General features: G+C 39.8%; 1 long non-coding RNA gene and 1 other non-coding gene across 4 annotated transcripts; both read right to left on the bottom strand.

The window, feature by feature from the left end:
- Positions 1-2,671: 2,671 nt before the first annotated feature.
- LOC132663998 (U6 spliceosomal RNA) lies at positions 2,672-2,778 on the bottom strand. The gene has a single exon (XR_009603371.1). It is a non-coding gene; the product is annotated as a U6 spliceosomal RNA (small nuclear RNA).
- A 22,215-nt stretch (positions 2,779-24,993) lies between these two features.
- LOC144613992 (uncharacterized) lies at positions 24,994-70,642 on the bottom strand. Of its 3 annotated transcripts, XR_013551512.2 has the most exons (4): positions 70,529-70,642; positions 69,506-69,644; positions 35,727-35,822; positions 24,994-28,632 (listed from the first exon to the last, which is right to left on the bottom strand). It is a non-coding gene; the product is annotated as an uncharacterized LOC144613992 (long non-coding RNA). The 3 variants fall into 3 exon arrangements; XR_013551511.2 differs by lacking the exon at positions 35,727-35,822; XR_013551510.1 differs by lacking the exons at positions 24,994-28,632; positions 35,727-35,822 and adding an exon at positions 68,168-68,724.
- Between the last annotated feature and the right edge of the window lie 1,447 nt (positions 70,643-72,089).

Raw genomic sequence — 72,089 nt, 5'->3', positions numbered from 1 at the left:
GGAAGACAAAAACCTCATTCTTTGGACAAGTTGTTCATGATGCATAGGGCCCACAGAGACAGGAGGGCAAAGAAAGGATAGAGAAATGGCACAGAAACAATTTGGGGAGTGATACACAGGTAAGGCCTGAAGGGGGGAGAGGAGAGGTGAGGCTCAGCACAGGCCTGACAGTCAGGGTGGACGCCATCTAATAAAAAGTGCCAACAAAAGTTAGAAAGTCTTAGGTCTCACAGCCTACAGATGCCATTAGTTCGCCCCACACAATTCAGCCTCAGATACTAGATACCCTGTGTTGCTCAGGATAGATCCGCGAGAAAGGAGAGCGTGGCTAATCCAGTGGCCTTGCACCTGTGCAGACACCATCACCTCATGAAAGCACTGGTCGAGATGTGTGTGTCCAAGCATTTACAATTGTCTGAAAGGAGATGTCCAGCATGGCGACTGGCTCATTTCCAGATAACCCCATTTACCACATTTTGATTTGTAATCATAAGGTCAGGAGTTGGTCTCCCCAGTAGTCATGCCTAGATGACGAATCCCAGCTTATGCCTTTCTCTACTTGGCTGAATAAAGTGGGGAAGATGTTTAGTGTGAGGTCCCTCCTAGCCTGACTCACCAGGCCAAACCATCCACGTGAAAAGCAGAGAATAATTAAATACGCCCCTTCCCAACTACTGAGATGGTCGAGGTTTACTTCATGCCAATTATTCACTGAATGGGTCAGATCCTGATTGCTCTGAGAATCTTTAATACTAAATTAAATCGGATCAATTCCATCCTTTATTTTTAAGAGAATGAACTCCTCCCTAAAGCTTTACCTTTCTGTCCTTGGTTGTCCTGAACAATCCCATCCCCGTGGTTTTACCTATCTATCAGAGGAGGCTGATTGGGGCAGCTAGAAAAACAACTGAGAACTGAGGCCCCATCCTGAGAAAGAACCAAATGCATGTAGATAGGAACTCTCCATGGTGATTCTTGCCAATGTCATGGCCAGCCTGGCAGGGCAGAGGGAGGATGGGGCCGGAGCACCAGTGGGTGGCAGAGGCCCTGGTTGGGTTCGTGCATAAACTGGAAATGCCAGGAGCCAGCTCCTACTTGTCTCCACTCCTCCATGAATCTGACAAACATCGACAGTGGTATGCCTTTTTCCATCCAGGCCCTGCAAAAAGGGTGAAAACCCAAGAGATGGCCATAGATCCCAAGGGATTGCCAGCTGATGGCACCACCAAAATGAAGGAGGGGAGGCCCATTATAGTGAAACACTAGAGTAAAAGTTGGAGCTATCTCAAAGGAGGAAGATGCTCTCCTAACAATGGCGGAAAGATGCTAAATATTTATTCAGTTTTTGTCTGTCTTCTTGATTATGTTCAGTCTCCCTGAGAAAGAAGGTCCAGAAAGGCAGAGCTTTTTATTTTTTAATAAACTTTATTTTTAGAGCAATTTTAGGTTCACAGCAAGATTGAGAGAAAGGTACAGATTTACCCCACAGATGCCTGTCTCCACACATGATTAACCTCCACCAGTATCAACATTCTCCACTGAAGTGGTATGTTTGTGTCAATTTATGAACCTATATCGACACATCATAATCAGCTAAAGTCCATCGTTTATGTGTGGGCTCAATCTTGGTGTTATGCCATCTATAGGTTTGGACAAATGTACAATGGCACACATCTATCATTACAGTATTATACAGAGAAGTTTCAGGGCTCCACCTGAACGTCCTTCCATTCACCATAACCCTGGCCAACCACTGACCTTTTTACAGTCATCATAGATGTTGCCTTTTCATATACTCATATTAATGACTATATAGCTGCAATCACAGAATGTCATATAATTGGAATCATACAATACGTAGCCTTTTCAGATTGGCTTCTTTCACTTAGGAATATGCACTTAAAATTCTCCCATGCCTCTTCATGGCTTGATAGCTCATTCCTTTTTAGCACTGAATAATATTCCATTTTCTGGGTGCATCCTAGTTTATTTATCTCTTTACCTACTTAAGGACATCTTGGTTGCTTCCAAATGTTGGCAACTATGAGTAAACCTCCTGTAAGTGTCTGTTTACAGGTTTTTGTGTGGAGGAGCTATTTTCTTTTTAATTTTTTTTAACGTTTATTTATTTTTGAGACAGAGCATGAACGGGGGAGGGTCAGAGAGAGGGAGACACAGAATCTGAAACAGGCTCTGGGCTCTGAGCTGTCAGTACAGAGCCCGACGCGGGGCTCGAACTCACGGACCGCGAGATCATGACCTGAGCCGAAGTCGGCCGCTTAACCGACTGAGCCACCCAGGCGCCCCAGTGGAGGAGCTATTTTCAACTCTAGGTAAAGAGCAAGGAGCACAATTTATCAGATGGTAGGAGTATGTTTAGTTTTCTAATAAAATCGCAAACTGTCTTCCAAAGTGGTTGTACCATTTTTCATTCCCACCAGCAGTGAGTGGGGATTACCGTTACTCCACATCCTTCCCAGCATTTGGTGTTGTCAGCGTTTGGGATTCTGACCATTCTAATAGGTGTGTAGGGGTTTCTCACTGTTGCTTTAAATTTCCCTGATAATATATGATGCAAAGCAGCTTTCCATGTACTTATTTGCCATCTGTATTATCTTTTTGCTGAGGTGTCTGTGAAGATTTTTTGCCATTTTGTTTTTTGTTTGTTTATTTATTTATGGAACGCTTCATGAATGCGTGTGTCATCCTCGCACAGGGGCCATGCTAATCTTCTCTGTGTCGTTCCAATTTTAGTATATGTGCTGCCGAAGTGAGCACAATTTTTTGCCATTTTCAATTTTATTTTATTTTGAGAGAGAGAGAGAGAGAGAGAGAGAGAGAGAGAGAGAGAGAATCCCAAGCAGACTCTGTGCTGTCAGCATGAAGTCTAATATAGGGCTCTATCTCACAAACTGTGAGATCATGACCTGAACTGAAATTGAGTCAGACACTTAACCAACTGAGATACCCAGGTGCCCCAAGATTTTTTGCCATTTTAAATTGAGTTTTCTTATTGAGTTTTAAGAGTTCTTTATATATTTTATACAACAGTCCTTTAACAGATAAGTCTCTTGCAAATATTTTCTCCCAGTCTGTGATTTGTCTCCTCATTCCCTTTGCATTGTTTTAGCAGAACAAAAAGTTTTAATGAAGTCCAGAAAATTAATTCTTTTGTGAACTGTGCCTTTGTTGTTTTATTTAAAAGGTCATTGCCAAACCCAATGTCATAGAAGTTTCTCCTATTTTTTTAGAAGATTTATAGATTTGCATTTTATATTTAGATTTGTGACCTATTTTGAGTTAATTTGTGTGAAAGGTGTAAGGTCTAGATTAATTTCTTGCATGTAGATGTTTAGTTCTAGCATTGGTGGAGAAACTGTCTTCTCCATTGTGCTGCCTTTGCTCCTATGTCAAGTATCACTTGACTGTATTTTTGTGGGTTCTCTATACTGTTCCACTGATCTATTTGTCTATTCTTTCTCCAATACAACACTGATTATTATACCTTTATATTTAATTCTTGAAGTTGGGTACTATCAGTTGTCTGACTTTGTTCTTCTGTCTCAATATTGTATTGGTTATCCAGGGTCTTTTGCTTCTCTAAGTAAACTTTTGAATCAGTTAGTTGATATCCACAAAAAAGATTCTGGAATTTTTATTAGAATTGCATTCACTCTATAGATCAAGTTGGGGAACAGTGAAATCTTGACCATATTGGGTGCTCCTTTCCACGAACATGAAGTGTTTCATTTATTTAGTTGTTTTTTTTTTAGTATCTTTAACCAGAGTTTTGTAGTTTTCCTCATACAGTCTTGTACATATCTTGTTAGATTTATACCTAAGCATTTTATTTTTTGTGTGCTAATGTAAACGGTATAGTGTTTAATTTCAAATTCTACTAGCTCATTAATGGCTTAGAAGAAAGGGACTGACTTTGTATATTAACCTTGTATCCTGCAACCTTGCTATAATTAGTCCAGTTTTATTATTCTTTAAAAAATGTTTAATCTTTATTTATTTTTGAGAGAGAGAGAGAGAGACAGAGTGTGAATGGGAGAGGGGCAAGAAGAGAGGGAGACACAGAATCTGAAGCAGGCTCCAGGCTCTGAGCTGTCAGCACAGAGCCTGATGTGGGGCTCAAACTCACAAACTGTGAAATCATGACCTGAGCCAAAGTCGGACACCCAACCAACTGAACCACCCAGGTGCTCCATAGTCGAGTTTAATTTTAGATTTTCTATATACACAATCATATCATTTTTGAAAAAAAGACCATCTTATTTCTTCTTTCCTTATATGGATACACTTTATTTCTTTTCTTAATCTATTAGCTAGTACTTCCAGTATGGTGTTGAAAAGCAGTAGTGAAAGAGAACATACTTGCACTATTCCTAATCTTAGTGGGAAAAGTCTGAGTTTCTCACCACTAAGAATGTTAGCTGTTGGTTTTTGTAGATACTCTTGTATCAAGTTTAGGAGCTTCCCCTCAGGTTTACTTAGAGTTTCTGTATTTTGTCAAATGCTTTTCTACAAATATTGATATAGTCATATGATTCTTCTTATTTGGCCTGTTAATGTGAGGGGGTACATTAACTGATCTACAAATGCTGAGTCAGACTTGCACACCTAGAAAAATCCCATTTGGTGGTCGTATACTATTTTTTTTATATGTGGTTGCTCAATTTGGCTTGCTAATATTTTAAGGTTTTTCCTCTATGTTCGTGAAAGATTTTATCTGTAGTTTTCTTTTCTTGTAATGTCTTTGTTTTTGGTATTAGAAGTATGCTGGCGGGGTGCTTGGGCGGCTCAGTCGGTTAAACATCTGACTCTTGGCTTCAGCTCAGGTCGTGATCTCATGGTTTGTGAGTTCAAGTCCCACATTGGGCTCTGCACTGACAGTGCAAAGTCTGCTTGGGATTCTCAATATCTCTCTCTCTCTCTCTCTCTGCCCCTCCCCTGCTTGCTCTCTCTCTCTCTCAAAATAAACAAAAATAAATGAAAAAAAAAAGTATGCTAGCCCTATGAAATGAGTTAGAAAGTATTCCCTCTGCTTTAATCTTCTGAAAGGGATCGTAGAGAATTAGAATTACTTCTTAAGCTGTGTGTGAAGTCATTGGGGCCTGGTACTTTTTGTTTTAGAAGATTATTAATTGATTCAATTTCTGTAGTAACTATAGGTCTATTTACATGGTCTATTTCTTCTTGTGCAAGTTTTGACAGACTATGTCTTTTAAAGAATTGGTCTATTTAATCCAGGCTATCATGTTTGTGGGCACACTATGCCTTGATTATCCTTGCAATGCACATGGGATTTGAAGTGATGTGCACTCTTTAATTTCTAGTTAATTACTAACGTATTAGTAACTTGTGTGTTCTCTTTTTCTTCTTACTTAGCTTGGCTAAAGGTTTATCAATTTTACTCATCTTTCCAAAAACAAGCTTTTTAGTGTCATTTATTTTCTTTTTTCATTTCCTGTTTTCTATTTTATTATTTATGCTCTAATTTTTATTATTTATTTTCTTCTGTTTACTTTGAATTTAATGTTCTCTTTCTAGTTTAAGGTAAAAGTTTAAATGACTGATATTAGATCTGTCTCAATATATGCATTCACTGCTATAAATTTTCCTCTAAACACTGCTTTCACTGCATCCCACAAGTTTTGATTAGTTGTGCTTTCATTTTCATTTAGTTGAAAATAATTCTAAAATCTTTCTCAAGATTTCTTTTTTGTCTCATGTCTCATTAGAGGTATACTTTAAATCTATAAGTGCTTTGGGAATTTCCAACCATTTTTCTTGTCATTGATTTCTAGTTTAATCCATGTGGCTTGAGAACAGATACTGCACAATTAATATTCTTTTATTTCCTATGGTGTGTTTTGTGGTTGAGTATAGGCTATTAAATAGTTCCATGTGAATTTGAGACAAATGTGTAATGTGATGCTGTTGGATGAATTAGTCTATTGATAGTGCTGTTGATTTTAACGAAAATTTCAGTGATTTTCTGTGCATTTCTGAGGCAAGTGCTCAAGTTCCCAACTCTAATAGTGGGCAGACTGATGTCTTTCTTCTGGCAGTTCTACACGTTTTCCCCTCCCATATTCTGACGTTCTGTATTTAGGTTCAGACACATTAAAAACTGTTACATCCTCTTGAACAATTGACCCTTTATATTATAATACAATGGCCCTCTTTATCCCTGACAAATTTCCTTGTTCAGATGTTTGTCCTGCAAACATGGAAAACCCAAAGACCCCACCAAAAAACTGCTAGAGCTGATCAATGAATTCAGCAAAGTCACAGGATACAAAATCAATGTACAGAAATTAGTTGCATTTCTATACACCAATAATGAAGCAACAGAAAGTCATATCAAGGAATCGATCCCATTTACAACTGCACCAAAAAACATAAAATACCTAGGAAGAAACCTAACCAAAGAGGTAAAAGATCTGTATGCTGAAAGCTAAAGAAAGCTTATGAAAGAAATTGAGGAAGACACAAAGAAATAGAAAACCATTCTATGCTCATGGATTGGAAGAACAAATATTGTTAAAATGTCGATACTACCCAAAGCCATCTACATATTCAATGCAATCCCTATCAAAACAATACCAACATTCTTCACAGAGCTAGAACAAACACTCCTAAAATTTGTATGGAACCACAAAAGACAATGAATAGCCAAAATAGTGTTGAAAAAGGAAACCAAAGCTGGAGGCATCACAATCCTGGACTTTATCCTGTATTACAAAGCTGTAATCATTGAGACAGAATGGTACTGGCACAAAAACAGACACCTAGATCAATGGAATAGAATACAGAACCCAAAAATGGGCCCTCAAATATATGGCCAACTAATCTTCAACAAAGAAGGAAAGAATATCCAATGGAATAAAGACAGTCTCTTTAGCAAATGGTGCTGGGAGAACTGGACAGCAGCATGCAGAAGAATGAACCCGGACCATTTTCTTACACCATATACAAAGTAAATTCAAAATGGATGAAAGAATTAAGTGTGAGACAGGAAACCATCAAACTCCTACAGGAGAAAACAGGCAGCAACCTCTTTGACCCAGGCCCCAGCAACTTCTTACTTGACACGTCTGCAAGGGCAGGGGAAATAAATGCAAAAATGAACTATTGGGATTTCATCAAGATAAAAATCTTCTGCACAGTGAAGGAAACAATCAGCAAAACTAAAAGGCAACCGACCGAATGGGAGAATATATCTGCAAATGACATATCAGATAAAGGATTAGTATCCAAAATCTATAAAGAATTTACCAAACTCAACACCCAAACGACCAATAATCTAGTAAAGAAATGGGCAGAAGACATGAATAGACACTTTCCAAAGAAGACATCCAGATGGCCAACAGACACATGAAAAGATGCTCAACATCACTCATCATCAGGGAAATACAAATCAAAACCACAATGAGATACTACCTCACACCTGTCAGAATGGCTAAAAGTAACAACTCAGGAAACAACAGATATTGGGGAAGATGTGGAGAAAGGGAAACCATTTTTTGCTGTTGGTGGGAACGCAAACTGGTGCAGCCACTCTGGAAAACACTCTGGAGGTTCCTCAAAAAATTAAAAATTTATCCAAAAGATACAGGAGTGCTGATCTAAAGGGGCACATGCACCCCAATGTTTATAGAATACAGGGTAATTCTCAGCCATTTTTATTTCAAAAATTGCTTCAGTTAATTTTCTTCTCCTTCTGATACTTCTGTTAAGTGTATGCTACCCCTTTCATAATTATCCCACATTCTTAGATATTCTGTCAGTCTTTTTCTTCTCTCTGCTTTTTAGTTTTGGAGGTTTTATGAATATATCCTGAAGTTCAGAGACTCTTTCCTCAATCATGTCCTGTTCCTAGAAAGCCCATTAAAAACACTCTTCATTTCCGTCACAGTGTTTTTGGTATGTAGCATTGCTGTTTGGTTCTTTCTTAGAATTTCTGTTGTATTGCCCATTTGTTCTTCCATGCTGCCTACTTTATCCATTAGTACCCTTAGCATATTTATCATTGTTTTATATTCCTGGTCTGATAACTCTAACAACCCGACCATGTATGATTCTTGCTCTGTATTTTCAAATTTTTTAAAAAAGTGTGCCTTGTACATTTTTCTGGGTAGCTGGAAGTGATGAATTGCATAAAATCAACTGCTGTCAATGGGCCTTTAGTAATTTGGTGGCAAGGCATGGGGGGAAGGAATTGTTCTATAGTCCTACGTTTAGGTCTCAAAGTCATTTTGTGAGCCTGTGCCTCTGGACGGGGACTGCTGCGCATGTGCTTCTCTTCCCCTCTCCTTAGTGGGACAGGATGGCTAGAATGGGCTGTAGCTGGTTCTTTCTTTCTACCCACATGGAAGGCTAGAGGGGACTAGAAGTGGGTGTTTCCTTTTCTTCCCACGGAAGGCTTGAGTTCGTTGAATTTGGGTATTTCCCTTTCCCCATATCAGTTAGGCTCTGAAAAAGATCTGGTGGGTTTTAAATTTGGTTAAGTACTTTCTCCTTAGGACAGACCTTTTTAAGAATGGAATGCTGCGGTGCATTTCAGTATGGTTCCTTTTGCCCTTCCCCTGCCAGAAGCATGAGGGGACTTTTCTCCAATATTCACTATGATCACCTTGTAGAAGTGGGCAGTGCTACCCCCACCCCAACTGTGTCCCTCTGGGGCTTTTGGCTCTCAGACTTGTGCACATCGACCTTCTAGCAGTTAGTGAATTACAGTAGTTTCCCTATGCCAGCACCAGTTCCTGACAGGTTGATGCTCTGGTAAGTTGTGAACAGCACAGGTTTTTTTTATTCACTGATGTATACACAGTGCCTGGAATAGTCCTAGTGCATAGTAGGTACTCAAGAAACATTTTAGAATCAATGCATGCATGAATGAACGCACAAATTTGCTGTCAGTTACACAGAGGGTGATCAGGCAGGTTTACAAACCAGCATAACTGACCAAGAAAGGGTGGAAAGTACCCCGGCCACTGCCCTGTTGTTGTTGGCTCATAAACCGGTGTCTGTCCAGGCCTGGGTGTCTCTACCTCTCACATCACCGTTCCTCAGATGATGCTTGTCTCCTGTGGGCACATATCTGCCCCATCCTGATGTTATCCTAGCTGCTTGGGGCCTCAGCTCCACCATTACACCATTCTTTTGCCCCCACGTAACTTTCACTTAACTCCTTCTAGCTCAGATTAATAAGTGAGTTTATTATACAGATGTATGGGTACCTCAGGCTGAAGAAGATGATCTGAATCTCTAATGACCAGATCAGGTATGTTTAAAATGGGACAGTTGTTGCTCCATTAAATACCTATTGAGGAAATAATTACAAATGTAATACACGTTACAAGATTCTCTAAGGGCACAGTTTAGGGAAACCTACAAAGAAAATGGATATATAAGTGAGCCAAATCTCAAGCCAATTACAATTAAGAAGCCCACACAGAGAAAACAAGATCGCTGCCCAGGGACTCAGTAAGTTTTCTGCCCACAGACACCATCAGCCCCAGGTCTGCAGGAAGTCGACTGGTGGAGAGGCCATGGGCTGGGACACAGGACAGCTCCACAGCATCCAGGGGGAGCAGAGATCAGGGAGAAGCGAGGCAAGTCTGAGATGGATAAAGAAACTGCCAGTGACTCTTGCTCCCCGGCCCTGGGAACGGTGGTAGAAACAAATGTTTCCGGTGACATTAAAGGAAGGAAGGGCGGGAACTGGATGTGAGTGGAAGGACAGCGTGGCCAGACCTCCCAGCCCACTGTATTTAATGATAGCCCTCTTCTCCTCTGCCACATTTGGCACTCTGCTTCTCGTCCTGTGAGTTGTTGTAGTTGGGACCCCTCATCTGACGCCTTGCTGATCTGCCACTCTCACCTCATCACGCACATTAAAAACAAGACGACAGACCCAAAATGGAGTTGCTTACGCTAAGCCCCACACCACCAAAATGAGACAACTTAATTACAGTTTTGGGTGTCCCTGAAATGGAATCTTCAAGCAGCCATTATCACCTGGTCCGCTCTAGTCAGGTCATCTGCCCGACAGACCCCCGTCTTCTCCAGAAGGAAAGAAACCTGGCAATAACCAACCTACTTTTTTGCCCTCGTAGAACTTCCTTAATCCTGCTCCCTTCTGGCTATAAAAGCCTTTCCTTCTGCATAGTTCCTTAGAATGTCTATCTGCTAGATGGATGCCTCCTAATCCGAACAGGTTTGCCCTCAAATAAACCGTTAAAATTTTTAATATGCCTCAGTTTGTCTTTTAAAAGTTCTGGGGACATAAGGCAGAACTGGAGACCCCCGACGGCCCCAAGGGGCAGTAAGCAAGCAGGTACAGTTCCCATCGAGCTCCTTGTGCTCACCGCTTCCTTGCTATTTCTGGAAGTTGTAGGTGATTCTGTCGTGGATCCCAGATCTGCAGTTTTTGCACCATGAGCTTTCAGGTTTTATTTCAGCCTTTAATTTCCTGGGCTGTGTGTGGTTTTTTTGTTTTTTTTTTTTTTTTAAGTTTATTTATTTATTTCGAGAGAGAGGGAGCGTCTGAGCAGGGGAAGGACAGAGAGTGAGAGCGAGCCCCGACGTGGGACTCGATCCCATGAACTGTGAGATCATGACCTGAGCAGAAATCAAGAGTTGGACGCTTGACCGACTGAACCACCCAGGTGCCCCACAGACTGAGCCACCAGGCACCCCTGTTGTCAACTCCTTTTTTTTTTTTTTTAAGTTTATTTTGTTTTACTTTGAGCGCGAGAGAAAAAGAGCAAGAGGGGAGGGGCAGAGAGAGAGAATCCCAAGCAGGCACCCTGCTGCCAGGTGAGCCCTGACGTGGGGCTTGAACTCACCAACCACGAGATCATGACCTGAGCCAAAATGAAGGGTCAGACATTTAACCAGTTGAGTCACTCAGGGTTCTACTGTCTACTATTAATAGGAAATTGTAAACAAAGGTTTTTCTTTACCTTTTAAGTAATCTTAAAGATTCACAGCAAAGATTTGTGTCTTAGCAGAATAACTTACTTGCTTCATAAGACTTACTGTCTTTATGAGGTATTTGATTATTTAAAAAAACCCAGTCTTTGCAATATTTTTTTTAAAATTTTTTTTTTCAACGTTTTTTTTTTTAATTTATTTTTGGGACAGAGAGAGACAGAGCATGAACGGGGGAGGGGCAGAGAGAGAGGGAGACACAGGATCGGAAACAGGCTCCAGGCTCCGAGCCATCAGCCCAGAGCCTGACGCGGGGCTCGAACTCACGGACCGCGAGATCGTGACCTGGCTGAAGTCGGACGCTTAACCGACTGCGCCACCCAGGCGCCCCCCAGTCTTTGCAATATTAAGAGAGCTAGGTATTATTCACAACTAAGTAACTTTAAAAAAAAATTTTTTTTAAAGAGAGAGAGAGTGTGTGTGCGACAGGGGGAGAGGGGCAGAGGGAAAGAGAGAGAATCTTACACACTGAGTGTGGAGCCTACCATGGGGCTTGATCCCACAATCCTGGGATCATGAATTGAGCCAAAATCAAGAGTCGGGACACTCAACTGAATGAGCCACTCCACACACCCACAAATGTAACCTTCTGTATTTGCCTTTAACATGTTTTATTGTCACTTTGGTTTAATAGATAAAAGTATTATTTCATAATGATCTGTGATCCTCTCTGATCAAATGTTCAAGCCTCTTGACATTTTCTCAAAATCAAAATCTAAATGGAGAAATGGAGTCTTTCTGACCTCAAACCAACTGAGATTTCCCACAAAGCTGCAGTTAACCTGAAAGATTTGTCTCTCATCTTGTGAAAGAGAGATATTAAATTCTTAGGTTTATTTGGTATGTTAAATTATGTGGGAAGCATTGCCAATTAAGTGTTAATGAACCTTATTAGGCTATGCATGGATATATATTCAAATTACCAACATATTCCAGAAGTGAAAGTTTCTAGAAATTTGTCAGTACTCTCACTGTCCAAATATTATCCTAAATCATTGCATGCCAGAAAATAACATTTCCTTATCAAACAAATCCTCATCAGAAATTTAACCATGGGCATTTTTCCACCTTTGATCATGTACAGACAGTGACTGTTTTACTCGGATGCTTTTATGAAAGTGAGATTCACTGAAAAGACCCTACTAAGTGCTCTTGCTGATTGGCATCTTGGCCAAATTAGAAGGTGTCAATACCTGGGTTCATCTCTCACAAATGAAGAAGACTCCACCTGACCTCCAGTCCTGCGTAAATGCTGGAGACCCCAAAGTCAAATCTACTAGGAAGAGAAATAGCCAACATTGGGGTAGACTACTTCCTCCTAAGAGTTTGGATCATGAATGTTCTCTTTTCCATTTTTCACTCCCTCTCAGACCACTGTTTTCCTACTTCTTATACGATGAAGATCTTTAGGATTCTTTTGTCCCCCTGTTCTCTTGCTTTGGCCAGGAAAGATGTCACTGTTCACATATCTCAGGCCACTACAAAAAGGGGTAATCAGACATCCAAATGACACGGATTTGCCATGATGTTGGTGATCACGTAGTTCTGTCCAACACAAACTTCTCTCTGATTTCCAGTATCTCAGTCTCTCTGGCACAAACCTAGCCCTCTCCTGTGTCAGGGCTCCTCGATCCTGGGGGTCCGTTTCCCTGTTCTGGTTAACAACCCCAATCCAGGGAACCTTGTAACTAGGCTCTGTATAGAGAAGTGGACACATGGCAAGGGCTGGCAGAATAGTCACTTGTGCAGACTATGGACCCTTCAATTCTACTGGCCTCCATAGCTGTCACCTTTCCAGTCCCAAGCCACAAACTCAAACCGGAATTACCAGGAGGCATCATAATTCAAAATTTGCCTCCTTTGCCAGATCCCTACTCCCCTGGCTAGGGGTAAGTGAAAATGATCAGGTATCTATCCTTAACTCTTTTTTCTTTAATGTTTATTTACTTTTGAGACAGAGAGAGATAGAGCATGAACGGGGGAGGGTCAGAGAGAGAGACACAGAATCTGAAGCAGGCTCCAGGCTCCGAGCTGTCAGCACAGAGCCCGACACGGGACTCAAGGCCACAGACTGCGAGATCATGACCTGAGCCAAAGTCGGACACTTAACCGACTGAGTCACCCAGGTGCCCCTATCCTTAACTCTTAAAGATGTTGCAGAATCTGCTGCTAAAGCGATCACTGCCCAACAAAAGTCCCTAGGCTCTCTGGCCCAAGAGAGCCTTGTTCTGGTTAATTGGATCGCCCTTGATTACCTCTTAGTTGAGCAAGGAAGTGTTTGTGCCCTGGTCAGCATCACTTGTTGCACATGCACGGACACTTCTGGGGAAGGTGAGACTTGGCTACAGATCATTAACCAAGCCAGCTGGCTTTAGAAAGTGACTCCTGTGACAGGGTCTGTCTAGGACTCATTTGGTTCTGATTAGCTTGGGTCTTGGGGACCATGGCTCCAAAGTGCCCTCTAGACATCAGAATTCTCCTGCTTATGACACTAGGGTCCACTGTATTATCTCAAAAACTTTAAATGGATGTTTGCAGTTACTAAGCATTAAATGATCTCCCTTAGAATGTTAGAAAAGGAACAAAGATAATGACCAACTTAAATGTCTTTTATGTTTATTTACTTTTTGAGAGAGAGAGAGAGAGAGAGAGAGCGCACATGAGCGAGCATGAGTGGGGGAGGGGCAGAGGAGAGAGGGAGACACAGAATCTGAAGTAGGCTCCAGGCTCTGAGCTGTCAGCCCCAGAGCCCGACACAGGGCTCGAACCCACGAACCATGAGATCATGACCTTAGCTCAAGTTGGATGGTTACGGATGGAGCCACCCAGGCGCCCCATATAATGACCAACTTAAAAAATGTGAACCTGGTATCATGACCTGTTGAATGTCGCTAAGAAATTCACTTACGCCTTAAATTTTTTATCACATCTCTTGGCTGGGAGTCTGAAAGGAGCGAACTGCTAAAAATAACAGGCCCCAAATGGGGGCTGCTTATAATAAGCCCCATGTCACCAAACTGAGACTTAATAACACAACATAAAGAGAGAGGCAATCTCTACATTAAAAAAAAGTAAGTTTGAAAGGGAGTTTTTAGTTACTGACAAACTCTAGTAAAACCAGGCACTGATTTCCTGGCCTGATGTGCACATTCTGGATGGGTGAATTTGGACTCCAAAGCTGATGGCATTAAAAAAAAAAAAGGGCTTAGAAAGAGCTTTCTTGTCACTTGAATTTATAATCTGATATTCTCTGTCTTAGATTCTTTTACCTTATGTGCAATCTGTGAAGTAAAGGTGGGCACTGCTTGAGATTTGGGACACCTCTGTGTGAGGCATAAACTGTGAAAACTTCACAGATGCTGGCTGGATTCTCTCGGTCACATACACATGCTCATAGGCATGCCTTGTTCTCTGATGAGACACATGTGACATTAAGCTGCTGACTGGCTCTGTGTTTCTAAGGCAGAGACTGAATGCATTCCTAACCTGTGATTCTGCCAAAAGTTACAAGTTGTGGTGTCTACATCACAAGAGCTCTGGCCCCTCCATACTCCAAACAGATGAGACTTTCAGACGTCTCCTCGGGAGGTCTCACTGCTGTTCTGTTCAACTTTAGAGATCAGTTGCATTTTGCAGCAATGGACTATACAACTGAACTCTACTTCCTTGACATTTTTCTTAGTACACGTTAACACAATAAGGCAGTTTGATTATTAAATAAGCTGTCACCAGAAAGAGATCAATCTGTTAAAATAACACAAGTGGAGATCAGCCTCGAAAATTCCCTGAAGAGCCAAAACCCGTTGAGTCATACAGGCAAAGCTGAATTTTAGCAAGGCTAACTTGAACTGGGTCATTTCTCGATTATGCTTCTGTTAATCATAAGCAAAACTTTAACTGTTTCTCAAAATTGATAGGAGGTAACCAGTACTCCTATTATTTAAGAAAATTCCAATATTCTAGCCAATCACTGTGAAGAATAAACAGTCATGTCCTTCCCACTGTACGAACTGCTTTATAACAATATACCCCGAACCTCATTACACGTTTGGTCCGAGTGCTTCCAGCTCGTGAACTTTTTGGTGTGTGCACAATAACTTTTACAAGCTATCACTTCACTAATTCAGTGGTTTTACTTCTGTTATTTCTGAACTTATAACAGATCTTTTCTCCTCACTAGATAAATGATCGGGACAAAAGGGGTGGGAAGTTGTGTTAACACATTTGGAAAAAAGTTTTGGAAATGAAAATTCCGTCCTAATTCCTAAATGTGATGTGATTTTCTTATAAAATTATATACTTAAAAAAATAATAATGCTTATGTCTGTCATGCAATACAGTGCTTCCAGACCAAAGGTCTGGATGATTTTTAAAATGTCAGATTATTATTGCTAAATGGAAACAATGTGGTGGTGGTGGGGGGAAGGTTTCCTTGTTCCTCTTAGGGTCCCCAGCTAGGTCTGAAAATTGACAAAGAAGATTAACAGGAGAAAACATACTAATTTATCCTAAGTTTTGCATGGCACAGGAGCCTTCATCAGGAAATGAAGACTCAAACAAACAGGGCCAGGGATGTGTAGGTTAGGTTTGAGGAGAAGAGTGGACGGTCGTGGAGAAATGTGTCAGGTCAGGGTATGAGGGAAGTATAAAAAACTGAGAGAAACAGCAAGTTCTGTTTGTTTGGATTCTTCTCAGTGCTTCTGTTTTGAAGATAAAGATGCTCTTTTCTTCCAGGCACAGGGAGGGCGCCTCTCCTGTGAGAGTTTTTTTTCCTTTTTAATAACTATTTCTGAGAGAAAGGCGGGGGAAGATCAGAGTGATGTTCCTGCTTCTGCTGTTTTCTCAAAGTTCTTCAGCTTAAAATATTCGATATGCCAAGGGGCATATTTTGGGGCAGCACATCCTGATAAATTTCGTAACAACAAAAGATAGCAAAAAAACAACACCTCAGCACCTGAGGAAGCATGGGAAATGTGGGAGCACATTAGTAATCATTTTCCAGAAGAAATAATAAGGGAATTAGAATGGTATTATTACACTAGAACATTAGTAGAACACATCTATGTAACACTGAAAAAGGCTGATATGAAAGAACTGAGGAATAAAAAGGCAGAACACATATACAAAACATACACCAAAATGGTAGAGATAAATCCTACCTTATCAAGAGTTACATTAAATGCAAACGGATTAAACTCTTTAATTAAAAGGCAGAGACTGACACAATGGATTTAAAACAAAACATGATCACTTTAGACACAAAAAGGCTGAATGCAAAAGGGATGGAAGAACTATGTCATGCAAATGGTAAACAAAAGAGTGCTAAAGTGTCTACATTCATCCCACAAAACAGACTTTAGGACAAAAACTATCACTACAAGAACATTTTAAATGATGACAGGATCCAATCCATCAAAGATTTAACAATTATAAGCACGTTTACACCCAAACACCCCAACAGCTTTAAAATACAGGAAACAGGGGCGCCTGGGTGGCTCAGTCGGTTAAGCGGCCGACTTCAGCTCAGGTCATGATCTCGCGGTCCGTGAGTTCAAGCCCTGCGTCGGGCTCTGTGCTGACAGCTCAGAGCCTGGAGCCTGTTTCAGATTCTGTGTCTCCCTCTCTCTGACCCTCCGCCATTCATGCTCTGTCTCTCTCTGTCTCAAAAATAAATAAACGTTAAAAAAAAAAATTAAAAAAAAAAATAAAATACAGGAAACAAAACTGACAGAATTGAAGGAAAAACTAGGCTATTTAACAACTGCCCATTTTCAATAATGGCTGCCACAACTAGACAAAAGATGAGTAAGGAAATAGAAGATGTGAACACTATAAACCAAAATTAAACCTAACAGACATCTATGGTGCACTCCTTGAAAACAGTAGAATACACATTTCTCTCAAGTACACGTGGAATAGTCTTCAAGACACATGAAAGGTCAGGCCATAAAACAGGTCTCACACTGTTTAAAAGAATAGAAACAATCCTAGTATGTTTTCTGACCATAACTGTACAAATTTAAAATCACTAACAGAAATATATTTGGAGAATTCACAAATATGTAGACATGAAACAGAAGAAATCACAAGAGAAATTAGAAAATGCTTTGAGATTAATGAGAACCAAAGTATATATCAAAACTGGGAATCAGCCTTGATCACTCTAGCTTTGTTACATAACATGGAGTCTGGAATTGTGATGCCTCCAGCTTTTCTTTTCTTTAATGTTTATTTATTTTTGTGAGAGAGAGAGAGCCAGAGAGCGCACGCATTAGTGGGGAGGGGCAGTGCAAGGGGGGGGGGGGGATAGAGGATACGAAGCGCAGTCTGCACTGACAGCAGTTAGATGCGGGGCTCAAACCCATGAACCGTGAGATGATGACCTGAGCTAAAGTCAGACACTCAACCGACTGAGCCACCCAGGTGTCCATTTTCTTAGATTTCAAATTCCAATTGGCCCTTGAATTTGGTATATAGAAAAGTGATGTTTGGATACTGAATTTATATGCTGCAACTCTGCCAAATTTGTGTATTAATTCTGAGAGTTTTTTTGCAGCTTCTTTAGAGTTTTCTACATAAACAATGCTATATATAAAAAGGATACTTTATTTCACACTGAGCCACATTCTGATCAAACTGTTGAAAGCCAAAGCACAGAGTCAATCTTGAATGAAGCAAATGAAAAGTTACTCATCAAATGCAGGGATCCTCAGCAAGATTATCAAGAGACTTCTTGGCAGAAACATCACATTGCTGAGAGAAATCTATAGTTGTAAGCACATTAAAAAAGAAGAAAGATCTCAGATCAAGAACCTAAACTTTAACTTTAATAAGAAAAAGAAAAACAAACAAAAATTCTAATCCTAGAAGGAAGAAAACAATGATTATAGTCAAGATAAATAAAACAGAGATTTTAGAAAAACAATAGGAAAAAAACAACAAAACCACAAGTTTGCTCTTCATAAAGATCTAGAAAATTGAAAACCTTTCTTTAGTTAGAATAAATAAGAAAAAAAGATAAAAAACTCAAATAACTAAAATCAGAAATCAGAGGAAAACTGCTGACAGTTTTACAAAAATAAAAAGGATTGTAAGAAAGCATGATGAACAATCATATGCCAACAAATTGGATAACCTACATAAAGTTAATAAATTCTCAGAAATAACCTACCAAGACTAAAACACAGAGAAACAGAAAATCTTAACTGATCTAATACCAGTAAGTTCATGAAATCAGTAATCAAAAATCACCCAAAAAAGAAAATCCCAGGACCAGATAAATTAATTAGTGAATTCTATCAATTCTATCATTTGAAGAAGACTTGATACCAATTCTTCTCAATCTTTTCCTTTTAAAAAGGTGAAGAGGGAACGATTTTTAAGTTTTTCTATGAGGCCAGCATTACTGTGATATAAAACACAGGAAAAGATGGTACAAGACAAACTATATACCACACCACTAGGAAAACTGACGTTAGAACTACTCAACAAAATACTAGCCAATAGAATTCGACAGCATATTAAAAGGATCATACACTGTGACCAAGTGAAATTGATTCCCATAATATGAGGGTAATTCCATATATGAAAATAATCAATAAATGTAATAAATTAATACACAACGTTAACATAATAAAATGAAAGAAGCAATCATCTAACAATGCAGAAAAAGCATTTGACAAAATTCAATACCCCTTCAAGGAAAAAAAAAACATCTAGGGAAGAATCTCAAAATAATAAAAACTATCTATGAAAAATCCACAGCTAACATGATACTAGACATGGAGTGACTGAAACTTTTCCCACTAAGGTCAGGAATAAAACAAAGGTGGCTGCTCATGCAACATTTACTCAACACAATATTGGAAGTCCTAGCCAGAGCAATTAGGCAAGAAAAAGAAATAAAAAACAGCCAATTTGGACAGGAAGAAGCAAAATTATCTCTGTTCAGATCATGGTCTTAAATATAGAAAACCCTTAAGATTCTACACACACACACACACACACACACACACACACACAATGTTAGAACTAATAAATTCAGACAAGTTGTAGGATACAAAAATCAATAACAAAAAAAAATCAGTTGTCTTTCTAAACACGAACAATGAAAAATCAGAAAATGAAATTAAAAAGAATAATTTACAATAGAGTTTAAAAGAATAAAGTGCTAAGAAATAAATTTAACTAAAGAGGTCAAAGACTTGTACACTGAAAACTATAAAACATTGCTGAAAGAAATTAAAGAAGATACAAATGCAAACAACCATGTTCATGGAATGCAAGACTGAAAATTGTTAAGATATCAATACTATCCAAAGCAGATCTACAGATTTAATGCAGTCCCTATGAAAATCCCAAAGGCAACTTTTAAAAAAGAGAAACAGAATATCCTATTATAAAGTTTGTACAGACAACAATATGGTCACCTAATCTTCAACAAAGCAGGAAAGAATATCCAATTGAAAAAAGGAAGTCTCTTCAACAAATGGTGTTGGGAAAACTGGACAGCAACATGCAGAAGAATTACACTGAACCACTCTCTTACATCATACACAAAGATAAATTCAAAATGGATCAAAGACCTAAACGTGAGAACACAGGTAGCAACTTCTTTGACCTTGGCCAGAGCAACTTCTTACTAGACACGTCGTCAGAGGCAAAGGAAACACAAGCAAAAATGAACTATTGGGACTTCATCAAGATAATTCTGCACAGCAAAGGAAACAGTCAACAAAACTAAAAGGCAACCTATGGAATGGGAGAAGATATTTGCAAATGACATTATCTGATAAAGGGCTAGTATCCAAAATCTGTAAAGAACTTATCAAACTCAACACCCAAAAAACAAATAGCCTGATTAAGAAATGGGTAGAAGACATGAACATTTTTCCAAAGAAGATATCCAGATGGCTAACAAACACATGAAAAGATGCTCAACGTCATTCATCACCAGGCAAATACAAATCAAAACCACAATGAGATACCACCTCACACCTGTCAGAATGGCTAAAATTAACAACACAAGAAACAATGGGTGTTGGTGAGGATGCGGAGAGGTGAGGATCTTACACTGTTTGTGGGAATGCAAACTGGTGCAGCTGCTCTGGAGAACTGTACAGAGGTTCCTCAAAAAACTAAAAAAAGAACTACCCTATTATCCAGGAATTGCACCATTAGATATTTACCCAAAGGATATAAAAATACAGATTTGAAAGGGCACATGCACCCTGTTTATAGCAGCACTTACCAAAAATAGCCAAACTATGGAGAAAGCCCAAATGTCCATCAACTGATAAACAGATAGGTAAGTTGTGGCATACACACACACACACACACACACACACACTGGAATATTAGCCACAAAAAAGAATGAAATCTTGCCATTTGAAGCACTGTGGATGGAACTAGAATGTATTATGCTAAGTGAAATAAGTCAATCAGAGAAAGACAAATGCCATTTAATTTCACTTATATGTGGAATTTAAGAAACAAAATAGATAAACATACAGGAAGGGGAAAAAAAGAGAGAAGGAAACAAACCACAAGACACTCTCATCAATAAAGAACAAACTGTGGGTTCATGGAAGGAGGACAGTGGGGGATTGACCAGATGGGTGGTGAGTACTAAGGAGGGCACTTGTTGGGGTGAGCACTGGGTGTTGTATGTAAGTGATGAATCACTGAATTCTACTCCTGAAACCAGTATTGCACTGTATGTTAATTAACTAAAATTAAAAGAAAAAAATTAGGGGCACCTGGGTGGCTCAGTGGGTTAAGCGTCCAACTTCAGCTCAGGTCATAATCTCGTGGTTCATGGATTCAAGCCCTGCGTCAAGCTTGGTGCCGACAGCTCAGAGCCTGAAGCCTGCTTCAGATTCTGTGTCTCCCCCTCTCTCTGCCCCTCCCCTGCTCTCTCTCTCAAAAATAAACAAACGTTAAAAACAATTTAAAAAAATTAAACCCATAAATAAAATAATTTTTATTAAAAAATAAAAAAATAAAGTTGAAAAATTTTGTATGGATCTCCTGGGACTCTCAAGATCCACAACGATTTTGAAAAAGAACAAAGCTGAAGTCTCGCACTACCTTATTTCAAAACTTACTACCTGAAGAATTCAAGAGTGAAGAGACATATTAGTAAGATGCCAGAATAGGAGGCTGTCTACTCCTGTCACCCCTCACTAACAATAATTTGGCAGAGTACAAAAGTGCCTCTATAGGAGTTTTGGGCTCCAGTAGGAAACTGTAAAACCAGAGACCTACCAGGAGACACGCCAGTCCATGCGGCCAGAGGTAAACACACTATATAAAGATTAAGGGGTCAACTCATTAAGAGGATATAACAATTTTAAGTATATATGTACCTAACGATAGGGACATCTAATCATACAAAGCAAGTATTACCAAGAGTGAAAGAAGAAACAGATAGCAATATAATAGTAGAAGGGTACTTCTTTTTATTTATTTTTATTTTTTTAATGTATATTTATTTTTGAGAGAGACGGAGACAAAATGTGAGTGGGATGGGGCACAGCGAGAGGGAGACACAGAATCCGAAGCAGGCTCTAGGGTCTGAGCTGTCAGCACAGAGCCTGATGAGGGGCTCGAGCCCATGAGCTGTGAGATCATGACCTGAGCTGAAGCTGGATGCTCAACTGACTGAGCCACCCAGGCGCTGCAGTAGGGTACTTCTATACCACACTTACATCTGTGGATAGATCATCTAGGCAGAAAATCAATGAGGATACACTGGACTTGAATAACACTATAGAGCAAATGGACCTAACAGACATATACAGGAAATATGCCACCCAACAGTCGCAGAATGCACCTTCTCAAGTGCATATGGAACACTCTCCAGGACAGATAACATGTTAGATTATGAAACAAGTCTTAACTTTAAGAAGACTGAATTCATATCAAGTATTTTTTTTCCAACCACAATGGTATGAATCTAGAAATCAATTACAGGAAGAATGCTGGAAAGTCACAAATATATGGAAATTGAACACACTCTTGAACAACCAATGGGTCAAAGAAGAAATAAAAAGGAAAATCAAAAATTATCTTGGGACAAACAGATTGGAAAAACAGTATACTGAAACCTATGTAATGCATCAAAAACAATTCTAAGGAAGAGCTTATGGTGATAAAAGCCTATATCACAAAAAAAGAAAGATATACAATTAACAATCAAAATTTACATGTCAAAGAACTAGAAAAGCTAAATCCAAAATTAGCAGAATAATACAATTTAGAGCAGAAATGTATCAACTAGGGACTAGAAAAACAATGAAAAAAAATCAATAAAACCAGGAGTGATTTTTTAAAATGATAAACAAAACCGACAAATCTTTAGCTAGATTAACCAAGAAAAAACAAGGACTCATACAAATAAAATTATAAATGAAGGAGGAGACATTACAACTGATACCACAGAAATAAAAAGAATCACAGGAGACAAGTGTTAGCAATTAAAAACCAACAAATTGGATGACCTAGAAGAAACGGGTAAATTCCTAGAATCATACAACCTAACAAAAGTGAATTATGAGAAAGAAAATTTCAATATGCCAAAAATGAGTAAAAAGATTGAAGCAATAATCAAAGTCCTCCCAACAAAGAAACATGTAAGACTAGATGGCTTCACTAGTGCATTCTACCAAACATTTAAAGAAAAATAATGCCAGCTGTTCTCAAACTCTGCCAAAAAACTGATGGGAAGACTCCCAAACTCATTTTATGAGGTCAGAATTACCCTCACACCAAAACCAAATAAGGACACCCCCAGAAAAGAATGTTACAAACATGACAAACATAGATGTGAACATCCTCAACAAAATACTAGCAAACTGAATTCAAAGGCATTATTAAAAGGAGCATACACCACCATCAAGGGGGAATTTATCCCTGGGATGCAAGGATGGTTCAACATACGCAAATCAATAAATGCAAGACACTGCCTTAATAAAATGAAAGATCAAACTCACACAAGCACCTCAACAGAGACAGAAAAAGCATTTGGCAATATTCAACATCCTCTCACGATAAATGGCTCAATGAAGTAGGTGTAGAAGGAAAGTACCTCAACTTAATAAAGGCCATATTTGGCAAGCCATAACTAGTATCATACTTGATGCTGAAAAGCTGAATGATTTTCCTTTAAGATCAGGTACAAAGACAAGGTCGCCTACTTCTATTCAAGGTAGTACTGGAAGTCTTACCCAAAGCAGTAATTCAGATAAAAGAAATAAAGTGCATCCAAATCCAAAAGGATAAAGTAAAACTGTTTGCAGATTATGTGATCTTAAATATAAATTCTACAAAAAAATCCACCAAAACCCGTTAAAATGGATAAATGAATTTAATACAGTTGCAGGACACAAAATCAACATTCAAGTATCATTGCATTCCTATAGATATCAACTACCAGAAAGAGACTTAAGAAAATAATACTATTTACAATAGCATCAAAATTAAAAAAAAATACTTAGGAAGAAATTTAACCTTGGTGATGAAACATCTGTACACTGAAAACTGTCAGACTTTGATGAAAGAAACTGAAGATACAAATAAGTGAGAAGATACTCCGTTCATGGATTGCAAGCATTAATATTATTAAAACTCATACTACCTCAGGCAATCTACAGATTTAGTATTTGTTACTAAAAAGCCACAATAATCGAAACAGTGCAATGACAAAAAGACATGCATATATAGATCAATGGAAGAGAGAGACCAGAAATAAATCCTCACATATAAAGTGAAATGGTTTTCCACAAGGGTACCAAAACATTCAGTGTCAAGAGGAAAGTCTTTTCAATGAACACACTAGGATATATGAAGAATGAAGTTGGACTCTTACCTTACACCATATTTAAAAAATTAATAGAGCAAAGACCTACACATTAAGAGCTAAAACTATAAAACTCTTTTGAAGAAAACATAGAGAAGTTTCATGACGTTAGATTTAGTAATGATTTCTTGAATATACCAAAAGCACAGGTAACAAAAGAAAAAAAAAGATACGTGAAAGATTCTATCAACAGAAAAATAGACAGGCAAGCCATAGAATGGGGAAAATATCTGGAAACCATATATCCATCAAGAGAGTAATGTCCTGACTACACAAAGAAATTCCACAATTCAACCACAAAACAAACCACTTGGTTAAAAATGGGCAAAAACCTGAATGCGGAGTTTTCCAAAGAAGATACTCAAATGGCAAGAAGTACAAGAAAATGTGTCCAACATCACGAATTGTTAGGATTACCATGGCTATTATCAAAATAACAGGTAACAAGTATTAGGGAGGATGTGAAAAAAACCAAAACCCTTGTACACTGCTAGAAGGAATGTAAAATGGTGCAGCTGCTACAGAAAATGGTATAATAGTTCCTCAATAAACTAAAAGTTGAATTACCCTATGATGCAGAAGTTCTACCTCTGGGGATATACTCAGAAGAGTCGAAAGCAGGATCCTGAAGAAATATCTGCACACCCATGTTAACAGCACCAATATCCACAATATCCAAAAGGTGGATGCAATTCAAGTGGCCACTGACAGACGTAGACAAGATCTGGTATATACATACGATGGAGTATCATTCAGGCTTAAAAAACGAAGGAGATTCTCACACGTGCTGTAGCACTGATAAAACCCGAAGACATTTTGCTAAGTGAAATCAGTCAGTCACAAGGGGACAAACATTACATGATTCCATTTATAGGATGTGCCTACAGTAGTCAAATTGGTAGAGACAGAAAGCAGAATAGTGTTTGCCAGGGTATGGCAGTGGGGTAGATTGAGGAGTTAGCATTTAATGGCTATGGAGTTTCAGTTTGGGAAGATGAAGAAAGTTCTGGAGATGAATGGTGGTAAATGGTTGCACAGTACTGTGAGTGTATTTAATGCCACTGAAAAGGCGCTTTGAAAAATAATTAAAATGGTAAATTTTATATTATGTATACTTTATCTTAATAAAAAATTAAAAGTTACCAACAAGCATCAATAATAAACCACTTCGTAATTACCCAGTTGTGTTTTCTTGAAATCATCAGTCACAGAGTAGCTTCCGGACGCTTCTTGACAAGTCTTGCTTGGTAACTAGACACTGCCTTTTGGAATATGGGATGCTTCCAGCTGAGACCCTGCAGCCCAGGTAAACTGAGTTGGAGAATTTCATATCAACACCCTGGCATAAGCCTGCAACCCAACCTTTCCATTTTCTTTTTTTTCTCTTCCTTCAAGAAGTTAGAATTTGGAAACACATTTCCTCTATTTCTTTACTTCAAAATACCTGGCCAAAACCATGAATGAATACATTTTAATATCAAGCTATACACAAATGAAACTGAATGAAGTACCACCATCCAAATCAGTATGTATGAATGTTAGGTACATCACATTGACTCAAAAAAAGTCATGTCACAAAAGCAGGACACATGACCATTCTAATTTCAAAGTAAGTAGAACCATACAATTATTGTTCATAGATTCATAATTATTATTTTTTAAAAGGCAAATCAGTGATACACACTTGTGCACACACACACACACACAAACACACACGCAATTTTGAATAGCTGCTGTCTCTGGGAGGGAGGAGATAGATAGGGCAAGAGCATCCCAGTGGATACACTCTCACTCTTTCATGGCCAATACCGTTATCCTTAAGCGAGGTAGTAGGTTCACAGGTCACATTCTATTGTGCTCCAGAACCTGAATATTTGTCATATGGTCTCTACACGTACAACATTTTCATGTTTCAGAAGCAAGAGTCTCAACTACAAGTCTGGTGAACGGGCATGGAAAGGAGGAGACTGTACGAAGGAATTCTACCTTGCTTCTTCTTCAGAACTTGGTTTGTCCGTAACAAGTCGGGGGGACCGGGGCCAGTGTGCCACATCTGGGCCCCTAAAACTAACCATGAGCCTGTTTTCCTCAGGTTGGGAGCTTTTTGAGACGGTGCAGAGGACGCTTTCCAAACAAATGGGGCTTCCCAAACTCCACTCCTACCAGGGGGAAATCATTTGCTTTGCTCTGTAAATGCTTATCTGCAGCTTCCTGCCTGTGATCATCCCCATAATCTAGAAGTTGTACATTTTCATTTTCTGTGCCTCCACCCCACAACTGGTTTGAGCTGCGTCCTTCCTTCCACCTTATGGAAAGTAGCAAAGGCCATCTCAATCTTTTGAACTTCAAGACCGGTAAGATATTTTAGTCACTGGAAGACCCCAAGCGCTGACAGTCTTTCCTATACCTAACAGGTTTCCTCAAGTCATTTTTCTAATGTCAGAGATGAGTTTTGAAATTGATTACATCATCTACTTATAATTTTTTAAACTGCTGTTCTGTTTCTGTAAATATTTTTTCAATTAGTTTCTATACATGGCAAGTTATAAATTGGTTTCATTTATTATTACTAATACACATTTTTCTTTTAGAGAGAAATGTTTATAAATCAAATTACAAGCTGCTTTAAATAAAAATAGATTAATGTGGTTGGGCTCCACATATTTTAAAGATTATAAAGAAACTGCTGGTAAGGCTTAGTCGAGAATCCTGGACTTCACCCAGATCCTTAGTTCTGGCAACAGAACTCCCATTTTTACCCATTTCCAGCCCACAAAAATCTCAAGATGGTTGCTGTGGCCTTGAGCTTGCGTCTGTGAAAACCAGAGAGGCAGGTCTCTGAGGACGGTCTGCCACCACTGTGGTTGTCCAGGGAGAGTTGAGTGACGAGGGTATGAGATCTGGGGTGTCCTGGACGGGAAGGGCCCAAGGAGCGGAGCCATGAGCCCCACCGAGCACTGTAGGGACACCTCCAGCTCCGACTCCCACCCCTCCTTCAGAACTCTCACTTTCTCTTCAAGTTCCGGTCATCTCCATATTCCTGCCTGTTTTTCCCCTAACTTTACCCGTATCATCTCTTAGGAGGCATGAGTTATGTAAGACAGAAGGGAATCGACACTGCTTTGTTTCCACCCTGTGCCCTTTAACCCTTGCAACAAACGTGGGCGACAGTTCACAAAGAAGGGAGTGGAGACTCAGGGCGAGGAGGTTGCCGGTCTAGCAAGTAGCTGAGTCGGGACTGCACCCACGTCTACGGGTTTACACGGACCCACTTAACTCCTGGTTCTCTACTGGGGTTACGGGACCCAGGGAAGGCTGACAGCGCTCTCTGGAAGGGCTCAATTGTTTGGTAAGTCAAAAAGCATTCTTGTATCAGCTGTACACTGCGTCAGAGGTTTCGTGGAGCCAGACACACACACGTGCGAGAAGTAGGCCAACCCAGGCAAATGCTCAGCACATGACAGGTCCTGGAGAGCTGACAGGAGAGCCGTCCGAAGTCTGCAACACAGAACAGCTATAGTTTTGAGTGTCTGATCCGCAATCAAGATTTTCCTTCACCCAGTAGGGTTGTAAGGCTTTCCTGTGTGTGTGATACCTGAGGTAAGTTCTCCCACACTCATTCCAGTGTTCCTCTCACCGTGAGAGTCCCCTGATGTTTTCTGAAGTCCGATTTATGGCTGGAAGCTTCCCCACGTTCATCGCATTAATACATTCCTCCCCTTAGGAGCTTCCTGATGTCCTGTGAGGGCTGACCTAGAGGCAAAGGCGCAGCCACGCTCTACCTTCATATGGTTCCTCCCCCGGGTGAGTTCTCTGCAACAATCGTGAGCCAGATTTCTCGCTGAAAGCGTTCTCACCCTCATCATATTTAGAGAGTTTCTCCCTTTGATGACCCTCCTGATGTCCTCTGAGGATTGATTTGTGGGTGAAGGCTCTGTCACACTCATTACACTTGCATGGTCTTTCCCCCGTGTGAGTTCTCCGGTGTAATGGTAAGCCAGACTTCCCGCTAAACGCTTTCCCACACTCACCACATTCCGGCTTCTCCCCTGTGTGAGTTGCCCGGTGTTTTCTTAGGCCTGACTTCTGACCGCACGCCTTCCCACGTGTCTTACATTTGTACGGCTTCTCCCCTGAGTGGGTTCTCTGATGCATTCCTAGGCCTGACTTCCGGCTGAAGGCCTTCCCACACTCCTTACGTGCACAGGGCTTCTTCCCTGTGTGAGTTGTCTGATGTGTTCTGAGGGGGGAATTCTGGGTGAAGGTTTTCTGACATTCATTACACTCATAAGGCTTCTCCCCTTTGTGAATCGTCTGATGGGCTTTGCGAGTTGACTTCTGCACCAAAGGCTTTCCACATTCACTGCACTCATAAGGTTTCTCCCCTGTGTGAATTCTCTGGTGCATGAGGAGGTACGATTTCTTACAGAAGCATTTCCCACACCCGCGACACTCACAGGGTTTCAACCTTATGCGAGTCCTCTGACGGACCCTGAAGGCTGACTGGGGGCAGAGGACTCCCCTGTGTTTATTATAATCACAGCATTTCTCTGGTGTGTAAGCTGAATTATGGCTGAAGTTTCGTCCACATTCAAAGGGGGTCACCTCCGCCTAATTTCTCTGGTTTGTTCTTCTTGTGTGTGACTCCTGGTCGAAACTTTTCCCTCCTGTGTCAGTTCTCTGAAAATGAGTAAATAAAACTTGCCACAAATGTCTGTCTTGGATCTGTTGGCTCTTCTCTAAGAGGTTATCGTCTTGGCAGTCTTCTAAAAATGAGAAAATTAAAAATATGAATCTTATGAATCTTAAGACACATTTCTTACAGGGAGGGAGCCCATATACATAGAGTCTGTTATATATTTGACTGTTTGGTTCTAGTCCGGTCACACAAGATTAAGTAACTTGAAGTATATATTTCCTATACTGCTTTCATTTGAAAATAAGTTGGCTGGAGTGGGGAAAAAAAGGAAAACAGACTGGCAGTGAATATATATGTACATGTGACATTTAAAAAATGTGATTTTCAAAACTACATGGAAGAAAAGTACAGGAAAGGAACAATGAACACACGAGAATAGTTGAGTTTGGGAACTCGACAAATCGAAGAATAAGATCAATTCAGTAAAGATTATGGACAGTAAGCGTGGACAAGCAGTATTAGTGGGTAAGGCTTTCAAGGTATACATAAGAGACAGGGTTAGGATCAGGGATCCTGTATTCTACTGCCAAATACAGATTATGGGGCAGGAAACTCATTAGTCTCCATGCTTCTATTTGGAGCTTTCTTTTCTTTTTTACCTGAGTTTATACATTAACATCAAAATACACAAATAATAGCATAATTTCCTTCCAGTAATAATAATAGAAAAAGCAGGTCTCTACTCCAAACTCAAACTCTCCTGGCTGTTTTTCACAGGAAGACAAATACACAAGGAAGGAGAAGTATGAAACTACTGAGAAGAAAAGCCATCTCTCAGCCTGGGGTGAATTTCCTGCCCTACGTTGGCTCTGGTGCCTTGGTACATGATGTTAAGGTTGTTCTATAACAATACTCTCCTGATCATCAGATTGTAAGTTTTCTTTCAATGTGCTTACTCTCTTGAAACAAACCCACCCAAGAGTAATCCGTAAGTCAGCATTCCATCAATGTTTCAACATGCATGCTTTCTACTGGTTTCTAGAACCTTAAGGATTATGTTTCACCTTGTTTTTAGACTTTAGACATCCTTTATGTTCATTTATCATAAAAGACTTTACTTTTATCCCTGGTATACTTGACTGCTATTACTCAGTCACTACCCACAATTCCAGCAACAATTTCAGGCCTGTACTGAAATTTAAGATGGTCCTAAAACCACTGCCGCAGTTTCCATCAGACAAGAGTCAGGAGCCGTTCTGGAAAACAAAGTTTTGCACCAATTCAGGAACATTAGCTGTTCAAGCCAGTATGATGGAAGTCCACGGTACTTTCTGCAGGTAGTCTGGCTAGGCTGTTTGATCCCCCTTACATAAATTCATTCCAGCAAAAATCTGGCCCCACATTATTTCTCTAAGTTACCATGCATTCCTTTTTTAGCTCAAACTCTACTTATCCTTCAGGGAAAGGCTCTTCTCAAGTTAAAAAACAAAAAACAAACAACCCTTCTTATATGGCTCCATGAATTTAAACACCATTTACTTTAAATCTGAAAGCAATTAAGTCTACGCCACTCACTTGAACAACAGATACGTGAAGAGCACTTACATATATTGAGACACAATTTTTTAAAGTAAATTATCATCACTGCAATCACAATGCAGCTTAAAATTGATGACACCTGTCCATTTTCTTAGGCGTATCTAAAATAATATTTTATCTTTTAACTGATGGTATTTTAAATGCTATGAAATCCATTTTGTGCAGCTATGCTGTGCTTTATCCAAAACAAAACCTTGAGTCTCTGATTTTCCTTGCACTCCTCTGTGATACAGAGAGGGTCCTTGAAATACCGTGTGCCTGGAGCTCCCTAGACCTCTCTGTGACCCATTGGCTCAGACGTAATGCCAATGTATACCTGATGATTCACAAGTCACAGGAATGTGGCTAGGGCATGTGCATTCAATACAAAGTACCTTTCCCCTAAACAGCTTTAGTGTCAATCAAATGTAATTATGAAATATATTACATTCCAGAATAGGGAAGAGTAAGAGAAAATATTTTTTTTTGGTAGAATACAACACACACACAACACACACAGTATGTATTTATATTTAGTTTTCAGTATATCAAAATATTATGAATATAATTTCTATGTGTAGATTTTTGGGATGTGCTCCTTCATGCCAGGTTTCTTAGCTCCAACCCCATTACACTACAGCTGTATAATGGCCCATTGTTTGAATATATCTTTCAGTGGACTCATAAATATGGAAGTTATTTCTAGATTTGCACTTATACATTCAAACTTTTCCCAGTAATTGTGCCAATTGACACCACTGCCTGCCTTGTGGACGTTTCTCTTGCATCATCTCTTAATTATTCGTGGTGCTAGTGGGATGAGTCCAAAATCATGGTACTGCGCTCTGAATTCACATTCCTGAGATTGCCATTAACGTTACCTATTTTTCACGTTTATTAGTCATTTTTACGCCCTCTTTGTCCTTTCTTTCTAATGGATTGACTTTATATTCGCAATTCTCGGAAGTTCAATAATATGAGCCTATTTGAATGCCAAATTACATACCAGGGGATGAGCCAGTGAGCACGACAATAAAAGATATACTGCTTCTCGGAAAGCATATGTTCCAGAAGAAAAAGGTAGACAGTAAACAAAACGTAACGCATACTTGATATATGGCGTGTTAGGTAATGAAGGCTTTGAAGGGGAAAGGGGGGGTGCAGAGATAGACTGCCTGCGTTCAGCAGTCATGGGCAGCCACACTGAAGAGACACTTAAGACCTGGATCCTTTACTTATTGAAGCAAACCTTCTGTGATGAATATTTGCAGCGAGTATTATCTACCATTGTTTATCTTGTAACTGTCAAGCTCTCTGAAACCACGAAATTCTTCTGGGCAGTGTAACAAAATGACAGGGAGTGGAGTCACCATCCACGCTGAGGAACAGAGAGCCTGACCACATCGGGGAAAACCAATGTATTCTTTCCAGAGCACAACTTTCTTCACGCTTCCACGTCACATGACTCACAAAATTCACAGCAGTACCTTCCTGATTTTTCTTGAGAGTTTTACAGACTGTGCATACAACCCTAAAGACATACAATTTAATTTTACCAGCTGCTTTATAAAAACCGAATCATATAGCTTGCTGTAATCATCTTCGTCTTATTCTTTTGTTCAATATTGTGTGCCAGATTCACCTATGGTTTTGCTATAGTTATATTAGTACGTTATCTGTGATGTATAACACTCCATAAAATAAATGTGACTTATTTCTGTGCTCATCTGTTGATGGGCATTTGGCTTGTTACTCCATTTGCAAAAGCAATTCACCAGTTCACACGTCCATGACCAGTGGATGCGGGTCTCTACTGCCCCCCGCCTCCGACTTCATACTGTCAGTGTTCTTATTTTCTGCCAATTTCTTTTTATCTAAAAAAAAGTTTTTTTAATGTTATTTATTTTTGAGACAGAGAGAGACAGAGCATGAGCAAGGGAGGGGCAGAGAGAGAGGGGAGATACAGAATCTGAAGCAGGCTCCAGGCTCTGAGCTGTCAGCACAGAGCCCGACACGGGGCTCGAACCCACGAACTATGAGATCATGACCTGAGCCAAAGTTGGACTCTTAACTGAATGAACCACCCAGGCACTCCAAAAACAGTGTTGAAGAGTAAAAATAAAATACTATTTTTCTTTCCATTTATGTGTATTATTTTTTGAAAATGCTACTAGGGTTTAGAGCTAACTACTTTATAAACAGAACTTTTGGTATTTCTTTTAACATAGAGTTACTGTGGTAAAATTATGGAGACACAAAGGGCAGAGGGAACCAAGAAATAATGCCAGAAGTATTTGGCAGAAGACCTTACATGCCGCATATGGGCTAGATGCTGATGAGGAGTTAATCAAATATCTGTTTCCACACTCAAGCTCTCCATTGCCCACTTCTGCCTAAAGGCTTGGAAAATCTTTTTTTTTTTTTAATTTTTTTTTTTTAACAGCTTGGAAAATCTTAAGGTAGCTAATGTGACATAATTATAGCCAATTAAAAAAAAACTTTTTTAATGTTTATTTATATTTGAGAGAGAAAAAGAGCATGAGTGGGGGAAGGGCAGAGAGAGAGGGAGACACAAAATCTGAAGCAGGCTCCAGGCTCTGAGCTGTCAGCACAGAGCCCGACACAGGGCTCGAACTCACAGACTGTGAGATCATGACCTGAGCTGAAGTCAGATGCTTAATGACTGAGCCACCCAGGTGCCCCTTTAAAAAAAAATTTTTTTTTAATGTTTTTATTTATTTTTGAGACGGAGAGAGACAGAGCATGAGCAGGGGAGGGGCAGAGAGAGAGGGAGACACAGAATCTGCCAATTTCTTAAATGTATGTTGGCAACATGATACTGTTTCCATATTTTTCTCAAAACTAATCAGATTAAATAATTCCTCCCATTTTACTAAGTAATTGGTTTTCCTTTCTGGGGAAGATTCTGATTAAGTCTTTTGCGCATTTTTTTTATTAAGCTACCTGTCTTTTTCCTCAGACTTGTAGAAGCACTTTATAGATTCTAGATATTAGGTTTATCTTAGTTGCGTGCATCACAAATAGATTCTGCTATTCTGTGGCTTGTCTTCTCATAGTTTTTACATAATCTTTTAACATCCAGAAATTGTGACTTTTAACGTAGTCAAATTTATCACATTATTCCTACATGGTTAAGTGTTTTTTGGTCTTAAGTCTTTCCCCACCCACAGTGATAAAGATTTTCTATACTATTTTCTAAAATATTTTATTTCACCTAATATAATTCCACCCCAAGTTGATTTTTGCTATATGTGTAAAGTACAGGTACAAGAAATCAATTGTTTAAAACGTGTTTATTCCTGGGCTACTTCAATGATTTGTTTAATTATAGTTACAGGAGTACAATCAAGCACATCGACAGGAGCTTCGCTCAGTAGCAGCTAGAGAAAAGTCTCACAACATTGTTTCTCAAAGATGTTTTAAATTATTATTGGGCCTTTGTTATTTCCATATAAATTTTATTTTTACTTATGTATGCACGTACACATTTAATTTCCATAAAAATTTTAGAACCAGCTTGCCAAGTTTCACAAAAACCAAAACCAAATGAGTTCACCTGGTACTACAATGCATCTTTACGTATATTAAGAGTATTAAGAGCTTTTTTTTTTTTTTTTAACGTTTATTTATTTTTGAGACAGAGAGAGACAGAGCATGAACGGGGGAGGGTCAGAGAGAGGGAGACACAGAATCTGAAACAGGCTCCAGGCTCTGAGCCGTCAGCCCAGAGCCCGACGCGGGGCTCAAACTCACGGACCGCGAGATCATGACCTGAGCCGAAGTCGGCTGCTTAACCGACTGAGCCACCCAGGCGCCCCAAGAGCTTTACTATCTCTCCAATTAAAGACTATTCAACATAAGTTGAATAGTTTTCCTAAGTTTCCATCTACCTATCCTATGTATATTTCCAAATGCTCACCTACTCTATTACTAGAGACGTGTGCATAGTTATTTCTTACAAATGACTGTCTCTCTGAGAACCACCATCTGGCTACTTATTATTTACACGCCTGTAGTTTTCCAACTCACTGATTTCTACTTTAATCTTCACTAAATTATTTCTTCCACTTTGCTTAGTCTTTTTTAAACTTTGTTTTTTCAGGTAAGTAGATAAAAGTACAAATTTCCCTGTAAGCCCAGAGGTTCTGATACCATGCTTTTCATTATGACAGTTTTCTGGATATACTACAATTTTAACTTCCAGAGACAGGTTTCAACGTCCTTGCATTGTTTACAGTTTCTAGGTTTGTTGAACTCTGACTTTTCTATTGTTCTGAAATTTAATGATATTTCCTTTTCACCTGAGTTCTTTCATATTTTGTGATTCTTCCACTGACAGTGAAAGGGTTTACTCCTTGTTTTCAGAGTGTGAAACACATTTACAATTGTATCTTAGTTTCTTTTCATAAAATGTGTTATTTCTGTGTTCCCTAGCCTCAGGTGTTTTCCAGTGGATCTGTTATGAAATCAGAGGATACACAGTGGTTACAGTACCTAATGTGCTTCAGTATCACTTTATATCTCCTGCAGTATTTTTTTTTTTAGTGAACCTTGATAATTTATTTAGAACACAGATATTAAAACTTTCATATGTCCATCTTTACTGTCTTCTTTAATATGATAAAAGTACCTTCTTTCTCATTTCATGGTTTTTAACCTGAATTCAATCTTGATTAAAATTCAGATAAATGATCCCAGCATATACTTTTTTTTGGCACAGTGATTAACCATTTTTCAATATCAAACTTTCCAAATTATCCTTCAGGTCTATCTCTGATAATATCTGATAATATATTCTCACAGTCGTTGGCTTTAAGCCATTTTCATTCGTTGCTATGGCAGCTAGTTTTCTATTATTTCATGTTGTACTGCGTGGTTAACAAAGCTTTATAAAAAATGTATTCAGTAATAGGAATGTTTATTTTGTTAAGTGAATTTTTCTTCTAACAGGCAAGAAGGGTGTATTGGCCCCTCACGGTTATCTTTATAATCTCATGTAATTCCTTAATCATCTACCTCTTAAGACAAGATCTAGTAATTCCCTAACACATAATCAATTTCTTCTCTCTTCCCATTCATTAACCTCCAGTTTTATATGCTTTTCTAATATTTCTTAGTTTTTATCCCTTTTTTTTACTGCTCCATATAACTCTATTACTTGATGTGTCAATTAAAAAATTTTTTTAAATGTTTATTTATTTTTGAGAGGAGAGAGCATGAGCAGGGGAGGGCCAGAGAGAGAGGGAGACACAGAATCGGAAGCAGGCTCCAGGCTCTGATCTGTCAGCACAGAGCCTGATGCGGGGCTCGAACTCACGAGCTATGAGATCATGAACTGCGCCAAACGTGGATGCTTAACTGACTGAGCCACCCAGGTGCCCCAATTTTAAATGATCTATACTCAGGCTCCCAGTTTTTAAAGATGGGAAAATGATCACGACTGCATCCACCCCTTGTCTTAGACCTTCTCCTCCCATATGCTACTGAATACGATACACTCTTCCTAAACACCCACATATATAGGGGCTCTGTAAGAAAGTGCTGAAATTATTTCATAGTAGACATCTCTCACTGACCACTCTGATTTACCCCGAAAATTTCTACTTGTACGTAATAACTCACCTGAAGGTCTCCTGGTTAGAAATTCTTTCTCTAATGAGCATAGATCTTCTGCTTGCTCCAGCCTTAAGATCACTCCTGGTTTTGTATAGCAACACCCTGTCAATGGGAAATAATTTAAGACTTGGGCCTGCTGCATGGGCTTCTAGGATTCTGAATGTGAAAGAAGACGCATTTTCAGGGATGGCACAACAAAGGTGCTCATTTGAAGCTTTCCTTGCAGAGTTGACAGCAAAAACATTTGTCCCCCCCTGATGTTCACAAAGTATGAATCTCCTTGAGCTAAATCACGAGCACACATAATACTGAACTTAGCAGGGATCTACGGCATGGGGTTTCCCCTTCTCCCATGATGGAGCAGTACCAAGTAACAGGCACTGCAGGGTAAGGATCCCAGAAAAGGAAGAAATAACGGAGTTTCAGATCAGAATGTGGTACCAAAACAGAACAAAGAGGTCTCAGGAAGTTGAGACAGAACCAGAAATTCAGAGGCCAACGCAACTCCCATTTGTGGTGTAAGATCCTGGAGACAGAGCTGACTGAAAGAGACCATGAGTTTTTGAGCCTTGAGTCTTTGGCCAAAGACGGTACATGCAGGGAAACGACGTGCAGCTACAAAAGAACCACATGAAAACAGTAGATTGAACGACGTCTGAAGTACACGGGGGGATGGGAAGTCTATAAATAGGGGAGGATATCCCATTACACAGGAGACTACCTACTCTGCTCTTGGAAGTGTGCGTTGTCCTAACAGTGGGGTAAAAAGTATCCTGAAGTGTGTCCCAGACCCAATTAAAACAACAACAATAAAACTTAAGAGTGAGTCTTGTGGGTATCAAACTACATGGAAGCAATTTACGGAATCTGAGAAAAATGTCCCCAAATTTAAAATACAAAAAAACCTAGCACCCAAAATATAGGAGTAGAACCCTGAAAAGAACAGGCAAATACACAGTTATAGTTGGATACGACACTTCTTTCTCAATCGTTAACAGTACGAGGAGATGAAAACATAATGATGTAGATATATAAGACCCGTAGCAACAGATCACTTGAATTAATTCTCACTTATAGAACAGTAGGTCCAAAAACAAAAGAAAATACTTCTTTTCATGTACACGTGGAATAGTGATCAGGATATATATTGGTTCTTAACAGAAGTCTCCAGAAATTAAGAAGGACTGACAATGCAGGGTATGTTCTCCAAATAAGAACATTTAAAAAATCTGTAACATGTTGACTGCTGGTTTCTGGTCCAACATGTAAGGAACTTACAACAGGTAAAAGCTAAAAACTGAAAAATTAATGAAACTTCTGAGATCTATCACAGAAATCAGGTCACAGAGCAAACCAGGGTGCCACAAATTGGAGACAGGCAGAAACACAGAATCAGAACCTCCCAGAGCAGACACCTGCACAGGAACCAAGGCCGGTTTCAAAAATCTGAACGGTAACTGACAAACGGTGAGAGGCTCAGTGTGGACAAGTCTGAGGGGTAAAGAGTCCAGGGGAATGATACGGCAGGGACGGGGGGAGGGGGTCCTGCTTTTATGAGTTTTGCCTGCAAAAGCCCTACAAAGTGTTTACAGTGAAAATGAGAAAAATCCTCTCATGTTCCCAACACAGGGAAGGGAAAAGAAACCACTTGAAATATGCCAGAGCATTCTCTTCTTAACAAAGCCTGCCCTTAGAAGAACCTATGTACCTAAACCCTAACCTGCTAAGGGTTTATCAGAGCCTACCCAAACTGGGAGAAGGGGAATTCTTATTTTATTTTATTTTTTAAATTTACATCCAAGTTAGTTAGCATATAGTGCAACAATGATTTCAGGAGTAGATTCCTTAATGCTCCTTACCTGTTTAGTCCATCCCCCCTCCCACAACCCCTTCCAATAACCCTCTGTTTGTTCTCCATATTTTAGAATCTCTTATGTTTTGTCCCCTTCCTTTTTTCATATTATTTTCACTTCCCTTCCCTTATGTTCATCTGTTTTGTCTCTTCCAGTCCTCATATAAGTGAAGTCATATGATATTTGTCTTTCTCTAATTTCGCTTAGCATAATACCCTCTAGTTCTATCCACGTGGTTGCAAATGGCAAGATTTCATTCTTTTTGATTGCCAAGTAATACTCCAGTGTGTGTGTGTGTGTGTGTGTGTGTGAGAGTGTGTGTGTGTGTGTATATACATATACACCACATCTTCTTTAATTTTTTTTTTAACATTTATTCATTTATGAGAGACAGAGCATGAGCAGGGGAGGGGCAGAGAGAGAGGGAGACACAGAATCTGAAGAAGGCTCCAGACTCTGAGCTGTAAGCACAGAGCCCGACGCGGGGCTCGAACTCATAAGCTGTGAGATCATGACCTGAGCCGAAGTCGGATGCTTAACCGACTGAGCCACCCAGGCGCCCCATCCACATCTTCTTTATCCAGTCATTCATTGATGGACATTTGGGCTCTTTCCATACTTTGGCTATTGTTAATAGCACTGCTATAAACATGGGGGTGCATGTGCCCCTCCGAAACAGCATACCTGTATCCCTTGGATAAATACCTAGTAGTGCAGTTGCTGGGTCAGAGGGTAGTTCTATTTTTAATTTTTTGAGGACCCTCCCTACTGTTTTCCAGAGTGGCTGCACCAGCTTGCATTCCCTCCAGCAGTGCAAAAGGATTCCTCTCGGAGAAAGGGAATTCTTAACTCCAGTTCTCTCCAGTCTTCCGCATGGGGAATGGGCTTCCATGTGCCATTGAGCCAGGCTCCAAGCTCCACGAAGTCAGATGCTGCTTGGTTTGGAACCTCGCTCTATGTGTCTCTTCATCTCACGGTTGATTCACATCCTTTGTCATACCCTTTAATAAAGTGGGAAACCTAAGTGCTACCCTGAGTTCTGTGAGCTGCTGCAGCAAATTAATTAAACCTAAGGAGGAGCTCTTTAGAACCTCCAATCTGTAGCTGGTTGGTCAGAAGCACAGGTAACAGCCTAGAGCTTGTGACTGGCACGTGAAGTGAGGGGTAGGGACAGTCTTGTAGGCCCGAACCCCTACCCTGTGGATTCCAATGCTATCTCTAGGAAGATAGCGTCAGAATTGATTTAAATTCTCAGACACCCTGAAGATGCCAGAGAACTGCTTGGTACTGTGTGTGAGGGAACCCCCCATATTGGAATTGGATCTGCGCCCCCTAAAAGAAGTCCCTGTAGCCATCCCGTCCCACCTTGGCTAGCTCTTCATACACCTTAAAAAACTCAAAAGCGCCAATGAAGTTCAGGGTCTAGCGCCACCAAAAGACTGATCTAATTATAGGACTAGTGAACATTTCTCTTGCCCTACACCTCACCACGAGATGAGTAAAGATCCTTCTGCCCAGCACATCGTGTCCACCTTACAACAAAAAATTATAAGAGATGCCAAGAGGCAAGAGATACAGTTTGAGGAGATGGAACAAACACCCGAACCAGAGTTAGATACGGTAAGAATGCCGGAATTATCAGACCAGGATTTTTTTTAAAAACTATGATCAATACGTTATAGGCTTTATCAGAAAATTAGACAACATACAAGATCAAATGGTAACAAAGTGAAGAATTGGAAAGTCTAACAGAGAGGCAGAAAGAAATGCTAGAGGAAAAAAAAAAACCACTAACAAGTGAACGCCTTTGACGAGCACATTAGTAGACTGTACATGGCTGAGGGAAGGATCACTGAGCTTAAGAACCTGACACTGAAATTTTCAGGGCTGAAAAACAAAGAGAAAAAAAAGACTGAAAAACAATTAACAGAATACCCAAGAATGGTGGGACAACCACAAAAGTATAACATACGTGTAATGGAAACACTAGAAAGAGGAGAAAGGGAGAGGGGAACAGAGCAATATTTGAAGCAATAATGACTGCAAATTTCCCTCAAATTGATATCAGACACAAAAACCATGATTTGGGAAGCACAGAGAACACCAAATGCAAAAAATAAACAATAAACAACAAAACTATGCTTAGGAATGTCATATTAAAACTTCAGAATACCAAAAATAAAGAAAAAATCTTGAAAGAAGCCAGAAGAAAAAAACTCTTACCTACAGATGAGCAAAGATAAAAATTATATCCAATTTCTTCTTTTCTCAGAAACCAAGTAGTAAGGAGAGTGAAGTGAAATATTTAGAGTGTTGGGAGAAAAAAACCTCCACCAATGTTTAATTCTGTACCTTGAAAATTATCCTTCAAAAGTGAAGAAGAAATACTTTCTCAGAAAAACAAAACTTGATGGAACCTGTTGTTAGTAGACCGGCCTTGCAAGAAGTGTTAAAAGAAGTTCTTCAGATAAAAGGAAAACGGTACAGGTTAAACTCGGATCTACACAAAGAAAGAAAGAACACTGGAGAATGAATAAGTGGAGGTAGAATAAAAGCTTTTCTTTTTCTTACTCTGAATGGATCCAACAGAAAGTCTGCTCTAAATAATAACATATCCTATTACATATGTCTATATACATATAAGCAGAATTAGTGACAGTCCTGTTAAAAGGAATGGAAAAGAAGAACTGGGAATATTTTATTAAGGTTTCCATACTATCTGAGAAACTGGAGAATATTACTTGAAGCAGACTTAGGTTACTTGTGACACAAAAATAGAAACAAAGGATAAGGGCAAAAAAATAGAAGACAGTATTAATCCAACTATATAAAAAATCAATTTGGATGTCAGTGGTTTAAATATACCAACTAAAAGACAGAGACTGTCAAGGTGAATCAAAAAACAAGACCCAAGCATACGTTGTCTTCAAGAAACCCCTTTATTATTTTTTTGAAGAAACCCACTTTCAATATATAGACACATACAGATTAAGAGTAAAGAGATGGATAGAAATATACTAAACTAACCTAATCAAAAAGGGGGGAGCAGTTTTATTAACTTTCAGAAAGAGGAAATTTATCAAGGATAATAAAGAGGGGGATTACCTAACAACAAAGGAGTAAACAGTCCAAAAAGATGTAATGATTTCCTGTGTAGGCACCTAACAACTGAACGTCAAAGTATGTGAGACAAACACTAATAGAACTGCAGCCAGAAACAGACGGAACTCTATTTATTACAGTCAGGGACCTCAACACCCCTCTGTCACAAATGGATGGATCCACCAGGCAGAAAACCAACAGGGACACAGCTGAATCCAAGAGCACCATCAATCCACTGGATATAAATGACATCTACAGACTACCTCATTCAATGACAGCGAATTACACATTCTTCTCAAGCTCGTAGCGAATAATCTGCAAGACAGACCACACTCTGGGCAATAAACCACACTTGAACAAATATTTAAGAAAACAGAAACCACACAACATATGCTCTCCAACCATAATGGAATTAAACTAGAATTCAACAAAAAGATAGGTGGAAAAAAGAAAATCAAACTACTTGAAGATTAAACAACACACTTTAAAAAAGATTTTTTTTTAATGTTTATTTTTGAGAGAGACAGAGAGAGAGAGGGAGGGAGAGGGAGAGGGAGAGGGAGAGGGAGAGGGAGAGGGAGAGGGAGAGGGAGAGACAGAATCTGAAGCAGGCTCCAGGCTCTGAGCTGTCAGCACAGAGCCTGACATGACCCACGAACTGTGAGATCATGACCTGGGCCAAAGTTGGACACTTAACCAAATGAGCCACCCAGGTGCCCCCAACACACTTCTAAATAACACATGGTCAAGGAAAAAAATCTTAAGACAAATTAGAAAATATTTTCACTTAAATTAAAATATAAATTATTCAAAATTGTGGGATAAGTGAAAGCACTACTTAGAGGGAAATTTATAGCAGTGAATGCATAAATTAAAAGAAAGATCTAAAATAAAAAACCTAAGATTATACTAGAGGAAACTAGAAAAAAATGAACATGTTAAACCAAAGTTAATGGAAGAAAATAAATTTAAAAATTAGCGCAGAAATCAATGAAATTGAAAACAGGAAATCAGTGGAGAAAAATCGATGACACTAAAAGTTGAATCTTTGAAAAGATCTATAAAACCAACACACCTCTAGCCAGGCTAAATGAAAAGAAGAGAGAAGACGTCCCTGAGTTTCATAAAAAATGAAGGAGGTGACATCACAACAGATCTTGTGAATATTAAAATAAAGAATACTATCCATAATTCTATGCCCACAAATTCGATAACCTAGAAGAAATGGACAAATTCCTTGAAAGACACAGTCTGCCAAATCTCACACAAGAAGAAAATAGTATCAATAGGCCTGTACATAGGAAATAATTCAGTCAAGAAATGATCACTTTTCAAAGAGAAGTCATCAAGCCCCGATGAGTTCACTGGTGAATTGCATCAAACATTTAGGAAAGAAATTATGTCAATTCTCTACGATCTCTTCCAGAAGACAGAAGCAGAGGTAATAGTTCCTAACTCACTGTATGAAAACGAGATCCCCTAATACCAAAACCATACAAAGACAGCATAAGAAACAGCAAGTTATTTAATGGATATCTACTAAGTGAATCTGCTCATATGGAAAGGCAAAAGACACAGAATACCAACATAATACTGAAGAAGAAAAAAGTCAGACTGTCACTACCTAACTTGAAGACGTAGTATAAATGTAAGTAATCTTGACAATGTGCTATGGGGAAATGGGACAAACAGATCAATAGAACAGTAGAAAGAGCTCAAAACAGACCCGCAAATACACAGTCAACTGACCTCTGACAAAGGTGCCAAGGCACTATAATGGAGACAGTCTTTTCAAAAACTGGTGCAGGAACAATTGGACATCCAGGCAGATAAGTGAATCTAGACACAGACATACATGCATCCTTCACAAAAAAGTTACTCAAAATGGATTAGACCCTAATGCAAAAATAAAAGGTATAAAACTCCCAGAAAATAACACAGATGAAAACTTAATTGACCTTGGGTGTGGCAATAACCTTTTTGGCTAAATACAACATCAAGGAACAATCTGCAAAAAAAAAAAAAAAAAAAAAAAAAAAAAAAAAAAAAAAAAAAAAAGATAAACTGGACTTTATTAAAATTAAATATGTCCAGTCTGCAAAAGACAAGATTAACAGAATGAAAAAGTAAGCCATAGATTGAGAGAAAATATTTGCAAAAGATACACCTGATAAATGGCTATTATCCAAAATACACAAAAAACTCTTTTTTTTTTTAATGTTTATTTTAGAGAGGGAGAGAGACAGAGCATGGGAAGGGCAGAGAGAGAGAGGGAGACACAGAATCTGAAGCAGGTTCCAGGCTCTAAGGTGTCAGCAGAGACCCCGACGTGGGGCTCGAACTCACGAACCCTGAGATCATGACCTGAAGTTGAACGCTTAACCAACTTAGTCACCCAGGTGCCTCTACAAAGAACTCTTAAAACTCAACAGTAAGAAAACAACCAACCCTATTACAAAATGGGCAAAAGGCCTTAACAGACCTCCCCAAAGAAGATATATAAATAGCACATAAGCATACGAAATGATGTTCAATATCTTATACCATTAGGAAGTTGCAATTAAAAGAACAATGTGATCACTACTATCTACCTATCAGAATGGCCAAAATCTAAACCAATGGCAATACTAAATGCTGGTGGGAATGCAAAGAAAACATGAGGTTCTTCTATGGTAAAAACTACCAAACTAAGCACCAGAGGATAGTAAATATATGCAAACTCTTCTAAAAGATAGAAGAGGCAAGCTTTATCACACCATGAGAAAAGAAATCTCTAAGAATTTTTTCTTACAAACAGGTAAATAATCTCTAAGAAAATATTAGTAAACTAAATCTAGCAAAATGTAAAAAGGATGACATATCATGGCCGAGTGGGGTTCATCCTAGGAATACAAGGTTAACATTCCAAAAGAAATAGAATTCGTAATATTAACTGACAAAGAAAAACCATAAAACAATGTCATCAATATAAAGAAAGAGTTTGAAAAACTTAACACCTATTGATTAAATTAAAAATGAGGGAGGGGAACTTAAAGGACAGGTCTGAAAAACTTTCATTAACATAGTACTTTGCGGGCTCTGGTTCAAAACAGTGAAGAAGGAAGATCCTGCTCACCTACTCCCAAGAACGCACTGAGTCTACAGCTACGTACAGACCAGTTTCCTCTTAAAAGAATCTAAAGGCTGGCTGAGTGATGAGTAGAAATGGGACAAAAAGAAGAAAACCACATTAAAGTGGGTAGGAGAGGCTGGGACACAATCTGGTCAAAAACCCCAGCCCCCAGTGTGGGGACCCCCAAGTGAGAGGGAACCCAAAACCTGGAGCTTCTCCCTTTGGAGCAAAGGGTTCAAATCCTGCAAAAGGAACCCCAACTTTTAAGTCCTGCACCAGAGAGGTGAGCCCTGAATACATGTAACTTTGAAAATCAATGGAGGATTCCTGAGACTCAAAACTGACCTGAGAAATGGCTCTTTATGAAAGGCTCTTGTGCTTGGATTCACCCAGCCCAGGGCCCATCACAGAGGTAGCGATGGCACCCACACTTAAAGTGAAGGAGGCTCACCTACTTTTATTAAAGCGTTGGCCTGATGGGCAGAACCTGACTTACACACATCTCGGAGCCTGCTGGAATTCTCTCTGGGAATGGAGCCAGACAGGAACCACCTCGAGTTCTCCCTACGTGGTGCTCCAATACACCACCAGTATCTCACCCAATGGAAGTGTTACATGCATATGGGGCCCCATTTTTACAGCTGCCACACAAGGGATGCTTCCTGATCACCTGGCTCTACAGGTGTTTCTGGTCCCACGAGGCTGTAATAATAGGGCTCATCCAGAAAGGAGCTCAGACCATTGCTGGCGCACTAAACCACACAGCTGCTATGGGAGGACACCTCACATCACCTGGCTCAGGCGCAGTGGGGCTTAAGCTCATGGGTCCCACAGGACTGTGACCACCAAAAAGTTCTTAAACAGTTACCACCCCTAGGGCACAGCAAGAGGCGACACACCCAGAAGCTCAATTTTTCTGTGAAAGAGGCTGATTAGCTCATCATCATGGCCGTGACAGGAGAGGCAGCTTCTAATTAAACACACAGGGCTGACTACTCCTTTCCAGAAACCTTAGGGAGGGGGCCACACACGATCTTCTCAATCTTTCTCTGTCATTCTCCAGAGTACCCGTGTCTCCCAGTGGGGAATTTTACATGCGTCCAATGGCATTCTTCACAGAAATACAGCAAACAATGGTAAAATTTGTATGAAAACACAGAAGACCTCAAACATCCCAAGCAACCGAGAGGAAGAAAAACAAAGCTGAAGGCATAACACTCCCTTCTTCAAAACTATATTACAAAGTTACAGTAATCAAAATGGTATGGTACTGGCATAAAAACAGACACACAGAGAAATGGAACAGAATAGAGATCCCAGAATATACCTGCACATATATGGTCAATTAATTTAAGACAAAACAACCAAGAATACAGGACAGGAAAAGACCAACTCTTTAATATATGGTATTGGGAAAACTGGACAGCCACATGCAAAAGAATGAAACTAAACCACTATCTTATACCATACACAGAAATTAACACTAAATGGATTAAAGATTTAATGTAAGAACTGAAATCATAAAACTCCTTGAACATAGTAAGCTCCTTGACACAGAGCTTGGTGAAGATTTGTTTTGATACGACACCAAAAGCAAAGGCAACAAAAACAGAAAGAGTGGAATTACATCCAACTAAAAGATTTCTGCACAGCAAAGGAAAATCAGCAGCAGAATGGAAAGGCCATGTACGGAATGTGAGAATACATATATCTGATAAGGGGTTAATATCCAAAATACATAAGGAACTCATACAACTCAATAACAAAAACCAAACAATCCAATTTAAAAATGGGCAGAAGATGTGAACAGGTATTTTTCCAAGAACACATATAGATAACTAACAAGTGCATGAAAAGGTCTTCAATATCATTCATCGTCAGGAAAGTGCAAATGAAAAAAACACAATGAGCTATCACCTCACCCCTGTCAGAATGGCTCTTCCCAAAATGATAGGGAACAAGTGCTGTGAGAATGGGAACCTAAGTGCACTGGTGTTGGTTCAACACCAGGTATATTGCTGCTGCCACTGTGGAAAACTGTATGGAAGGTCTCAAAAAACTGAAAAGACAATTACCATATGATCCAGCTATTTCCACTTCTGGGTATTTATATGAAGAAAAAAAAAAAAGAAAAGAAAAGAAAAGAAAACTACCTCAAAAAGATCCATATGCCCCATCTTTCTTTGAGGGATGATTTACAACAGTCAAGATATGGAAAAAACCTGAGTGTCCGCTGATGGATAAATGGTTAAGGAAATCATGATATACATACGTAACAGAGTATTATTCAGCCAGGAAGACAAATGAAGTCTTGCCACTTGTGACAGCATTGTTGGACCTCAAGGGTGTTATGCTAAGTGAAATTAGGCAATCAGAGAAAGACAAATACCACATGATCTCAGGTATATGTGGAATCTTAAAAACAAACAAATCTCCACAAACAAACAAAAAAACCAAGTTAATAGATACAAAAAACAGACTGGTGGTTGTCAGTGGCAATGGATGGGGGGGGGTGGGAGAAATGGGTACATGGGGAATTAAATATTTGGAAAATTTTTAAAAACCTGAAGTGATTGGAGGAACAGCAAAAAAAGAAAGCATAATAAAAAGAAAACTTTGTAAATGATTGAATGCCCTATAGATTAAGAACAAGAAAAAGTTGTTTTCTCTCATCATTTATATTCAGCATACATTATACCAGAAGTCCTAACAAGTTTCATAAACAAAAAGAAATAAAGAGCATAAAGACTGCAAAGAAAAAAAGGAAAAAAAATCTGTATTAACAGATGGCATTATTTGTGTACACAAAACACATTTAGGAATTTTCAAAACATACTACAAATAATTAGATTAATAATGTCATAAGATACAATGTTCATACAAATAAATTCCTTGCATTTTGATATTTTCCCAAGAATTAGAAATTGAAATTAAAACACCCATCACTTAAAATAAGATTAAAATCATGATAGTCATGAATAAATCTAATCACGTAATTGTTAAGATGAAAAGAAATACTACAGAGGAAAGTTTAAAAAGCCAAATGAAAGGAGACAGCTATAGATTCAGGGCAATCCTGATCATAATCTCAGCAATGTTTTAAGAGAAAATGACAGGTGCTTCTAACATTTATGTGGAAAGGCAAAGAAATAACTATTAATACAATTTTGGAAAAAAGTTATAGTTAGAACATTCACCTTAACTTATGTCAAGAGTTAACACACAGGTATATTGATGAAAAGAGCATGGTGTTATCATAGACAGTAGGTTCAATGAAACAGGATGTATTCCAGAAATAAACATCACTACATATGGTCAATTTAATTTGGACAAACTGTCAAGGCAATTCAATAGGGAAAGAAAAATCTCTACAGCCAATAGTGCTGTTGGAGGGACCACCAGACACATAAAAGGAGAACAATTGTACTTAACACCATAGAGAAAATTGGGAAACATAAAACCTAAACATAGCAGAAAACTCACTGACCTTTTGTTAGCCAAGGATGTCTTAGATAGAGGGGAAAAGAGCAGTGATATAAAAGAAGCCAAAATGGTAGGACTCCCAAGATGAAATTTTTTGTCTTCCAAAAGATATTGTTAAGAAAAAGGCAAGCCACAGATGTGGAGAGAAAGTTTAGAAAACATTTATCTTATAACGGTCATCTCTACTATATATTCTTTCAACTCAATAAGACCCCCCCCCCAAAAAAAAAAGATAAAAAAAAGAAAATGAGCTGAAGGTTTGAACAGAAAGATACGCAAATAACCAAAATGCACATGAAAAGATGACCACAATACCAAGGAATTATAAATTAAAGTCCAGTAAGATATAACCTGGCTCCAACTGAGCTGGTTAAAATCGTTCAGACTTACAAAACCAAGTGTAGGTGAGACTGTGGATTAGCTAGAACTCTGGTATATTGCTAATGGGCATGAAAACAGCATAGTCATTCTGGAACCATTTAGCAGCTACTTATAAAAGTTACAAATACCTTTGTCATAATACCTAGGAAAACCACTCCTAGGTATTCACACAAGAGAAATGAAAACATATGTCTGCACAAAAACCTGACACAATAGCATCAAATTTGAAACAACAGTATCTATTCGAAAGGACACGCTCACTAATATAAAGAATAAACTGAGACGCCTGGGTGGCTCGATTGGTTAAGCGTCCGCTTCTGCTCAGGTCATGATCTTGTGGTTCATGAGTTCCAGTCCCACATCAGGCTCTGTGCTGACAGCTTGGAGCCTGGAGCCTGCTTCGGATTCTGTGTTTCCCTCTCTCTCTGTCCCTCCTCTGCTCGTACTCTGTCTGTCTCTCTCAAAAGTAAATAAAACGTTAAAAAAAAATTAGAAAAGAAAAGAATAACCTAACACACAAAATATGCATGAATCCTAAAATAATTATTTTCAGTGAAAGAAGTGAATGAAAAAATAGTATATATTGTATGATTCCATTTATATGAGAATCCAGAAAAGGCAAAAACAATTACAATAGAGAACAGATCAGTGGTTGAAGGGAGGAAGGAGGGAAATGGCTGCATCAGGACACAAAACATTTTAGGGTGGTGTAAATATTCTATACCAAGATTTGGCTGGTGAAAATCAAATTATACCTAGAAACCTGCTGACATGGAAAATACCTTTTGGAAATAATTAAGTAGAGGTTAAAACAAAATGTTACAAAGGATGCCTGTCATGGCCCTAACTCTGTCTTCCATTTTGGGGATACCACTCAATGAATACAAATATTCTCATGCCCTGATTCACCTGCAATTACTTACAAGTTTTATACATGCACCATCTGTTAATTTGATATTTGTAATGCTTAGTATTTTGCTTTTTTTTTTCTTTTACATAAAGTAACTAAAAGAAAATCTTCCTATATTTTATCCTATATCCAAGGTTCTGTCCTGAGCCTCTCTAGGGTATACAACACTCCCACTCAGAGTCTTCTGCTAGGGTAATGGGGAACCAATGAAGAGACCTATGTAAGCCCTCGATATGTGCACACATATCTACATATTTATTTTAGAAAACGTGATCTAGAGGAAGAGTGGGGTATGTTTTAAGCAGCAAAACAAAAGAGATCAGTTCAAGAGCAACCCACCTATACGAAGGCAAAGCAATGGGAATGAAGCACCAGAAACTAATTCTTGGAGAGAAAGAAACACTACCTTCTTGGTCAGTTATGCAGAGAAGGAGCGTAACCAGAGGGACAGGAGCTGATGCCACATACGGAGACTGGAAAAAGATCACTGGGTATGTTTATGTTGTACTCAAAATGTGTGGACACACAGAAAAATTACCCACTGCACAATTATATGATTATGAAGCACATGAAATCTACAATGAAGATAAAGATTTAAGGGACATTAGCCATTAACGTGATAACTGAAATCATAAAACAGAATGCACTGGCTCAGACAGGACATACAAACTGAGGGGAGAAAAGGTCCAAAACTAAATTTGAGAGAACACCAATATTTACCAGAAAAAGAATAAACAAAGAAGTCAGAGAAAAAGTTTATTACTGGTGTCAAGAGAAAACGGACAAAATAGACTATTTGAAATTAAGTGACCATTTCAGGCATGCGTGATTGCTCTCGTTCAACATAATGGACGAAACATATGCATTTACATCCCGTCTCCTAAACACACTCAGGTGAAATACAAAACCTACTATAGGGGTTCCGGAAGATGGCGGCGTAGGAGGACGCGGGGCTCACAGCGCGTCCTGCCGATCACTTAGATTCCACCTACACCTGCCTAAAGAACCCAGAAAACCGCCAGAGGATTAGCAGAAGGGAGTCTCCGGAGTCAAGCGCAGACGAGAGGCCCACGGAAGAGGGTAGGAAGGGCGGCGAGGCGGTGGGCGCTCCACGGACCGGCGGGAGGGAGCCGGGGCGGAGGGGCGGCTCGCCGGCCAAGCGGAGCCCCCGAGTCTGGCTGGCAAAAGCGGAGGGGCCGACGGACTGTGTTCCGACAGCAAGCGCGACTTAGCGTCTGGGAGGTCATAAGTGAACAGCTCTGCTCGGAAAGCGGGAAGGCTGGAGGACAAAGGGAGGGAGAGCTGCTGAGCCCCCGGACGGCAGAGCTCAGCTTGGCGGGGAACAAAGGTGCCAGCGCCATCTCCCCCGCCCATCCCCCAGCCAAAATCCCAAAGGGAACCGGTTCCTGCCAGGGAACTTGCTCGCTCCGCGCAAACACCCAACTCTGTGCTTCTGCGGAGCCAAACCTCCGGCAGCGGATCTGACTCCCTCCCGCTGCCACAGGGCTCCTCCTGAAGTGGATCACCTAAGGAGAAGCGAGCTAAGCCTGCCCCTCCAGCCCCCGTGCACCTTGCCTACCCACCCCAGCTAATACGCCAGATCCCCAGCAACACAAGCCTGGCAGTGTGCAAGTAGCCCAGACGGGACACGCCACCCCACAGTGAATCCCGCCCCTAGGAGAGGGGAAGAGAAGGCACACACCACTCTGACTGTGGCCCCAGCAGTGGGCTGGGGGCAGACATCGGGTCGGACTGCGGCCCCGCCCACTAACTCCAGTTATACACCACAGCACAGGGGAAGTGCCCTGCAGGTCCTCACCACGCCAGGGACTCTCCAAAATGACCAAACGGAAGAATTCCCCTCAGAAGAATCTCCAGGAAATAACAACAGCTAATGAACTGATCAAAAAGGATTTAAATAATATAACAGAAAGTGAATTTAGAATAATAGTCATAAAATTAATCGCTGGGCTTGAAAACAGTATACAGGACAGCAGAGAATCTCTTGCCACAAAGATCGAGGGACTAAGGAACAGTCACGAGGAGTTGAAAAACGCTTTAAACGAATTGCAAAACAAAATGGAATCCACGATGGCTCGGCTTGAAGAGGCAGAGGAGAGAATAGGTGAACTAGAAGATAAAGTTATGGAGAAAGAGGAAGCTGAAAGAAAGAGAGATAAAAAAATCCAGGAGTATGAGGGGAAAATTAGAGAACTAAGTGATACACTAAAAAAAAATAATATACGCATAATTGGTATCCCAGAGGAGGAAGAGAGAGGGAAGGGTGCTGAAGGGGTACTTGAACAAATTATAGCTGAGAACTTCCCTGAACTGGGGAAGGAAAAAGGCATTGAAATCCAAGAGGCACAGAGAACTCCCTTCAGACGTAACTTGAATCGATCTTCTGCACGACATATCATAGTGAAACTGGCAAAATACAAGGATAAAGAGAAAATTCTGAAAGCAGCAAGGGATAAACGTGCCCTCACATATAAAGGGAGACCTATAAGACTCGTGACTGATCTCTCCTTTGAAACTTGGCAGGCCAGAAAGGCTTGGCACGATATCTACAGTGTGCTAAACAGAAAAAATATGCAGCCGAGAATCCTTTATCCAGCAAGTCTGTCATTTAGAATAGAAGGAGAGATAAAGGTCTTCCCAAACAAACAAAAACTGAAGGAATTTGTCACCACGAAACCAGCCCTACAAGAGATCCTAAGGGGGATCCTGTGAGACAAAGTACCAGAGACATCACTACAAGCATAAAACATACAGACATCACAATGACTCTAAACCCATATCTTTCTATAATAACACTGAATGTAAATGGATTAAATGCGCCAACTAAAAGACATAGGGTATCAGAATGGATAAAAAAACAAGACCCATCTATTTGCTGTCTACAAGAGACACATTTTAGATCCGAGGACACCTTTAGATTGAGAGTGAGGGGATGGAGAACTATTTATCATGCTCCTGGAAGCCAAAAGAAAGCTGGAGTAGCCATACTTATATCAGACAAACTAGACTTTAAATTAAAGGCTGTAACAAGAGATGAAGAAGGGCATTATATAATAATCACAGGGTCTATCCACCAGGAAGAGCTAACTATTATAAATGTCTATGCGCCAAATACCCGAGCCCCCAGATATATAAAACAATTACTCATAAACATAAGCAACCTTATTGATAAGAATGTGGTCATTGCAGGGGACTTTAACACCCCACTTACAGAAATGGATAGATCATCTAGACACACAGTCAATAAAGAAACAAGGGCCCTGAATGATACATTGGATCAGATGGACTTGACAGATATATTTAGAACTCTGCATCCCAAAGCAACAGAATATACTTTCTTCTCGAGTGCACATGGAACATTCTCCAAGATAGATCATATACTGGGTCACAAAACAGCCCTTCATAAGTTTACAAGAATTGAAATTATACCATGCATACTTTCAGACCACAATGCTATGAAGCTTGAAATCAACCACAGGAAAAAGTCTGGAAAACCTCCAAAAGCATGGAGGTTAAAGAACACCCTACTAACGAATGAGTGGGTCAACCAGGCAATTAGAGAAGAAATTAAAACATATATGGAAACAAACGAAAATGAAAATACAACAATCCAAACGCTTTGGGATGCAGCGAAGGCAGTCCTGAGAGGAAAATACATTGCAATCCAGGCCTATCTCAAGAAACAAGAAAAATCCCAAATACAAAATCTAACAGCACACCTAAAGGAAATAGAAGCAGAACAGCAAAGGCAGCCTAAACCCAGCAGAAGAAGAGAAATAATAAAGATCAGAGCAGAAATAAACAATATAGAATCTAAAAAAACTGTAGAGCAGATCAACGAAACCAAGAGTTGGTTTTTTGAAAAAATAAACAAAATTGACAAACCTCTAGCCAGGCTTCTCAAAAAGAAAAGGGAGATGACCCAAATAGATAAAATCATGAATGAAAATGGAATGATTACAACCAATCCCTCAGAGATACAAACAATTATCAGGGAATACTATGAAAAATTATATGCCAGCAAATTGGACAACCTGGAAGAAATGGACAAATTTCTAAACACCCACACTCTTCCAAAACTCAATCAGGAGGAAATAGAAAGCTTGAACAGACCCATAACCAGCGAAGAAATTGAATCGGTTATCAAAAATCTCCCAACAAATAAGAGTCCAGGACCAGATGGCTTCCCAGGGGAGTTCTACCAGACATTTAAAGCAGAGATAATACCTATCCTTCTCAAGCTATTCCAAGAAATAGAAAGGGAAGGAAAACTTCCAGACTCATTCTATGAAGCCAGTATTACTTTGATTCCTAAACCAGACAGAGACCCAGTAAAAAAAGAGAACTACAGGCCAATATCCCTGATGAATATGGATGCAAAAATTCTTAATAAGATACTAGCAAATCGAATTCAACAGCATATAAAAAGAATTATTCACCATGATCAAGTGGGATTCATTCCTGGGATGCAGGGCTGGTTCAACATTCGCAAATCGATCAACGTGATACATCACATTAACAAAAAAAAAGAGAAGAACCATATGATCCTGTCAATCGATGCAGAAAAGGCCTTTGACAAAATCCAGCACCCTTTCTTAATAAAAACCCTTGAGAAAGTCGGGATAGAAGGAACATACTTAAAGATCATAAAGGCCATTTATGAAAAGCCCACAGCTAACATCATCCTCAACGGGGAAAAACTGAGAGCTTTTTCCCTGAGATCAGGAACACGACAGGGATGCCCACTGTCACCGCTGCTGTTTAACATAGTGCTGGAAGTTCTAGCCTCAGCAATCAGACAACAAAAGGAAATCAAAGGCATCAAAATTGGCAAAGATGAAGTCAAGCTTTTGCTTTTTGCAGATGACATGATATTATACATGGAAAATCCGATAGACTCCACCAAAAGTCTGCTAGAACTGATACATGAATTCAGCAAAGTTGCAGGATACAAAATCAATGTGCAGAAATCAGTTGCATTCTTATACACTAACAATGAAGCAACAGAAAGACAAATGAAGAAACTGATCCCATTCACAATTGCACCAAGAAGCATAAAATACCTAGGAATAAATCTAACCAAAGATGTAAAAGATCTGTATGCTGAAAACTATAGAAAGCTTATGCAGGTAATTGAAGAAGATATAAAGAAATGGAAAGACATTCCCTGCTCATGGATTGGAAGAATAAATATTGTCAAAATGTCAATACTACCCAAAGCTATCTACACATTCAATGCAATCCCAATCAAAATTGCACCAGCATTCTTCTCGAAACTAGAACAAGCAATCCTAAAATTCATATGGAACCACAAAAGGCCCCGAATAGCCAAAGTAATTTTGAAGAAGAAGACCAAAGCAGGAGGCATCACAATCCCAGACTTTAGCCTCTACTACAAAGCTGTCATCATCAAGACAGCATGGTATTGGCATAAAAACAGACACATAGACCAATGGAATAGAATAGAAACCCCAGAACTAGACCCACAAACGTATGGCCAACTCATCTTTGACAAAGCAGGAAAGAACATCCAATGGAAAAAAGACAGTCTCTTTAACAAATGGTGCTGGGAGAACTGGACAGCAACATGCAGAAGGTTGAAACTAGACCACTTTCTCACACCATTCACAAAAATAAACTCAAAATGGATAAAGGACCTGAATGTGAGACAGGAAACCATCAAAACCTTAGAGGAGAAAGCAGGAAAAGACCTCTCTGACCTCAGCCGTAGCAATCTCTTACTCGGCACATCCCCAAAGGCAAGGGAATTAAAAGCAAAAGTGAATTACTGGGACCTTATGAAGATAAAAAGCTTCTGCACAGCAAAGGAAACAACCAACAAAACTAAAAGGCAACCAACGGAATGGGAAAAGATATTTGCAAATGACACATCGGACAAAGGGCTAGTATCCAAAATCTATAAAGAGCTCATCAAACTCCACACCCGAAAAACAAATAACCCAGTGAAGAAATGGGCAGAAAACATGAATAGACACTTCTCTAAAGAAGACATCCGGATGGCCAACAGGCACATGAAAAGATGTTCAACGTCGCTCCTTATCAGGGAAATACAAATCAAAACCACACTCAGATACCACCTCACGCCAGTCAGAGTGGCCAAAATGAACAAATCAGGAGACTATAGATGCTGGAGAGGATGTGGAGAAACAGGAACCCTCTTGCACTGTTGGTGGGAATGCAAATTGGTGCAGCCGCTCTGGAAAGCAGTGTGGAGGTTCCTCAGAAAATTAAAAATAGACCTACCCTATGACCCAGCAATAGCACTGCTAGGAATTTATCCAAGGGATACAGGAGTACTGATGCATAGGGGCACCTGTACCCCAATGTTTATAGCGGCACTCTCAACAATAGCCAAATTATGGAAAGAGCCTAAATGTCCATCAACTGATGAATGGATAAAGAAATTGTGGTTTATATACACAATGGAATACTACGTGGCAATGAGAAAAAATGAAATATGGCCTTTTGTAGCAACATGGATGGAACTGGAGAGTGTGATGCTAAGTGAAATAAGCCATACAGAGAAAGACAGATACCATATGGTTTCACTCTTATGTGGATCCTGAGAAACGTAACAGAAACCCATGGGGGAGGGGAAGGAAAAAAAAAAAAAAAAGAGGTTAGAGTGGGAGAGAGCCAAAGCATAAGAGACTGTTAAAAACTGAGAACAAACTGAGGGTTGATGGGGGGTGGGAGGGAGGGCAGGGTGGGTGATGGGTATTGAGGAGGGCACCTTTTGGGATGAGCACTGGGTGTTGTATGGAAACCAATTTGAGAGTAAATTTCATATATTAAAAAAATAAATAAATAAATAAAATAAAATAAAAAAAAAAACAAAAAAAAACAAAACCTACTATAAATGTACAACAAAGGAAGACAGGGAACACTGCCAACGAGACTGGGAAATGTAACTGAATTCCTGAAGGTAAATAATAGACAGTATCCCTTCAGCGACGACATGCTAGTCTATGTGGAAAACCCAAAAACCTCCACCAAAAAACTGCTAGAACTGATCCATGAATTCAGCAAAGTTGCAGGATATAAAAATCAATGTACAGAAATCGGTTGCGTTTCTATACACCAATAATGAAGCAGCAGAAAGAGAAATCAAGGAATCGATCCCATTCACAGTTGAACGAAAAACCATAAAATACCTAGGAATAAACCTAATCAAAAGGTAAAAAGTTTGTATGCTGAAAACTATAGAAAGCTTATGAAAGAAATTGAAGACACACACACAAAAATGGAAAAACATTCCATGCTCATGGATTGGAAGAACAAACATTGTTAAAGGGTTGATACTACCCTAAGCAATCTACATATTCAATGCAATCATTGTCAAAATAACACCAGCAGTCTTCACAGAGCTGGAGCAAACAATCCTAAAATTTGTATGGAACCACAAAAGACCCCGAATAGCCAAAACAATCCTGAAAAAGAAAAACCAAAGCTGGAAGCATCACAATCCTGGACTTTAACCTGTATTACAAAGCTGTAATCATCAAGAGAGTATGGTACTGGCACAAAAACAGACACATAGATCAGTGGAACAGAATAGAGAGCCCAGAAATGGACCCACCAACATATGGCCAACTAATCTTTGACAAAGCGGGAAAGAATACCCAATGGAAAAAACACAGTCTCTTCAACAAATGATGCTGGGAAAACGGGACACCGACATGCAGAAAAATGAACTTGGACCACTTTCTTACACCATACACAAAAATAAACTCAAAATTGATGAGAGACCTAGACGGAAGATAGGAAGCCATCAAAATCTTAGAGGAGAAACTGGCAACAACCTCTTTGACCCCAGCCACAGCAACTTCTTACTTGACATGTCTCTAGAGGCAAGGGAAACAAAAGCAAAAATGAACTATTGGTACCTCATCAAAAAAGCTTCTGCACAGCAAAGGAAACAATCAGCAAAACTAAAAGGCAACTGACTTAATGGGAGAAGATATTTGTAAAGGACATTATCTGATAAAGGATTAGTATCCAAAATCTATAAAGAATTTACCAAACTCAACTCCTAAACAACAAATAATCCACTAAAGCAATGGGCAGAAGACATGAATAGACACTTTTTAAAAGAAGACATCTTTTAGATAGCTAACAGACACAAGAAAAAATGCTCAACACATCATCAGGGAAATACAAATCAAAATCATGATGAGATACCACCTCACACCTATCAGAATGGCTAAAATTAACAACTCAGGAAACAACAGATATTGGCAAGGATGTGGAGAAAGGGTAACCCTCTTGCACTGTTGGTGGGAAGGCAAACTGATGCAGCCACTCTGGAAAACACTAGGAAGTTTCCTCAAAAAATTAAAAATAGAACTACCCTACGACCCAGAAATTGCACTACTAGGAATTTATCCAAAGGATACAGGTATGCTGTTTCAAAGGGGTACATGCACTCCAATGTTTACAGCAGTGCTACTGACGATAAAGTTATTTACTACTTTTGGTAGAAAACCAAAAGATAAATCAACGTGTACCATCACAGAATATCACCAAATCACAAGAAAGGGACAAAAAGAAGAAAGGAACAAAGGAATTACCAAAAGCCAGAAAACAATGAACAAATGGCAATAGAAAAGACATTAGCTATCACAAATGATTTTAATGTAAATAGACTAAATTCTCTAATCAAGAGAGACAGGCTAAATAGATTTTTTTTTTTTTTTTTTTAAGTTACAACTACATGCTGCCTACAAAAGACTCACTTTAGCTTTAAGGACACACAGACTCATAGTGAAGGGATACAAAAAGATATTCCATGCAAATCGAATTAAAAAGAAAATAAAGATAGGTCAGTTAAGCGTTGGACTTCAGTGCAGGTCATGATCTCACAGTCCGTGGGTTTGAGCCCCGTGTCAGGTTCTGTGCTGACAGCTTGGAGACTGGAGCGTGCTTCAGATTCTGTGTCTCTCTCTTTGCCCCTCCCCCACTCATGGTCTGTTTCTCAAAAATGAATAAATGTTAAAAAAAAATTTAAAACAAAGAAAATGAGGATAGCTATACTTACAACAAACAAAATAGACTTCAAGACAAAAACTGTAACAAGAAACGAAGATAATTATATAATGATAAGAGGTCATTCTAAGAAAAGGATGTAACATTTGTAAATATTTATGCTGCCCAACATAGGAACACCTAATGATATCCAGAAATTAACAGATCTGAAGGTAGAAATAGATAGGAATACAGTTATAGTTTGGAACTGCAATACACCACTTGCAACGATGGATAGATCATCCAGAAAGAAAAGCAATAAGGAAACATAAGACTTAAACTACGTGTTATACCAGATGGATTTAATAGACATTTATAAAACTTGCCATCCAAAAGCAGCAAAATACACATTCTTCTTAAGTAGACTTGAAACATTCTCCAGAATATATCTCCAGGCCACAAAACAAATCTTAATAAATTTAAGAAGACTGAAATCATATTAAGCATTTTCTCTAACCACAATGGTATAAAATCAGAAATAAATTGCAATTACTCTAGACAATGCACAAATATGTGGTTATTAAATCACATGTTACCAACCAACCAAAGGTTATGAGAAATGAAATGAGAAATCAAAAATATCTTGAGAAAAATGAAAATGGAAATTCAATACATTTAAGAGGGGCGCCTGGGTGGCTCAGTCGGTTAAGCGACTGACCTCAGCTCAGGTCATGATCTCGTGGTCTGTGAGTTCGAGCCCCGCGTTGGGCTCTGTGCTGACAGCTCAGAGCCTGGAGCCTGTTTCAGATTCTGTGTCTCCCTCTCTCTCTGACTCTCCCCCGTTCATGCTCTGTCTCTCTCTGTCTCAAAAATAAATAAACATTAAAAAAAAATTTTAAATTTAAGACACATGGCAAAAGCAGTAGTAAGAGGGGAATTCATGGCAATAAATGTTTACATTAATAAACAGAAAGATCTCATGTAAGCAATCTTACTTTGCACTTAGAGGAACTAGAAAAATAAGTCCAAAACTATGTCCAAAGTTATTAGCCGGAGGGTAATAAAAAATACCAGAGCAGAAGTAAATAAAATGGAAAACAAAAAGACAATAGAAAAGACCAATAAAACTAAGAGCTGGTCTTCATAAAGAAAAACGAAACAGACAAATCTGTAGCAAAAGTCCAGGACCAGATGGCTTCACTGGTGAATTTTACTAATCACTTAAAGAAGAATTAATACCAAATTTTCTCATACTCGTCCAAATCACAAGAGGAGGGAACACTTTGGAACGTATTTTACAAAGCCAGCATTCCTGATACCAAGACAGACAAGGACACTGTAAGAAAATTACAGGCCAATATCCTTGATGAACACAGATGCAAAATTCTCAACAAAATTGGTAAACCCAAGTCAGTAATACATTAAAAAAGGATCAGACACCATGATCAAGTGGAACTTATCCTAGGGATGCAAGGATGGTTCAACATCCACAAATCAATCCATGTGATATACCAAGTGACAAAATGAAAAATAAAAATCATATGTTCATTTCAATGGAGGCAGAAAAAGCATTTGACAAAATCTAACACCTACTCATGATAAAAACTCAACAAAGTGGGTAGAAAGGGAACACACCACCACATAATAAAGGCTATATACGACAAACCTACAGCTAACATCATACTCAATGGGGAAAGTTGAAAACTTTTCCTCTGAGATCAGGAACAAGACAAGGATGTCTGTCTTGCCACTTTTATTCAACATACTACTGGAAACCCTGGCCAAAGCAATTAGGTAAGAAAAACAAACAAAAAAGGAATCCAAATGGTAAAGGAAAAACTAAAAGTCTCTATTTACAGGTGACATAATATTAGACATAGAAAGCCCTAAACACTATACCTTAAAACTGACAAAACTAATAAATACGGTAAGGTTGCCGTATATAAAATCAATATTCAAAAATCAATGGCTTTCTATACAACACAATGCACTATCAGAAGAGAAATTAAGAATATAATCCCACTTATAATTTCATCAAAAAGAAAACCTAGTAGTAAATTTAACCAAGGAGGTGAAAGATCTGTACAATAAAAACTGTAAGTCAATGATGAAAGTAATTTAGAAAGACATGAATTAAGTGGAAAGATAGTCCATGCTCTTGGACTGGGAAAATTAACATTGTTAACAAATATCCTAAAATCTGTATGGAACCACACAAGATCTGCAATAGCGAAAGCAATCTTATGAAAGAAGAACAAAGCTGGAGATATCACACTTCCTGATTTCAAACTATCTTACAAAGCTACAGTAATCAAAACAGTATGGTATTGGCATAAAACAGACCCACTGACCAAGGGAACAGAATAGAGAGTCCAAAAGTAAATGACACAAATATGGCCAAGTAATTAATGACAAAAGACATAAGACTATACAATGGGAAAAGAACAGTCACTTCAATTAAAGTGTTGGGAAAACTGGGCAGCCACGTGCAAAAAACTAAAACTGGACCACTATCCACCATACACAAAAATCAAATCAAAATGGATTAAACACTTGAGTGTAAGACCTGACGCCATAAAACTCCTAGAAAAAAACATAGGGTTAAGCTTCTTGACATCAGTGTTGGTGATGACTTTTGGCAAAAATAAACAAGCGGGCCTACATCCAAAGCTTCTGCACTGCAAAGAAACCATCATCAAAATGAAAAGGCAACTTACTAAATGGAAGAAAATATTTGCAAATGAAAAAACAATGATATGGCCCATATCAGGATATCTTTCTCGCTGCCCCCTCCCTGGCTTGCTCTCTCTCTCTCACAAAATAAATAAACATAAAAAAAAAGTTTTGGTTATTAACTTTACCAAAACATAAATATTAGAGAAAAATTTGTAGTCCACATCACAGGAAAAGATAAATCTCAAAATATAAGTAAAAGCTCAAAACACAAAATAGAATCAGAGTAAAGAATACATAGTTCAGGAAGATGGCGGCATAGGAGGACGCTGGGCTCACCGCGTCCTGCAGATCACTTAGATTCCACTCACACCTGCCTAAATAACCCAGAAAATCACCAGAACACTAGCAGAATGGATTCTCCGGAGCCAAGCATAGACGAGAGGTCCACGGAAGAGGGTAGGAAGGGCCGAGAGGTGGTGCGCGCTACATGGACTGGTGGGAGGGAGCCGGGGCAGAGGGGCGGCCCGCCGGCCAAGCAGAGCCCCCGAGTCTGGCTTGCAAAAGCGGAGGGGCCGGACGGAGTGTGTTCCCACAGCAAGCGGGACTTGACATCTGGAAGGTTATAAGCTAACAGCTCTGCTCGGAGAACGGGAGGGCTGGAGGACAACGGGAGGGAGAGTTGTTGAGCCCCGGAGGACAGAGCTCAGCTTGGAGGGGAACAAAGGCGCTCGCCAGCGCCATCTCCCTCGCCCATCCCCCAGCCAAAATCCCAAAGGGGACCAGTTCCTGTCAGGGACCTTGCTTGTGCCATGCAAACACCCAACGCTGTGCTTCTGCGGATCCATCCCTCCGGCGGGTCTGACTCCCTCCCGGTGCCTCAGGGCCCCTCCCGAAGCAGATCACCGAAGGATAAGCGAGCTGAGCCTTCCCCTCCCACCCCTGTGCACCTTGCCGATCCACCCCAGCTAATACGCCAGATCCCCAGCACCACAAGCCTGGCAGTGTGCAAGTAGCCCAGACAGAGGCCACACCACTCCACGGTGAGTCCTGCCCCTGGGAGAGGGGAAGAGAAGGTACACACCAGTCTGACTGTGGCCCCAGCGGTGGGCTAGGGGCAGACATCAGGTCTAACTGCGGCCCCGCCCACCAACACAAGTTATTCAAGACAGTACAGGGGAAGTGCCCTGCAGTTCCGCACCACTCCAGGGACTATCCAAAATGATGAAACGGAAGAATTCCCCTCAAAAGAAACTCCAGGAAGTAGCAACAGCTAACGAACTGATCAAAAACGATTTAAACAATATAACAGAAAGTGAATTTAAAACAATAGTCATAAAATTAATCGCTGGGCTTGAAAACATATAGAGGACAGCAGAGAATCTATTGCTACAGAGATCAAGGGACTAAGGAACAGCCAGAAGGAGCTAAAAAATGCTATTAATGAGCTGCAAAAAAAAAAAAAAATGGAGACGACCACAGCTCGGATTGAAGAGGCAGAGGAGAGAATAGGTGAACTAGAAGATAAAATTATGGAAAAAGAAGAAGCTGAGAAAAAGAGAGATAAAAAAATCCAGGAGTATGAAGGGAAAATTAGAGAACTAAGTGATGCACTAAAGAGAAATAATCTACGCATAATTGGTATTCCAGAGGAGGAAGAGAGAGGGAAAGGTGCTGAAGGTATACTTGAAGAAATCAAAGCTGAGAACTTCCCTGATCTGGGGAAGGAAAAAGGCATGGAAATCCAAGAGGCACAGAGAACTCCCTTCAGACATAACTTGAATCGATCTTCTGCAAGACATCATAGTCAAACTGGCAAAATACAAAGATAAAGAGAAAATTCTGAAAGCAGCTAGGGATAAATGTGCTCTAACATTTAAAGGGAGACCGATAAGACTCGTGTTGGATCTCTCTACTGAAACTTGGCAGGCCAGAAAGGAATGGCAGGAAATCTTCAATGTGATGAACAGAAAAATATGCAGCCGAGAATCCTCTATCCAGCAAATCTGTCATTTAGAATAGAAAGAGAGATAAAGGTCTTTCCAAACAAACAAAAACTGAAGGAATTCATCACCACTAAACCAGCCCTACAAGAGATCCTAAGGGGGATCCTGTGAGACAAAGTACCAGAGACACTGCTACAAGCATGAAACCTACAGACATCACAATGACTCTAAACCCATTATCTTTCTATAATAACTGAACGTAAATGGACTAAATGCGCCAACCAAAAGACATAAGGTATCAGAATGGATAAAAAAACAAGACCCATCTATTTGCTGTCTACAAGAGACTCATTTTAGACCTGAGGACACCTTCAGATTGAGAGTGAGGGGATGGAGAACTATTTATCACGCTAGTGGAAGTCAAAAGAAAGCTGGAGTAGCCATACTTACATCAGACAAACTAGACTTTAAATTAAAGGCTGTAACAAGAGATAAAGAAGGGCATTATATAATAATTATAGGGTCTATCCATCAAGAAGAACTAACAATTATAAATGTCTATGCGCCGAATACGGGAGCCCCCAAATATATAAAACAATTACTCACAAACATAAGCAACCTTATTGACAAGAATGTGGTAACTGCTGGGGACTTTAATACCCCACTTACAACAATGGATAGATCATCTAGACACACGGTCAATAAAGAAACAAGGGGCCTGAATGATACATTGGATCAGATGGACTTGACAGATATATTTAGAACTCTGCATCCCAAAGCAACAGAATATACTTTCTTCTCGAGTGCACATGGAACATTCTCCAAGATAGATCACTTACTGGGTCACAAAACAGCCCTACATAAGTATACAAGAATTGAGATCATACCATGCATACTTTCGGACCACAATGCTATGAAGCTTGAAATCAACCACAGGAAAAAGTCTGGAAAACCTCCAAAAGCATGGAGGTTAAAGAACACCCTACTAAAGAATGAATGGGTCAACCAGGCAATTAGAGAAGAAAATAAAAAATATATGGAAACAAACGAAAATGAAAATACAACAATCCAAACACTTTGGGACGCAGCGAAGGCAGTCCTGAGAGGAAAATACATTGCAATCCGGGCCTATCTCAAGAAACAAGAAAAATCCCAAATACAAAATCTAACAGCACACCTAAAGGAAATAGAAGCAGAGCAGCAAAGACACCCCAAACCCAGCAGAAGAAGAGAAATAATAAAGATCAGAGCAGAAATAAACAAAATAGAATCTAAAAAAACTGTAGAGCAGATCAATGAAACCAAGAGTTGGTTTTTTGAAAAAATAAACAAAATTGATAAACCTCTAGCCATGCTTCTCAAAAAGAAAAGGGAGATGACCCAAATAGATAAAATCATGAATGAAAATGGAATTATTACAACCAATCCCTCAGAAATACAAGCAATTATCAGGGAATACTATGAAAAATTGTATGCTAACAAACTGGACAACCTGGAAGAAATGGACAAATTCCTAAACACCCACACACTTCCAAAACTCAAACTGGAGGGAATAGCTTGAACAGACCCATAACCAGCAAAGAAATTGAATCAGTTATCAAAAATCTCCCAACAAGTAAGAGTCCAGGACCAGATGGCTTCCCTGGGGAATTCTACCAGAGATTTAAAGCAGAGGTAATACCTATCCTTCTCAAGCTATTCCAAAAAATAGAAAGGGAAGGAAAGCTTCCAGACTCATTCTATGAAGCCAGTATTACTTTGATTCCTAAACCAGACAGAGACCCAGTAAAAAAAGAGAACTACAGGCCAATATCCCTGATGAATATGGATACAAAAATTCTCAATAAGATACTAGCAAATCGAATTCAACAGCATATAAAAAGAATTATTCACCATGATCCAGTGGGATTCATTCCTGGGATGCAGGGCTGGTTCAACATTCGCAAATCAATCAACGTGATACATCACATTAATAAAAGAAAAGAACCATATGATCCTGTCAATCGATGCAGAAAAAGCATTTGACAAAATTCAGCACCCTTTCTTAATAAAAACCCTCGAAAAAGTTGGGATAGAAGGAAGATACTTAAGTATCATAAAAGCCATTTATGAAAAGCCCACAGCTAACATCATCCTCAATAGGGAAAAACTGAGAGCTTTCTCCCTGAGATCAGGAACACGACAGGGATGTCCACTCTCACCACTGTTGTTTAACATAGTGTTGGAAGTTCTAGCATCAGCCATCAGACAACAAAAGGAAATCAAAGGCATCAAAATTGGCAAAGATGAAGTCAAGCTTTCATTTTTTGCAGATGACATGATATTATACATGGAAAATCCGACAGACTCCACCAGAAGTCTGCTAGAACTGACACATGAATTCAGCAAAGTTGCAGGATACAAAATCAATGTACAGAAATCAGTTGCATTCTTATATACTAATAATGAAGCAACAGAAAGACAAATAAAGAAACTGATCCCATTCATAACTGCACCAAGAAGCATAAAATACCTAGGGATAAATCTAACTAAATATGTACAAGATCTGTATGCTGAAAACTACAGAAAGCTTATGAAGGAAATTGAAGAAGATATAAAGAAATGGAAAAACATTCCGTGCTCATGGGTTGGAAGAATAAATATTGTCAAAATGTCAATACTACCCAAAGCTATCTACACATTCGATGCAATCCCAATCAAAATTGCACCAGCATTCTTCTCGAAGCTAGAACAAGCAATCCTAAAATTCATATGGAACCACAAAAGACCTCGAAGAGCCAAAGTAATTTTGAAGAAGACCAAAGCAGGAGGCATCAAATCCCAGACTTCAGCCTCTGCCACAAAGCTGTAATCAAGACAGCATGGTCCTGGCACAAAAACAGACACATAGACCAATGGAATAGAATAGAAACCCCAGAACTAGACCCACATAAGTATGGCCAACTAATCTTTGACAAAGCAGGAAAGAATATCCAATGGAAAAAAGACAGTCTCTTTAACAAATGGTGCTGGGAGAACTGGACAGCAACATGCAGAAGAATGAAACTAGACCACTCTCTTACACCATTCACAAAAATAAACTCAAAATGGATAAAGGACCTGAATGTGAGACAAGAAACCATCAAAACCCTAGAGGAGAAAGCAGAAAAAGACCTCTCTGACCTCAGCCGCAGCAATTTCTTACTTGACACATCCCCAAAGGCAAGGGAATTAAAAGCAAAAATGAACTATTGGGACCCCATGAAGATAAAAAGCTTCTGCACAGCAAAGCAAACCATCAACAAAACTAAAAGGCAACCAACGGAATGGGAAAAGATATTTGCAAATGACATATCAGACAAAGGGCTAGTATCCAAAATCTATAAAGAGCTCACCAAACTCCACACCCAAAAACAAATAATCCAGTGAAGAAATGGGCAGAAAACATGAATAGACACTTCTTTAAAGAAGACATCCAGATGGCCAACAGGCACATGAAAAGATGTTCAACATTGCTCCTTATCAGGGAAATACAAATCAAAACCACACTCAGATATCACCTCACGCCAGTCAGAGTGGCCAAAATGAACAAATCAGGAGACTACAGATGCTGGAGAGGATGTGGAGAAATGGGGACCCTCTTGCACTGTTGGTGGGAATGCAAACTGGTGCAGCCACTCTGGAATATGGTGTGGAGGTTCCTCAAAAAATTAAAAATAGACCTACCCTATGACCCAGTAGCAGCACTGCTGGGAATTTACCCAAGGGATACAGGAGTACTGATGCATAGGGGCACTTGTGCCCCAATGTTTAGAGCAGCACTCTCAACAATAGCCAAATTATGGAAAGAGCCTAAATGTCCATCAACTGATGAATGGATAAAGAAACTGTGGTTTATATACACAATGGAGTACTACATGGCAATGAGAAAGAATGAAATCTGGCCCTTTGTAGCAACGTGGATGGAACTGGAGAGTGTGATGCTAAGTGAAATAAGCCATACAGAGAAAGACAGATACCGTATGTTTTCACTCTTATGTGGATCCTGAGAAACTTAACAGAAACCCATGGGGGAGGGGAAGGAAAAAAAAAAAAGAGGTTAGAGTGGGAAAGAGCCAAAGCATAAGAGACTCTTAAAAACAGAACAAACTGAGGGTTGATGGGGGGTGGGAGGGAGGGTAGGTGATGGGCATTGAAGAGGGCATCTTTTGGGATGAGCACTGGGTGTTGTATGGAAACCAATTTGACAATAAATTTCATATATTAAAAAAAATAAAAAAATAAAACAATAAAATACAAATACTTTTCAAAAAAAAAAGTATAGTTCAAAAAAAAAAAAAAAAAGGAGTGAAAATGGACCACAATCATAAAACAATGTTTATCAAACCAAAGTGATCTATGAAACGCAATAGGTTTTTATCCCATTTTGAAAAGTCCTGTGTTTGGCAGCAGAGTATCTGCAAGGCTATGGGACACACGCACTTTCATACTGTTTGCTTCACCTTCAAAATATACCCAGATTCTCACCACCTGGAGGTATCACCAGTGCTGACTTAACACCATGGATTCTTGAATCACCTGAATAGCTTCCTAAATTGTCACTGCTTCAACCAGTGCCCCACGAGAGTCAATTCTTAAACAGGAGCCAGTGATTTGTCCAAAATGTAAAAAACAAATCATGTCCTTTCAGAGCTTATAACCCACTTTACCACCAATAAATGAAAAGCTATAGTGTGTTCAGGGATTGGAAGGCTCAGTATGCTCCAATGTCAATTCTTTTAGTTCTCCTCAAGTTGATCTATAGATCCCATACAATCATAGGCTAAATCCCAGAAGCTTTTATGAGATAGAATGATTCTAAATGGAGGAGCACAGGACCTAGAATATCCAAAACAATTCTGAAAAGAGAATGAAAGTGAAGAACTCACATTACATGATTTCAAGGCATGTAATCAATCAACAACAATCGAGACAGTGTGGTAATGGCAAAATGATAGACACAAACTACAGAATAGGGTCCAGAAATAGATGGACACATTCATAGTCAAATGCCTTCCAACAGGGGTGCCAAGGCAATTCAATGGAGATAAAGTACCTTCTTCTCAATAAATGGTACTGGAATAATAAAGCTCCATAAGATGGGGGGAGGGGTAGGGGGGAGGGAGGAGTTTCCTTGAACCAACCACAACTTGTATCATAAACAAAAATTAAACTCAAACTGATCATAAATGTAAATGTGGAATCTATAACCATAAACTTCTAACAGGTAACATAGGAGTATATTTGTGACCTTGGTTAGATGAAACAACAAAGAAAACCCATAAAGTCTGATATTTTGATAAATTGTAAATTGATCAATTAAAAATGTTTGTTCTTAGAAAACAGCATTAAGCAGGTGGGAATGCAAACTGGTGCAGCCGCTCTGGAAAACAGTATGGAGGTTCCTCAAAAAATTAAAAAGAGAACTACCCTACGACCCAGCAATTGCACACTACTAGGTATTTATCCAAGGGATTCAGGTATGCTGTTTCGAAGGGGCACATGCACCCCCACGTTTATAGCAGCGCTATCAACAATAGCCAAAGTATGGAAAGAGCCCAATGTCCATCAACGGATGAATGGGTAAAGAAGACGTGGTATATCTATACAATGGAGTATTACTCGGCAATCAAAAAGAATGAAATCTTGCCATTTGCAACTACGTGGATGGAACTGGAGGGTACTATGCAAATGAAATGACGCTCAACATCATTAGGCACCAGATTAAATACAGGTACAATGAAATACCTGTACATACCTAGCATAACAGCTTAAACTGAAAACCAAACCAAACAAAAAACCCACTACTTCCCCCCCACCGCCCCCGGAAACTGCCAATACCAAATGCTGGTGCAGATTCACAGCATCTAGAAATCTCAATGGCATGGCCACTTCAAAAACAGTACAGCAGCACCTTGTGATGTTAAACATGCACTTATTACAAGACCCAGGATCCCACACACTCTCAAGCATTTTCTCAAGAGAAATGAAGGTATGTGTCCAGGCAAAAAGACTGAAAAATGAACATTCAAGCAGCTTTATTCACAAGGCCAGAAGCTGGGAGCAACACAAATGTCCAACCGGTACACAGATCAACAAATTGTGACAGAGCCATGCAATGGGACTGACACATGCAACAACAGGGACGATCTCAAATGTATTACGTGCGTGAAAAGTGTGATGGCCTTCAATGCCCCACGTGATCTGTCCTCTTTCACCTATTCAGCCATACTGGCCCTCTGTTCTTGCTGTTGGCAGGACGCCTCGGGTACCACTTTGCCTCAGGGTCCTTGCACTGGCAAGTTTCCTCAGCATGAAGTGTTCTTCTGTAGACACCAGCAAGTCTTCTGTCCCCACACTTGTCAAATGCTGTCTCCAAATATTTTCTCAGAGACGCGTATCTGATCAACTTATTTAAAATTAAAATCGATCCTTCACAACGCGTTCCTTGTTTCATTTCTTCTATGTCGATTATCAAATAACAAAGTCTTTTAATCATCTTCCATCACCTGAATGTAAGCTACATGAGGGCACAAATCTTTGTCGGCTCTTTACGTGGTAATTACACCAGGGCACGGAGCGCCTCAGGAGCTCAATATGCCAGTTATGAATAAACACTTCACAGGCAGGAATACAAGTATAATAACCACTATGGAGGACAGCATTTAGAGTATTTAACAAAATGAAACTGCATTTAACCTCTGACCATTTTAGCTTATAGTTTCACCCCTACAATCACGTAATTGTAGACAACCCAAATGTCTTTCAATAGAAGGCTGATTAAATTACCAACAGTACTTTTACATACTAGACCACAATGAAGCTATAGTAAAAAATGAGGATGCTTTTTAAGTCTCAATATGGAAAAATGTCCTCTTTAGGAAAAAACTTTAAAGCAAGAATATATGGTATGCTATAATTGCTGGTTAATAATGGAAGGAGGAGCGTCTAGGTGGCTCAGTCGGTTAAGTGTCCAACACTTGGTTTCCGCTCAGGTCATGATCTCCTGGTTCGCGAGTTGGAGGCCCACATCCGGCTCTATGCTGACAGTGCGGAGCCTGCTTGGGATTCTCTCTCTTCCCCCTCTCTCTGCCCCTCCCTCGCTTGCTCTCTCTCAAAATAAATAAATTTAGAAAAATCAGCATTAGTGGTAAACAGTGTAAACCAGTGTTAAAAAGTAAAGTTTAACTTGATCTAAACCTTTTTCTACTTTTCTGAATGTCTTTATAAGCTTCTTATAAAGCTTTATAAGCTTCTTAAATCCACCGTAATACAAAGTGAGGAACGAAATGAAGGCTCACCTGAGATGTGTTCATTTTCTGCACCTGTCGGGAGACCGTGAAGGGTCTGGCCTGCCCGGCGGCTTCTAAATTCACTTCCACAAAGTCTCAGCACCCCAGAAGGAGAGGAGGCTCCCTCCAGGAATAGGGCGGTTGGACCCTGGAAAAGGGACGGGAATGACTGTGCAGAGCCAACGACTGTCCGTAAGTGTCCCTTAAGTGATCGTGGGGGCATAAGCCTGCAGGTTTCTAAACTTTTTTCCATCAAGTTAAAAAAACCAATCAGCTAATGACTACAGTATACGAAAGGATCAAGCACTGCTCTTTCATCAAAATTAGCACAGAAAAAAGACGCAGGCTCCATCTTTATCCAGTGTCTTCGTAAGACTACTTTACCCCTTGCGTGAGCGAAGCCAGGAAGCGAAGCAAAAGGGACAGCGCCGTGGACACCTGGCTGGCCCCCTCAGACTGTACGATCTCACCCATCTGAGACTCGGATTTCACACCGGGGTAACGCGTGTGCCGGTACCTGCACCCGGCAGTAGGGTAACCGCTTCCCAGGTGAGCTCTCACCTAACTCTCCGAGACACGCCCACAAGCGGACATTACCCTCACTCCTATCGTCAGTTCCAGAAGACCTGCCTCTTTCCGAGGTTACTTCTCTCGCCCCGGTTACAGGTGACAGACCTGGAATCTCCCTGGTCTTTGCGGCTCGCAAACTCGGGCTCCACCGCAGATCCCCCACCCCCCGCGCTTGCCAGCACATTCGCTGCCAACGTCGGGAACGCGCTTTCCCTTCCCGCCGCCCGCAGAGGTCCGCCCGGGTCGGGATGCAGGCCGTGCCCGGCACACGGTCCCGCACACCTCGGCCCGCACCGCGCCCCGACTGCACACGGGGCTCGGCCAGACCCGCCCACGGGGAGCGCGTGCCCTGGAGCGCGCCTCGGGCTCCGGACTTCCCGCCAGTGGCTTCCGGGTAACACCCACCGCCCCCACGCCAGCCCAACGCCCCGCACGGGTTCCACAGACCCTCCGCGCCCTCACCCCAGGTGTGCTCCTTGCAGCCTGCCTGACCGAGAAAGTTCTGGGACCTGCTCCGCGGGAAGATGGAGATGCGTAAAAACGCGGCGGGGCTAGGACGGCATTTGCGCAGAAGAAGACGACCCAGAAGACCCGTTCCCAGAGTGCTGCGCGGTGATCCGTGTGGATTGGACTACATTTCCCATAGGCCTCTGCCCTCGCTTCTTGACTTGATCATGCAGTAATTTCCCCTTTGGTGGGTGGCCGTTTTTCTGCCCACGTTCTTTTATAGCCCCTAGATGTTCTAGATTCAATGTGACCATCGTAATCCAATCAATGCTTGCCGCTCGATGAGATCCCGACTGTAAAAACAGCAGCTGCCACAGGCTCTGAGGACAACTTGAGAAATTTGAACACGGATTGGGAATTAGAAATATTAAGGAACATACGATTACTCTCGCATGGTGTGAAAATAATATAAGAATCACATAGGAAATATACGAATTTATTTAAAGGCACGAATAGTGAAGTGTTTAGGATTGAAATTGTACGTTTGTAAATTGGCACTTCCTGAAAGCAAAATCAGACAGCATATATGGCAAAGAAAACTTTTTAAATCAAAGAAAAGGTGCTTATTTTGCTGTATTCCAATTTTCTGTATGGAAAATAGTACAGAGAGAGCAAAATTTTAAATGGGATCTTCTTCACTAGCGTGCTTATTGAACTCAAAATGGCCAAGAGAAGTCAAGGGACATAAACATTTCTCTTAAGATGAAGGTTGTGAGATGTATATGTTACTAGAAAATGGAGGACAGAAATCCAATAAAAGACCCACAATCTTTTAACCAAAGGGAAGAAACAAACAGGGGAAATGCAAGTACACGTTTCAAAAGTAATTAATACGTAAAACATAACACAAAGCAAAGTAAAAATGATCAAGCAGATGTTCAAGGAGCAAATCTATTCTTATCCATCTTCTAGTCTCCTCTCCCTTGGTGCACATTCTATCTCTCCATTCTGTGCCTGTTCCTAGAAGTCCATCCACATGCCTTTACCCCAGACTTCCTGATCACCAACTTTCCAGCCTATTCTTTCCTAGGCCTCTATTACCATTGAGCAAGGAACCGTTGACCATAAATCAGCATTAAAGTCAAGACATCCCTTCTTCATCAAACACAGACAACTAAAATACCTCCCCAAATTCTGTGCACTGGGCGGATTTGCCCTCACCACACCTTTTCAGGGTGACCCCTGAGTGTGGCCGTAAGCGAGCAGCTTTTCACTTACAGCTGATCCCACCATACCATGCAGACACATCTATAAACCAGTTTTTTCCTCCTTTGTTAGCTCAGTATAGTCAACTCCCTATAGGGCCGTAAGAAGAGTTGGCAGACAAGGAGTTGAGGAGTAGGACTAGTTATCACTCAAATGTAAACTATTTGCTCATGCAGATCGCTTACATCTTTTGGTCCTGTTTTGGTCAGTCTTGTATTTACCATTCATTTTACCATTCATTCATAGCACCACACACAGATTGTCACAGTTAATGATGGACAATTTCCGTCACATAGTCGCTCACCATCCC

Source organism: Panthera onca, chromosome D4 (assembly GCF_046562875.1).
Source record: "Panthera onca isolate mPanOnc1 chromosome D4, mPanOnc1 haplotype 2, whole genome shotgun sequence".
NCBI lineage: Eukaryota > Metazoa > Chordata > Mammalia > Carnivora > Felidae > Panthera > Panthera onca.
Note: the sequence above shows the minus strand (reverse complement) of the source record. Positions and strands in the feature narration are given on the sequence as shown.